Source organism: Cannabis sativa, chromosome 7 (genome assembly GCF_029168945.1).
Source record: "Cannabis sativa cultivar Pink pepper isolate KNU-18-1 chromosome 7, ASM2916894v1, whole genome shotgun sequence".
In the NCBI taxonomy this organism is placed as follows: domain Eukaryota; kingdom Viridiplantae; phylum Streptophyta; class Magnoliopsida; order Rosales; family Cannabaceae; genus Cannabis; species Cannabis sativa.
Genome location: NC_083607.1, coordinates 7,863,429 through 7,935,517, shown reverse-complemented (window position 1 = coordinate 7,935,517; position 72,089 = coordinate 7,863,429). Strand labels below are relative to the sequence as shown.

General features: G+C 33.7%; 4 protein-coding genes, 2 long non-coding RNA genes and 1 pseudogene across 10 annotated transcripts; 5 read left to right on the top strand and 2 right to left on the bottom strand.

Annotated features, from left to right (window-relative positions):
- Positions 1–16,953: 16,953 nt before the first annotated feature.
- Positions 16,954–20,998, top strand: LOC115698109 (uncharacterized). Of its 3 annotated transcripts, none has more exons than XM_061101589.1 (5): positions 16,982–17,455; positions 17,799–17,977; positions 18,306–18,609; positions 19,086–19,203; positions 20,506–20,998. In XM_061101589.1, the coding sequence occupies exons 1-4, from the start codon at positions 17,048–17,050 to the stop codon at positions 19,164–19,166; spliced, it is 972 nt and encodes a 323-aa protein (XP_060957572.1). In that variant the 5' UTR covers positions 16,982–17,047; the 3' UTR covers positions 19,167–19,203; positions 20,506–20,998. The 3 variants fall into 3 exon arrangements, with proteins under 3 accessions (XP_030481142.1, XP_060957572.1, XP_030481143.1); XM_030625283.2 differs by having other exon boundaries at positions 20,205–20,707; XM_030625282.2 differs by lacking the exon at positions 20,506–20,998 and having other exon boundaries at positions 16,954–17,455; positions 19,086–19,259.
- Positions 20,999–21,862: 864 nt separating this feature from the next.
- LOC115696335 (eukaryotic translation initiation factor 4B3-like) lies at positions 21,863–23,856 on the bottom strand (annotated as a pseudogene).
- Positions 23,567–25,845, top strand: LOC115698108 (fructose-1,6-bisphosphatase, chloroplastic). The gene is made up of 4 exons (XM_030625281.2): positions 23,567–24,394; positions 24,471–24,695; positions 24,847–25,356; positions 25,627–25,845. Exons 1-4 carry the CDS (start codon positions 23,936–23,938, stop codon positions 25,696–25,698), a joined length of 1,266 nt encoding a protein of 421 aa, XP_030481141.2. The 5' UTR covers positions 23,567–23,935; the 3' UTR covers positions 25,699–25,845.
- A 9,335-nt stretch (positions 25,846–35,180) lies between these two features.
- LOC115696916 (uncharacterized) lies at positions 35,181–38,295 on the top strand. 3 transcript variants are annotated; one of them, XR_004007811.2, is made up of 3 exons: positions 35,197–35,791; positions 36,685–37,450; positions 37,825–38,295. It is a non-coding gene; the product is annotated as an uncharacterized LOC115696916 (long non-coding RNA). The 3 variants fall into 3 exon arrangements; XR_009683318.1 differs by having other exon boundaries at positions 35,210–35,791; positions 36,685–37,001; positions 37,383–38,295; XR_004007810.2 differs by having other exon boundaries at positions 35,181–35,791; positions 36,685–38,295.
- Positions 38,296–39,917: 1,622 nt separating this feature from the next.
- On the top strand, positions 39,918–41,846 carry LOC133029109 (uncharacterized). The gene is made up of 2 exons (XR_009683319.1): positions 39,918–40,432; positions 41,715–41,846. It is a non-coding gene; the product is annotated as an uncharacterized LOC133029109 (long non-coding RNA).
- A 3,211-nt stretch (positions 41,847–45,057) lies between these two features.
- On the top strand, positions 45,058–46,801 carry LOC115697474 (L-type lectin-domain containing receptor kinase VIII.2). The gene has a single exon (XM_030624496.2). It carries the CDS (start codon positions 45,479–45,481, stop codon positions 46,562–46,564), a length of 1,086 nt encoding a protein of 361 aa, XP_030480356.1. The 5' UTR covers positions 45,058–45,478; the 3' UTR covers positions 46,565–46,801.
- Positions 46,802–54,351: 7,550 nt separating this feature from the next.
- LOC115697610 (tubulin beta-8 chain) lies at positions 54,352–56,697 on the bottom strand. The gene is made up of 3 exons (XM_030624682.2): positions 56,043–56,697; positions 55,679–55,948; positions 54,352–55,336 (listed from the first exon to the last, which is right to left on the bottom strand). Exons 1-3 carry the CDS (start codon positions 56,434–56,436, stop codon positions 54,660–54,662), a joined length of 1,341 nt encoding a protein of 446 aa, XP_030480542.1. The 5' UTR covers positions 56,437–56,697; the 3' UTR covers positions 54,352–54,659.
- Between the last annotated feature and the right edge of the window lie 15,392 nt (positions 56,698–72,089).

Genomic DNA, 72,089 nt, shown 5'->3' with positions numbered 1-72,089 from the left:
CATATCCTCGAGTATTTGGATGGTGCGTTCAGATTGTCCATCTGTTTGGGGATGAAATGCTGTACTTAATTTCAATCGCGTCCCCATTGCCTTATGTAGACTCTCCCAGAACTTGGAGGTGAATACTAAACCTCTATCAGAGACTATCGTCTTTGGAACTCCATGCAGCCTCAATATCTCTTGCACGTACAGGTCAGCATACTGCTCTGCGTTGTAAGTAGACTTTACTGGAACAAAGTGTGCTGACTTGGTGAGTCTGTCTATAATTACCCAAACTGAGTCGTGTTGCTTGGTTGTTCGGGGTAGTCCTGTCACAAAATCCATGGCTATATCTTCCCACTTCCATTCTGGGATTTCCAAGGGTTGCAACATCCCTGCTGGTCTCTGATGTTCAGCCTTAACTTGTTGACAAGTGAGGCATCTAGCTACGAATTCAGCTACATCCTTCTTCATCCCTGGCCACCAATACAAGGTTTTTAAGTCATTGTACATTTTGGTTGACCCTGGATGCATTGAGTAGGGTGTAGTGTGTGCTTCCATCATGATCTTTCTTTTAAGCTCTATGTCGTTGGCTACACACACTCTTCCTTTATACCTTAGCATGCCGTCTGTACCTTCGGAGAAATCCTCTGCCTCCTTCTCTGGCATGCCTGCTCTTTTCTTCTGTAAGAACTCATCAAAAATCTGTGCATCTTTAAGTTCTTGTAGCAGCGTCAAGACAATGGTTAGGTTAGCTAGATTTTGTGTAATGATCTCTATACCACTTCTTTGGAGTTCTTGTTGTAGTGGCATTTCCATTTGTGCCAGTATTGCCAAGCTGGCATAACTGCGTCTACTTAGCGCGTCTGCTACTACGTTGGCCTTCCCCGGATGGTAGTGGATTTCACAATCATAGTCCTTAACAAGCTCTAGCCATCGCCTCTGCCTCATGTTGAGTTCCTTTTGCGTAAAGAAGTACTTCAGACTCTTGTGGTCGGTATAAATTTCACATTTCTCCCCGTAGAGATAGTGTCTCCATATTTTTAGCGTAAAAACTACTGCTGCCAACTCCAGATCGTGTGTTGGGTACCTTTGTTCATACTCCTTAAGTTGTCTTGAGGCATACGCTACTACTTTGTCATTTTGCATCAACACGCATCCCAGCCCTTGTTTCGATGCATCGCAGTACACGACAAACTTATCCTTGTTATTGGGAACACATAATACAGGGGCTGTTATTAGTTTGTCCTTAAGTGTTTGGAAGCTACCCTCACACTTTTCTGACCAGACAAACTTCTGCGTCTTTCGAGTCAAGTTGGTTAGAGGAGTTGCGATCTTGGAAAATCCTTCAACAAAGCGTCTATAGTAACCAGCTAGACCCAAGAAGCTTCTTACTTCACTTGCAGTCTTAGGTGTTGGCCAGCTCTTGACCGCTTCAATCTTTGTAGGATCCACCTCGACTCCATCTGTGGAAACTATATGGCCTAGGAATGCCACCTTCTCTAACCAGAATTCACATTTCTTGAATTTGGCATATAGTTGGTTCTCCTTAAGTCGGTTTAGAGTCATCCTCAGGTGTTCCTCATGTTCCTCCATAGTTTTGGAGTAGATAAGAATGTCATCAATGAATACAACAACAAACTTATCTAGGTACTCCTTGAACACCCTATTCATCATATCCATGAAGGCTGCTGGGGCGTTAGTTAGTCCGAAAGACATTACTAAAAACTCATAGTGTCCATACCGTGTTCTGAATGCTGTCTTGGGTATGTCTTCCTTCCGGACCTTCAGCTGGTGATACCCAGATCTTAGATCTATCTTTGAGAACACAGCCGAGCCTTGCAATTGATCAAAGAGATCGTCAATCCTTGGCAAAGGATACTTATTCTTGATGGTCACCTTGTTGAGCTCACGGTAGTCTACGCACATCCTCATACTTCCATCTTTTTTCTTGACTTTGAGAACACAGCCGAGCCTTGCAATTGATCAAAGAGATCGTCAATCCTTGGCAAAGGATACTTATTCTTGATGGTCACCTTGTTGAGCTCACGGTAGTCTACGCACATCCTCATACTTTCATCTTTTTTCTTGACATAGAGTACCGTTGCACCCCAAGGTGAGTAACTCGGTCTAATGAACCCTTTGTCTAAGAGCTCCTGTAGTTGTATTTTAAGCTCTTTTAACTCATTAGGTGCCATTCTGTATGGAGCCTTTGAAATTGGATTAGTCCCTGGGGCTAATTCGATGATGAACTCCACCTCTCTGTCTGGAGGTAGTCCCGGTAAATCTTCTGGAAAGACCTCTGGAAATTCACAGACTATGTGCACATTCTCCACATTTAGTTGCGTCTCTATTGCTCGATCCACTACGCTGACCAAGAATGCCAGACTCCCCGCCTTCATTAGCTGACTAGCTTTTAGGGAAGAGATTAATGGAGTCCTCAAGGCCAGCTTGTCGCCCTTGAAAGTAAACCGATCCCCAGCCTTTGTTTCAAAAACGACCAGTTTCTTTCGGCAATTGATTGTCACACCGTGACTAGATAGCCAATCCATCCCAAGTATAACATCATATTCCTTCATTTCCAGCTCTATTAGGTCGCCCATAAGTTCTTTGCTTTCGATTATGATAGGTACATCTCGCATTCTTCTTGTTGATAACATGGTTTCTCCCGAGGGTAATTCCGTCACAATACCACATCTAAGTAGGTCACATGGCTTATCTATACTATCAATTACCCTAGTAGCAATATAAGAATGAGTAGCTCCAGAATCAAAGAGAACATTATAAGGCAATCCGTAAATAGAAACCTGACCTGAGACAACAGTGTTGCTTGTGGCCGCTTCTCCTCTGGTGAGAGCAAACACTCGAGCAGGAGCGACTTGGTTCTCCTTCTTTTGTCCCTTTGGGCAATTTTTCTTCAGATGGCCTGGCTACCCGCAATTGTAGCACACCCCTGACTTCATCTTACACTCCCCAAGATGTTTCCTATTGCATGTGGGGCAAATTGGGAATTCTACATAGGACCTTTTCACCCCATTGTTGTTATTTTGGACCACTGCTTTCCCCTTTTTATCACGATCAATAATGTGATTTCCCTCGTGTTTTCTCTTATTCTCTTGATTTCCTCCATTGTTTCTTCGGGCTTCCCACTTAGCAGCATTCTCCTTCTTTATATCATTTTCGAGCAACTCAGCTTCAAGAGCTTTTTCTAACACCTCAGCATAAACTGTGTTGGTCCCCACCATGATTTTCACATCTTTTTTAATCATGGGGTTCATCCCCTTCAAGAACCTTTTGACCCGAAGGGCCTCGGTTGGTACGATCTCTTGTGCAAACTTTGCCAGACGGTCAAATTGCCTAGCATACTCCGTGACATTGAGATTGTTCTGCCTCAGATTCATAAACTCATCTTCTTTTGCAGCCAGTATGGCGGCACTGTAGTATTTCCTGTTGAACACATCAACAAAGTCCAACCAGGTCATAGTTGTTATGTTGCGACTTTGTCTTACTACTTCCCACCAGATCCGTGCATCCTTTTTAAGTAGGCTGGCAGCACAGGATACTCTTTCCCTATCAGTGAGGTCCATATATTCTAATATGGACTCCACTGAGCGCAACCATTCCTCAGCTTCAAGTGAGTCCGAGCTCCCATTGAATATTGGTGGTTGTTGTTTCCTGAATCGCTCGTACACAGGTTCAAAACGTTGTATTGGTTCTGGATTCACTGCAACTGGTTGAAGAGCTAGGTTTCTAACGGCTGGATTTTGATTCCGGCGTAACTCTTCATTCTGAGCTCGTAGCCTTGCAATTTCTTGAGTTAGCTCCTCACGTATACGAGCGTTTTCTCGGAGTATCTCAGCTTGAGCATTGGGAGGTGCTTGTTGTTGTTCGAGTGCTACTTCATCTACCGGTGCTATCGATGCTCCTTGTCTACCTCCCTTACCGCTTGGGCCTCCACGTCGGCCTCCGCGTCGACCATCACCTCGGCCTCCGCCCCTTGCGGGTGCTGGAGTTGCATCCACGTGGATGTTTCTATTACCGTTGATTCGAACTGATCTTCTTGGAGACATTATTTCCTAATGTTCCTTGTTTGTTTCTAAGAATCTCTAAAAGAAGATAAACTTGAATAAGATATCCCTATTTTAAAAAAAAAAATGCCCATACTTGCATAACTAGTTCACAAATAATTTCTATTTATTCAAAGATAAAATAAATAATCACATAAAATAATAAGACACACATTTTTTTTTTTTATATGGTTACTTAAAGAAAAAATTTCTATGATTTTTTTTTTAAGAGTCATATGGTGCTATCTAACATCAAGTTCTAAAATTTCACCCAAAAATTTTATTTTAAACTAACTTGAAATATATTTATATGTATTAAAAAAATTATTTCATATGGGTAGTACCTAAACTTGGATATTGGTACTAAGGTTTTTTTTTTTTTTAAGTAAAATGCCAGTTTAGAAATTACAAAAAAAAAATACACATAAAATGCAAGCATATATAATGGACTTACTTGGTGGCAAGCGGAAACTTTTTGGCTGATGTGTGTAACTCGTGAGAACGTTCGGGACCGATATAACTGTGGCTCTGATATCAAACTGTAACGCCCGTACATTTATAAAAATATTAATTTTGTTTACAAGCGTTAAATGCAGAAAATCATATTGTCGCATTTTTATTTAATATTTGAAAATGTTCACAACTTGCCAGTTTTCGTACAAAAGACATAATAATTAATAACTAAAATAATTGTGACATAAGTTTAATAACGTAAATAAATAAATAGAGCGCCCTAGACCGCCCGCAGTTATATGGCCCTCAGCGAGTTCACACACACAAGCATCCAAAGTTCCACGCGCCACCGGCATTCTAGACTTTTAATTACTTTGGTCTGCACATGGTAATTTAATAAGGGTGAGTTACTAAACTCAGTAAGGAAATTGTGTGTCAGGTAGTCACATAAATAAAAACAAAACTTAATTAAAATGCACATGCAAATATTTAGGCAGATAGCAAAACATAAACTTAATCATATCACTAGTCACTAATAATTAGGTTCTAAGCTAAATCACATAATAATGATTACGCCCGAGTCCAATTTTGGCAAATAAACTCGAGCTATTGGACTAAATGGCGGAGGGCTGGGTTCAGTAAAATCGTACCCACTACTAAATGGCCCCCTATCTACCATATAGACCCAACAGTCAAGTATTTAACCATTATCTTCTCGGTCAAATCATGTCACATAAATTATAATCTGCCTAATTTAAATAATGTCAAACTACTATACATTATTTAAATAACATAACAATCATAATTAAATAATGTGAATCTTATAAACACACTATTTACATACATACTTAAATAACATGAATCTTATAAACACATTATTTAAATATATACCTTTAGCAATGGCCACGCTCTAATACTGTAAACATACATAAATAACATGAATATTATAAACATATTATTTAAATATATATTATACAGTACATTAAATAACAGACAATAAAGAGTTAGGCAGAAGACCTTAGTTAACTTCTCTTTTACTATTCCCACTCTTTCTATGAATGTTATTACATACAGAAAACTTATATTTTTCTACTTAATTTCCTTACCTCGAATGTGGAGAACCTAGCTTGACTGCGAGAGTGATCCCAGAGAACCAATAATTGTTTTATGAAAAACCTAAATTTCATACTTATTAATTAGAACACATTATAGGGGTATATATGTATATATATATATGAAACCTTAACTTTGAATCTAGAAACCCAAAAAAATATACCTTAGCTTCCAACTGAAATCTAGTTGAGCACTAGAATGTGAATGTAAATGGTGGTGGCAGTGGTGATGGTATGATATACGACATGTATATATTTGAGTGGATTGTGGTGATGTGAATAGAATCGTGATGATATCAAAACTTATAAAATTTGTAGAAGGTATATATGTTGGTGTAGTGATATGTGGGGATACTGAGGTGGAAAGGATAACTAAAGTTTTGGCCTTAAGAGACTAGAAGGAGAACATGAGAAGGGGATTAGTGGCTTCGTAGCGGAGTGCCAAGGAGCAAGAGAGGGTAACAGTGTCAAGAGAATTTTGGTTTCAAGTAAATTGAGTGTGATGATGAGAGAGAGCTTATTTGAGTGAAGCCTTTTTGAGTGAAGTGGAGTGGTATTTATAAGTCTCAAACCTTTAAATATTAAATAAAATATTTAAAGTCTAATCATCTTATATGAATACTTGGTCAACAACTCCCCACAAAAGACGAACTTGCCATTTGAACTAGTCTTCAATAGTTATTTAAAAAAAAAAAAAAAGAGCTGATCTCTCCATGACCTCCATGTAAATATTCTCTCAATGTTTTAAAATTTGAATTTCAAATGTACTTATCATATGAAACTAACTATTTGAATAAGTCTCTAACTTATTCCATATATTGCTCACTCTTAATACTACAACAAAAGACACCATCAAACTTCAAACTTAACCCACATGTACTATTCCTCATGCACGTACACTAATAATAACAATAATAATAATAATATCCATGGCTTTTATAATAACAAAGATTATAACTAAGAAACTAAATATAAATAAAGATACTATTGAGTAATATCTTAATTTTATAAGCCCAATCCAAAATAATTTTACAATCTAAGGCCTTATTTGATGACCCATTTATCACTTAATTCTCATTAAAAAAAAAAAAAAAATTTACAAAATACAAGTAAATAACATATTTTATGCAATCACTATTTCCACATCGAGATTTCTAGACCAGCGTAATAGAAAAATAATAACTAAATATTTTGGTTATTACAACAAACTATATAAATTTTGGCAAATTTGTTCTCAAATTTTATTTTTTGGCAAATTAGTTCTCAAACTTTTATTTTCTTAGAAACATAAAGTCCTCATTCTTAAATGATGGTATTTTATTTATTTATTTAATTTGGTATTAATTTTAAATAGTTTTATATTAATACATTTTCAAATTCAATAAATATATTTTTTTTTATTTATATGTACTTTTTTAAAAATATGTTAAAATAAGAAGAAGAAAAGAACAATTGAAGATGCTTAAATAATAATATTTTTTTTTCATAAATTACCAAGGTAAATTATATTTTAAAGTTTATTTTTAACTTATGTTTGGTGGCGAACTCGTGAAATTTTACCATTATTGATATGAAATTTAAATTATCAATAAATATATATACAATCAAAAAGTTATTAAAAATTTAATAATACATATTCATCAATCAATAATAAAATATATTATAAATGCTAAAATATAAAATTGAGAGGGGACTAGAATTCTCTCTAGCCGCCATTATATGAGGCCGCTAGTGTTTATACTGTTTTTTCTTATTAGTAATATATATGAATAAAGTATATTGTAAATATTTTATTAAAAAAATTAAATATTAAAATTATACAGTATATATTATATGAGTACTTAAAACTAAAAATATTAAATATTAATATAATTATTTTTATAAAAGTATTAAAATCAAAAAAATAAAATTATTTGACTTTAATACAAAAAATAAATTAAAGTATGTAAAATCAATAAAAATGTCAATATCTAATAGTGGGGACTTAATGTTGCTAGAGATATAAAAGTTTGGGGACCAATTTACCAAAAATTAAAGTTTGGGGACCAACTTACCAAAACTTATACAGTTATTTGCCAAGAATTAAAATTTGAAGATCAACTTGCTAAAACTTATATAGTTTAAGGACCTGCGGTACAAATAAGCCATAATTTAAAAATTAAATTTTGCATCAAGTTTTACAATTGTGTATTAGAGCACAATGCTAAATATATTTCAAAGTCATTTTTTATGTCAAATATGACACAAATTTAAGGGATTTTTTCATAAATATGGAAAAAAATAATAGAGTTTACTTTTATATAGTTAGAAATAAATCATGTAAAAAAAATATGAAAACAGAAAATAATCAAAGTTTAAAATATGGGAACCTGGAAAAAAAAAACCATAAATAAATTTGATAAAACTTTTAATAATAAGTATTGCCAGAGAAGTTGTCGTCGCCGTAAAAATCACCAAAAAAGTCATCGGTGCTGAAAAAGTTATTGTCCCAGGAAAAGTCACCATCACCAGAAAAGTCACTGGAGTTGTCATCGTCGTCAGAAAAGTTACTGGAGTTAGATGTCTCAGATATAAATTAAAATAGAATCGGTTTTATAAAATAATAAATAAAAATAAATAACATAGAATAACTCAAACCAGTTATAATTAAAATAGAACTGGTTCTATAAAATAATGAATAAAAATAAATAACACAAAATAACTCAAACTAGTTATAATTAAAATAAAATCGTTCTAAAATAGTGTTATAATGAATAAAAACAAATAACACGAAATAACTCAAACTATTTACAATTAAAATAGAACCTGCTCTATAACATAATGAATAAAAACAAATAACACATAATAACTCAAACCGATTATAATTAAAAAAAAAAAAAAAAGCAGTTCCTAAAACACTGAAATAAATTAAAAATAAAATTAGTTCCACAATAAAATGACTAAAAACGAATAACACATAATACCTTATAAAATCAGTTATAATTTTGTTTAAAAAAAATGTGGGGATCAATTCTAAAATACCGAGACATAAATATAAGCAGAACTAGTTTTATAACAAAATAAATAAAAACAAATAATAACACACAATAACTCAAAATATAATATAGAGAACTCAGTTATATTTATCAACTAGTTAAAAATTTGAAATAAAAAAATCAGTTCCGTAAAACGACCAAGATAAAAAGTATACATAAAAACCAGCTAAATAATGTTGGGTTTTATGCCCTAAATAAAACTCTTTACAATCTGATTAGTTATCAATATAAGAAATTTGAAGTGATTGATGTTTGCATGAATTTTACATGCTAATGGTTTAATATGTTTAATATGTTTATTACATTCATACACACAAAATCAGTTAAATCCAGATCATATGTTTATTCACAATTACAGTATCGTCAACACAGTGGAATGTGATTGTGATCATATGAATCAAAAGTTTTGGTCCCTGTTTCATCAGTGTTATTGGATTTACACTAATGTGATAATCAGCGATGATGTGTACTTACACTTGGAGTAAGTGTTATGTTCTTTCCAGGACATTAGTAAAGTATACTAGTTTCGAATGTATGGAGTATACATTGGACTGGACCGATATTGCAACTAAGTTAAGATATTACAAACTTACCGTTATACATATCTTTCCAAGTCAATATCAGTAGTTGATCTTAAGATTAAAAGAATCTAAATTCTGATATGCTTGGGCTCAACTCAGGAGTGCTATTCATGTTCTTTGATTTATTAGTTAAGCCTACTTTTGGGTCAGGGTGATACGTATATTTTGGGAACATGATAGTATGATTGAGTGGGAGTGCTGAACATAAATATGGAATCTATAGCTTCTACTGGTGTATAGAAGTTAAGTGATGATTCCCTTCGAGCTTAGCAAATAGAAGTAAATGGATGAGCTCTTGTTTAACTGACTAATTATTAGATCACTAAACACCATTTACAGGTAGCTAAGTGTTTTAAGGGGCAAAATACATTGAAGGGTGAGAACGGTAAAGAAATCCCATCTCGATGTAAATCATCTATATAGAGGATCTTTAAATCACAATAAGATTATAACAATGGTTAAATGAGATAGTATATTGGTATCGTGAAACATACAATATGCTCTATATAAGTCTGAGAGTGCAATTCTAAGTTCTAAGAGTGGATTCAACGAAGAATTAATAAGTAGGAATTTACTTGGAAAATTTGGTTCACTTATTGGAAGCTCAGCATATAGATCCATGGTCCCCATTCTAGTTGAGAACATTCTGCTTGTAAGACTCATTAATTGATTCGTGATTGATCAATTATAATTCTAAAGTTAGACTATGTCTAATTTTATGAGTTTTCACTAAGCAGCGGTGAAATTGTAAGGAAAAAGAGTTTTCTAGGTTTATTTATTTATTAATGGACTTTATATGTCTAATTAATAATTAAATTAAATGACAATATTATTTAATAATTTATTTTAGTTATTAAATAATTAGTTTTGGCATTTAAAAGGTTAGAATTGGAAAATTGGCGTTTTTGAAAAAATAGAGATAAAATTTGATAAAATTGCAAAATTAAGTGAGGCCCAATAACACCATATGGCCGGCAACTTAAATAGATTTTTCAAATTAATATTTTCATTATTTTAATGCCACATAAATCCTAACCTAAACCTAGTAGTTGCCTATAAATAGAAAGTGATGGCTCAGTCACAATACATGCTTTTCATTAGCTTTCTGACAGAAATTTCTCTCTTCAGAAAACTGAGCCTTCCTCACTCTCTACCTTGGCCGAAATACCTCTCTCTCTTTTCCCTTCATCTTTTTCGTGACCCTAGTGAAAGAGTAAGTGCCCACACACAGCAAGCATTAACTCAATCATAGATTGGAAGACTGTGAAGGATCAAACTTGAAGAAGAAGGACATTCGGGCTCAGATCTTGATTATACTCTGCTACAGAAAGGAATCAAGGGTTAGAGATCTGAGTGGAAGGAGACATTAATTCCGCTGCATCAATGTAAGGTTTTCTTAACTTTATATGTGTTTATTTTATCGTTTTAGAAAGTTCATATTTAGGATGTTTAAACAACATACTTGTGAGTAGATCTAAGATCCTGGTAAAATAATTCCCAACAAATAAATCAAATGGTCTTTGAATTAACTAAATCAAAAATCAGTTCCCAAAATGATTAAATTAAAAATTAGTTCCTTGAATAAATTAAATTAAAAATCTGTTTCTGAAATAAATATTTCAAGAACTGTTTTATGAAATGAGTAAATCAAAAACTAACTAAAATATAAATTAAAATATAACAAGTTCCACAATAAAATAACTAAAAAATAAATAACACACAATAATTCAGATTTCGGTTATAAAAACAAGACTGCATTATTAAAATTGATTTCCAAAAATACGAATACATAACTTAAAAAAGAATACATTTCACCATAAATATATATATGTGAGTGGAGAATGAATTAACTTCGTTTCTTGTTGTCCGTGCGGTTCTCAGAGAGAGAGAGAGAGCTCCATATTTACGAGCTTTCTGGCTTAGAAGGAATGGGCCTGGAGTTTTTTGGGGGTGGGCATGGGTGGAGCACGGTTGTGACGTCCCGATATTTTGCCTTATTTTACAAAAAAATACTATTTTTATGCATAATTTGAAAAGATGAAAAAGAAAATTTAAATACAACAGTAGATTTTAAAAAAAAAAAAAATCAAAATGCAACTGAGAAGGATCCTTCATTTAAAACAAAAAACAAGATACAGTAAGTAAATAATTTTAAATAATACATTTCCATTGTGTTTAGATTTATCAAATGCTTAAAAATAAAACAGGCACCACTGACGTCCTAGATCGTTTGCCAGTCCGTAGCCACTCACAGTATACGTACCAGAACTGACCCTACTCACTATACATACTTCCCTGTCTAATACCTGCAAGGGGAAAGTAAGAGGGGTGAGCTAAAAGCTCAGTAAGGAAATGCTTATCAAACAATACCATATAATATCACACATACTATTAATGTATTTATTAAGTTTTAGCAATATCATACATGCTCTTTTATAACTATAACCAAATAACTATACATATGGAAACCTTTATCATATAGGTCTATACTATTTGTTCACACCATACACATATACAGAAATCATAACTCCAGTATCATACTCATAACGTAATCATATCAATAATATAAATAATAATGTCATTATCTTAACATTGGCATATCATAGCCATTACTTACATAACCCGGGCCTAGCCTGACCCTACAATATCATGGGCCTAATCTGCCCATATAATAACATGGGCCTATGCAGCCCTACCATTGTTATAGGATAGGGTATCTCTGTTGGGTTTTATGCCCTAAATAAAACTCTTTACAATCTGATTAGTTATCAATATAAGAAATTTGAAGTGATTGATGTTTGCATGAATTTTACATGCTAGTGGTTTAATATGTTTATTACATTTACACACAAAATCAGTTAAATCCAGATCATATGTTTATTCACAATTACAGTATCGTCAACACAGTGGAATGTGATTGTGATCATATGAATCAAAAGTCTTGGTCCCTGTTTCATCGGTATTATTGGATTTACACTAATGTGATAATCAGGGATGATGTGTACTTACACTTGGAGTAAGTGTTATGTTCTTTCCAGGACATTAGTAAAGTATACTAGTTTCGAATGTATGGAGTATACATTGGACTGGACCGATATTGTAACTAAGTTAAGATATTACAAACTTACCGTTATACATATCTTTCCAAGTCAATATCAGTAGTTGATCTTAAGATTAAAAGAATCTAAATCCTGATATGCTTAGGCTCAACTCAGGAGTGCTATTCATGTTCTTTGATTTATTAGTTAAGCCTACTTTTAGGTCACGGTGATACGTATATTTTGGGAACATGATAGTATGATTGAGTGGGAGTGCTGAACATAAATATGGAATCTAAAGCTTCTACTCGTGTATAGAAGTCAAGTGATGATTCCCTTCGAGCTTAACAAATAGAAGTAAATGGATGAGCTCTTGTTTAACTGACTATTTATTAGATCACTAAACACCATTTACAGGTAGCTAAGTGTTTTAAGGGGCAAAATACATTGAGGCGTGAGAACGGTAAAGAAATCTTATCTCGATGTAGATCATCTATATAGAGGATCTTTAAATCACAATAAGATTATAACAATGGTTAAATGAGATAGCATATTGATATCGTGGAACATACAATATGCTCTATATAAGTCTCAGAGTGCAATTCTAAGTTCTAAGAATGGATTCAACGAAGAATTAATAAGTAGGAATTTACTTGGTAAATTTGGTTCACTTATTGGAAGCTCAGCATATAGATCCATGGTCCCCATTCTAGTTGAGAACATTCTGCTTGTAAGACTCATTAATTGATTCGTGATTGATCAATTATAATTCTAAAGTTAGACTATGTCTAATTTTATGAATTTTCACTAAGCAGGGGTGAAATTGTAAAGAAAAGAGTTTCTAGGTTTATTTATTTATTAATGGATTTTATATGTCTAATTAATAATTAAATTAAATGACAATATTATTTAATAATCTATTTTAGTTATTAAATTAGTTTTGGCATTTAAAAGGTTAGAATTGTTAAATTGGCGTTTTTGAGAAAATAAAAATAAAATTTGATAAAACTGCAAAATCAAGTGGGGCCCACTACTTCACCTTGGCCGGCCACTAAATGAGGAGTTTCAAATTGATTTTTTCATTATTTTAATGCCAAATAATTCCTAACCTAAACCTAGTAGTTGCCTATAAATAGAAAGTGATGGCTCAGTCAAATCACAAGTTTTCACAAGCTTTCTGACAGAAATTTCTCTCTTCAGAAAAACTAAGCCTTCCCCACTTTCTATACCTGGCCGAAATCCCTCTTCTCTTTTCTTCTTCATAAATTTCGTCCCTAGTGAAAGAGTAAGTGCCCACACACAGCAAGCAGTAACTCAATCATAGATTGGAAGACTGTGAAGGATCAAACTTGAAGAAGAAGGACATTCGGGCTCAGATCTTGATTATACTCTGCTACAGAAAGGATACAAGGGTTAGAGATCTGAGTGGAAGGAGACATTAATTCCGCTGCATCTATGTAAGGTTTTCTTAACTTTATATGTGTTTAATTTATCGTTTTAGAAAGTTCATATTTAGGGTGTTTAAACAACATACTTGTGAGTATATCTAAGTTCCTCGTAAAATAAATTCCAACAATCTCTATATTCAACAATAACATCACTGTATCATACCCACTATAACAATCTCATACACGACTCAGTAAAATACAGGGTAGGATATCTCTACATTCAACGGCCTTATCCCGTATCATACCCCACCATGGTCCCCCACTTTACCTGAGACGTTAGCATACAACATACAACATACAACATGCAACATATAAATACATCATACAATATACAACTTGAAACATACAAATACAACATACAACATATACAAGTCATACAACCATAATCTATGTATCAATTCACAAACTCATATTGTGTCCATACCACACATTCTCAGTACCATATACATATTCATAATAACAAATCATAAATCATATTTCAATACATAAAGAATTTAAATTTATGCAGATTAATACATACAAAACTATCTAATTTCGTTACCTCAAATCCCGCTGCTTAAGACTTGTTATCTCGTCACTACTACCTATAACAACACATGGGTCAAGGCCCTAACATTAAAATTCGCACTCTTACAGTACAGCAGAAAGAATACTATTTTTGACCAATAACTACACAAATTCAGTGAAAGTTCCCTTCATAAAAATTATAAGAAATTCAATTATCTTTCTAACGGTATATAGATCATTAAAAATGGATTAAAATTGAGGGAGTTATGATAGTTTTACTGAAACTATTTCTGAGAAAGAATATGGAGTAACGAATCACAGGAGACATCGGAAATACAAAGTTTTGATACTGAAATATTCCAAATCAGAAAATACTCTCTTCATAAAAGTTTTAGAAAATCGAATTCCCTTTCTAATGACACTAAAATCTTTAAAATCGGGGTCATAACGTAAGAGATATAGATATTATACCGAAACAGTTTTTTTAGAAATCCTGAAACAAATGGATTTCAAACTACAGCAATAAAACAATAATTTTTGACTTAGAATAATCAATAATTGGTAAATGGTTTCTTCATAAAACATTTAGAAAATTGAATTATCTTTTCAACAGTACCAAGATCGCTAGAATCGGATCATTATTCAAAGAGATATTCAGATTTTACTGAGACAACTTATATAGAAAATATGAAAAACGGTTTACAACAAACAGCGTAGAAATTCTAATTTTTGACATAGATAAATTTCGATTTAGTAAAATCTTTCTTCATAAGAATTATGGGAAATTCAATAATCTTTCTATAGACACCAAGATTGCGAGAATCGGATGAGTATTTAAAGAGATATGACAGTTTTACTGAGACCTGTTTCATTCTGAAAAATAAGAAAAGGAGACCTACGAATATTCTCCTATTGTGATCAATAAATAAGTAAATGTAGAGTTTCTTACCTCAAATACATCAAGCTTCTTGGATCGATAGACATAAGATGATGGTGATCAAAGATGAGAGTGAAGAGTGGTATAGATTTGGCTAAGGATGTAATAGAAAGATGACTTGAAAATTTTAGGGTTAGTCTTGCTCAGATAGGTGAGAAGAATAGAACGATATAATTTTAGGGTGGAAGGAAACCTATACTATCTGACTCTTATTAGGTTTAGTTTTATGAATAATAATAATACTAACATAATAACAATAATAATATGATAAATTATTAAATAAACAAATATCTAACTTTTAAATTTAAATTGTAAGCTCTCAATCTCGTAACTTTAGGGCTTAGTTTTGACCTAGAAAAATTACGAATTATGATATATCTATTTCTACAAAATTTATAAATCTTTGAATTATCTTTCCAACTCCACTAGAATCACCTCAATCGAATTTATAAAACTCCAGATATGGTCGTTTTAGTAAAACAGTTTCTAAACCTGCGAATTTCTCTAAACTTACGAATTTTCTCACATTAATTAAATAATAATATTATTTAATACCACTTATACAATTATTTAAATCAAATAAATATATTATAAAGATATTAGACTTTCATATCGGGCTTTAATTAAACGATTACGTACTTATGAAAATACCATAATATTTTAATTTCGTAGTTAATACAACTTTAACTCTCTTTAGAAAATTGGTACAACTACTCTAAGCAATAGTCTCTACTCACTAACAACACAAATAAATGAGATAATTATCCTCGCACCATTAATATCAAAAAAAAAAAAATTAAATATTGTTTTAATCTTGATATTACAACGGTGCTTCCGATCTAGACTCCGGCGAAGCACAGGTGCAACTAAGAGAGATAACGGGAAAGAGAGAGAAAGAGTTAGATTTGGGAAAAATTAAAATATGGTATTTGATAATTTTTTTTACAAAAATATAGCATAAGAAAGTCCATAAAAATGTAAATAAAGCAAAAAACTCATAACTCATTGGCATTATTTAATTATACCCTAAAAAATAAACATTAAAAAAAATAATTACATGAAACACTCATTTTTTGTAAAAAATATTATATTTTTACGTTTAAAGAATTTTTTTTAATATTTTTACTGTTTTCTATAGAAACAATATAAAAATAATAAAAAAAATTACATAAAAAGTAACAAGAAAATAACATCTAAAATAATATTAAAGCAACAACAAAAAATACATACAGATAACAAAAAATTAACAATAAATTAACAAGAATACAACATTAAAAGTCTGTATTTTCTATAAATAAAACTATAAAAATCGTAAAAATGTTTAAAATTCCTTACAATTGTATTTTTGTAATTTTTTTTGTTGTTTTTATGTATTTGTAAAATAATCCCTAAAATCACATAATTCATGTAATTTCTCTAGAGGAAATTACACTCTATACCCATTTTATATTGTTCTCTTTTATTTTATTTTTTTTTTTTTCTAAAGTCTATCATTTTTACCTTTTTTTTTTTAAAATATTGTACCAATTTTACCCCTGTCACTTGAAGATACTCTCTATGTGACTCTCTTATGTCATGGTATTTTGGGTATAATACCTATAAAAAGAGATATGTGTCAATTAAATATAAAATTAGAAGTAAATTTAATTAATTGATTCATAAAAGTGGTATTTTTCAGTTTACCCCTAATTTCTAAGATAAAATTAACAATGGGCTTTGACAACTATTGTGATGGAAGAAAATGGGCCAGGCCTATAGGCCTTATACATGAAGAAACCAAGTCCAGGCGCCAGACTTATCCAATTCGTATTTCCCACGTACGAACAGATTTCCTTATTATTTTCTTCTTCTTCTTCTTCTTACCGGTTAAAGAACTCCCACTAAACGACCATGGCGCAAGGGCTTCTGCTATGGAGTCCTTGCCTGCTCCACTCTTACTCACTTCGCTTCATACCTTTCAAACCTTACAACACAAAACTCATCACCCTCTCCATCTCTGCCACCTTAGACTCCCAAAACGAAACCACCCAAGAGCTCACTGCTAGAGAGAGAAGGCGTCTCAGAAACGAGAAGAGAGAGAGCAAAATGGGGAACAATTGGCGGGAAGAAGTTGAGGAGAAGCTTCTCAAGAAACCCAAGAAGAGATATGCCACTTGGACCGAGGAGCTCAACCTTGATACCCTCGCTAATTCGGGTCCTCAATGGTGGGTCGTTCGGGTTTCTCGGCTCAGGGGTCACGAGACTGCCGATCTTATAGCTCGATTGCTAGCCAGGAACTTTCCCCAACTCCCCTTCAAGGTTCTTCAATTTTACTTTTTGCTTTCTGGGTTTTTTCTTTCTTTTTTTTTTTTCAGTGTTCATTTTTGGTACTTTAGACTTGGTAATGGCAGTAACTCAGTTAAATAAGAACGTAGTTTCATTGTATGAACTCGATGGTTTTAGTGGAAAGTTATGACATAATTCAATTGATAGGAATAAAGTAACAAATATCACTTGAAACTACTGATTCTAATGGTTGTATGTTGTGATGATATATATGCTGTTTAGATATGTATTTTACAAGCTCAATTGTAAGATGTCAATGAGTGAGGATTTAGGAATGTGTTAATCTTATTCTTACTATGTTGATATGATATTGTAGGTGTATGCACCTGCAGTTCAGGTGAAGAGGAAACTGAAAAACGGGTCCATTTCAGTTAAACCGAAACCTTTGTTTCCGGGTTGTGTCTTTATAAAATGTATAATGAACAAGGAGATTCATGACTTTATAAGGGAGTGTGAAGGAGTTGGAGGTTTTATTGGCTCCAAGGTTGGAAATACGTAAGTATTTACTTTAGAATTTAACCAAGTTAGTTTTTGGTTTTAAAAAAAAATCCATTTTTTTCATATGAAGGCAACCATGGAAGAAAAACAAATAGATTGGTGGAATCAAAATCACTTTAAGAAGTTTACATGGAATCTAAAAGATTTTGTTATTTTAAACCAACTTATCTTATCACATTATGTCAACGAGTGTCAAAATATAATCTGAAGGAAGATAAGGTACTTTCTTCAACAATTTTACAGTTTTGAAGCATATTATATTTGGCACAATAGCTATCTGCATTTTTCTACTTCTGAGTTTTGACTATGATTTTCTCTGCTTCAGGAAGAGACAGATTAACAAGCCAAGGCCAGTGTCTGAGATTGACATGGAAGCAATTTTCAAAAAGTCAAAGGAAGAACAAGAAAAATATGAGCAAGAGTTTAAGGAGCAACAAAAACAAGAAGAGATCCTTAACTCTTCACTACCCAATGCAGAGTCACAGTCAGATTCCGTACCGAAACGCCGATCCAAGAAGGCTTCTGATCCACTGAAGCTTCTTACCCCAGGTTCTACTGTCAAAGTTTTATCTGGAGATTTTGCGGAATTTGAAGGATGCCTCAAGAAGGTCAATCGCAAAACAAAAAAGGTATGTGATGTGGTGCTATATATTAAGGTAGCAAAGTGGAAAAAAGACCTAATTATTTAGGCTTTTGTGAAATTGAGTTCACTGGTTGAATAATAAACTCTAAACTGATATTGTAGGGTTAGGCTGGGATCCTAGTTTCAAAAAAAAAAAAATAAATAAATAATGAAGCTCTAAACTAGGTAACAATAACCTTAAACATAATAAGAAACTTAGGTTAACCCCAAGGGGTCTACAGGTAAGGAGGAGTGTTGGAAAGTGCTAATAGGCATTTGTTCTAAGATTCGAATCTGTCATAGACTCAAAAACCTCAGGGTCATTGACTCACTGGGAAGTCTCCTGGTTGAACTGCCTGGGCCAAAAAAAAAACACTATCGAAAAATATAAGCCCTACTATATATTTTGTGCATGCATGTGCTGGCATAAGCCGTTCCTACATGATGACTGAGATAAAGGTTGATAATTTTATCTTGTTTCAGGTAACTGTGGGATTTACACTGTTTGGGAAAGAAAGCTTAGTAGACCTAGATGCCAATGAAATCGTTGCAACGACAACGTGATGTAAATATGTTAAATTGTCAAAAACAGTATTAATTGGTAAGTTTTACCCTTTTTTTAATTTTTTCCTGTGAAAAATATGGTGCCTTACAAAATACCCATGTTCTCTAATACAAATGCTAACTTCCTAACATAAATAAAGATTTAAACTCTGAAATATGTGTACTGTGAAAGTCAATCATCACTTTAACCAATAGTTTTGGTAAGTTCATGAGTGTTGAGGTTTCACAATTCATTAAATTTTCAGTCTTTTGAAGGTGATAAGCTTGATTAGATTTTATTTATTCATTTCAATTACATGCATGTCAAGTTTCACCCAATTGTCTTTTATTTGCTTTCTATACTTATACCTTATCCAATATAAGATGCTAATCAAGTATTGTGGGATGGGAATGAAAAGAAGTGCTCAATATAGCCTAGGATGATAAAAACAATGTTAGTCCACCTCCTTATAAGTTATCAATTCATGTTCATGAGATAATAATGATTAGAAAATGCAATCAGTAGTTTTGAATTATTGAGCTTCACTTTGTGTTTGAAACTTGCCCAAGGCACAGTAGCCTCCTTATAAGCTATAACTCACGTTCTTGGGGTAAGGATGATCATCCAATGCATTTAGTAGTTGAAGAAATTGTCAATAGGGGTCCTATAAAAATTATTATTGAGCTTCACTTTGAAACTTGTACAAGGCACGGCAATTTTAACAAAGAGAACGCTTTATTCCACTTTTGTTTTTCTCATTGTTGACTTACTCACAAACCTCCTGGGGATTAATAGTTTCCATTTAACCATCTCATGTAATTTTCTTTGTATGTTGCAAAAGTATGCATGATTACATAGCTAAATTGAGGGTGGCTTTCCATTAACTTTTTCATTTCTATTAGAAATGGGGGAAATATTTAAACTTAAAATTACATTTACTATTGAAGGTAGTAGTTTAGAGAGGACAAGTGATAAAAATTAGGGAAAGCTGGATTGTCTTTCTTATCTAGATCATATTAGTAGGTGAAATTCATTGGTTAGATTCATTGATCTTTCAGGTTATTTTCTACTTCAGAATTGCATGAAGGCCTTTTATGGCATGGCAACTCTTTTTATTTGTAGACTGGTATACTTCTGTTTAGGTATTTTAGCTTTTCAGGGGACTTTTTACTTCAGAACTGCATCAATTTGGAAAGAATTATGAAAAATGTATTAGTGTATGTTGGTTGTGATTGATAAAAATCATATACCAAATAAATGAAAATTCATAAAATGCAATGATAGGTTGAGGCTCATTGTTAAAGATAGTGGGCTAAGATTGTAGATCTTTGGCCCCTTACGCCATTCTTTTTATCAAAGGCGGGTTTGACAGTTATGGAGTTGCAGCAAAGGGAATTCTTAGTGATTGTTGTGAAACTATCTTTTTCCTTCTTGGGAATAACTAGAATTTTGGAGTTGAAAATGGAGGTCATGAACTAAAGGACTGCAATGCCAGTTTCACTTTGTATATTAATAGAATTTGAGTAAAGAAAGGAAGACCTACAAGCTTTGCTTTTGAAAAGTCGAAGAGCCTGCAAGAATGCACATCTTGAAACCCAATCACAGGGTTAGAAAGTGGAACCAGGATTGAGAGCCAAACCTATATTTGGTTATTAAGTCATCATGATCTTCAAAGTTGAAGAAAAGAATTGCTTTAACATAAAGCTTTATTTGTTGTCACAATTTCTTTCTTCCAGCCTTTTTTTCATATCCCATGGCTGCCCAAAGATCTGCATAAAGTAAAGGATTTCTGTTGTTGTTGTTGTTAATAAATCATCTTGGATCATCTGAAAGTACCAATTGTTCCCTCAAATTTTGGTCGTGTACAAATTTCATGGGCAATTTAATAAATGCCATTAAATGGAGGGACCAAATTATCAAATCATATAATTAACTCATAAATCCAACCGTGCTAAAAAAACCATAGAACAAGCTTTCACCATAGAAAAAATCACTAAGATTTGTCTTTTGACTATATAATAAAGAAAACTTACAAATATAATGAAATTGGATTAATTTTTATAAAAAAACTGTCACACAGAATTTTTTAAAAAAAAAATACTGTGTTTTTATAAAACAACAGTGGAACACAAAATAGAATAACTAAAAACAATAGTGGAACAACTAAAAAATAACCATAGAGCAATAGTAAAAACTTAATACAATATACAGTTTAAAATTTACATGGTATTTTTGAAAAAAAATTTACTTCAGCAAAAAAGTAAAAAAAAAAATTAAAAATTTCAGTATGTGGTGTAAATAATCTTATAATAAAGAGTAATTTGCGGCATAAATACCTAAGTTTTATGCCGAGTAGCAGATAAATACCTAAGTCGTATTTTTGGCGGTAAAAATACCTTCCGTTACACTCTTGGAACTTCCGTAGGTACCTCTCCGTTATGTGTCAGGTTAGTGTCTACGTGTCACTCGTTCATTGGTCCATATCATTAATTTTTTTTATTTATTATTTAAATGTTTAAAAATGATTTTAAAAATACAAAAATAAACAAAAATAAATATAATCAATTTTTTTTATCATTAATTCTTATACATTTAAAAATTAAATAAAACTTTTTTTTTTTTTTAATTAAAAAAATTACAAAGTTAAATTAAACATAAACACTTAAGATTAAAATAAACACTTAAAATTAAATTAAATACAAAATAATTTTCCAAATCTAAAAAATCTGAGAACACTAAAATGGCCTTCTTCCTCCTCACCAACAACAGCCCTATTTATGATGAAAAAACTAGAGCCGAAGGAGTACCAAAATCAGAAAGTCCAAGACCTCCTGATTGTTAACATTCTCATCCCTATGCAAAAGGTTGATTGATTCCCCTCCTTGAGATACATCTCCTACTGAGTTACCCACTGCAACTTTGGGAGATGTAGCATTTTTATCAAATGTCTTAACTGTTGGTTCACTGTTCTTTCCAGTAGTGACTTTTTGAGTTTTTTTGAGAAAATCAAGATCATTAGAATGTGACATAGGCTTGAATAATAATGAAGATCCACCCTCTGGCTTCTCATTCACCTCCTTAATCTTCAACAATTCAAGCTACTCATTGATCTTTTTCCAGTCCTGCCCTTTTTCAGCCAAAACCTCCTCTCTCGGCATGGCCTTTCCAAATGGGTTTGAGCCCTTTGGCTTCGTCACAATAGCCGCCACAGTTCCCGTCACAGAACCAGAACCAGGTGAGCCTCCATCACTAACCACGGGCAGCGTTTGCGGCTGCAAATTCAACCTTGGCCTCCCTCCACCCACAATCCCACCTTCATTCCCAGTTACACCACTACTCTCCTCCCTTCTTTTTCTTCGGCTGTTGATGGTGAGGAGGAAGATGACGATGACGATGGGGGTTGTTTGCAGGTCGACGCCGATGAGGGTGAAGAGCGATGACCCCTGGTTCGCATCCCTTGTTTCCAGCAGATGATGAGGGAGAAGAAACCCATGAATCGCAAGAGAAGGGGGAGAAGAGCTCCATCGGTCGGCGACGAGGAAAGAACTTTGGCCGACGACGGAGAGAGGTTGCACAGCAACTTGCCTGAGAAGAAGGAGAAAGGAAGAGAGAGAATGTGAAGAAGAAAGGGCGTGGGAGGAGTTGTGTTGGGAAGAGATGTTAGGGTTTTTTTTTTTAATTAAGTTATTTTAACATTAATTTTTTTTATTGTTTTTAAAATAAAAATTTATTATATTTAGTTTTTTTATTAATTTTTTATAATTTTTAAACATTTAAATAATAAATAAAAAAATTAATGACATGGACCAATTAGCGAGTGACACATAGATGCCGACCTGTCAGTTAACGACAAGGTACCTACGGAAGTTCCAAGAGTGTAACGGAAGGTATTTTTACCGCCAAAAATACGACTTAGGTATTTATCTGCTACTCGGCATAAAACTTAGGTATTTATGCCGCAAATTACTCTATAATAAATAGGCTGATGCATATAGAATTTTGGGATAAGTTGAGAAATACTTTTTTTTTGTATCCATTAATCAAAAATACCCTCATATTATATTTCATTAAAATATATCCATTTTTTTTTTTTGAGTGAAATGCCAATATATTCTCAGTCTCCGCTTAAGTCTAACACATATTTTACATTTACATTAACCTAAGAGGTATAATGGGAACATCATCTATAATAGTGGGTATATATTAAATAATATAAAAATGAAGGTAAAAATTAAAATAAATAAAGTAAAATGGGTATAAAATATAATTTATTCTAGAATCATTCTAAGCATATAGAGGGTTGGCTCGACTATGAGACAAATTAGGACTAAAATCAAAGTGTTATTTTCAGAGATAAGGCCTCAATTTTCTTTGTTCTTTCTTTAAAATAACACTTCCTGATGCCTTTTAGGAACACTACAGCCAACCAAGTTCAGTAAATATGAAAGCAGTGAGAAACTGCAATTATTTACCGCAACAAATATTTTCATATAACTGAAACAGAAAGTTATAATGAAAAAGGAAAACCAATGGAGGGATTTGTATGTAGTATGGGATAAGAATACACCAAATCCAAATGCACTTGTAGCTTGTAGAGTAGAGTACACTTTTTGGAGTCTCCATCCGAAGAAGCATGATCACAAAAAGATTGAAGAAAGATAAGTAGGACCCACATCAACATAAAATCATTGCCAACCTCACAAGTCTCATGCTATCTCATGCTGTGTGTTTTTGACAAAACCAACCTCACAATTCCAAGAAGAAGAAGAAGTAATAGTAGTAACTAACCATGGTTTCAACAACAGCAATATTATCTCCTTCTTCATCACAGCTCATATATTCAAACTACAGCTCAGCTCGTTCAATCTCAAGGCTCTCTCCTCTACAACTATGCGACGTAGTTCCAGGCAGCAGCAGCAGCGCCTCCTCCAAATCGCTTAACTTGAGCAATCATGGCAAGAGATCAGCGAGACATGTTCGGTGCATGGCTGTTGCAGCAGAGGAGGCTACACAAAAGAAGAAAAGTGCGTCGTACGAGATTCAAACGCTCACCAACTGGCTGCTCAAGCAGGAACAGTCAGGGGTGATTGACGCCGAGCTCACCATTGTTCTGTCAAGCATTTCCATGGCTTGTAAACAGATAGCATCATTGGTTCAAAGAGCTAGTATTTCCAACTTAACTGGTGTTCAGGGTGCTGTTAATATTCAAGGAGAGGACCAAAAGAAACTTGATGTTGTTTCTAATGAGGTAAATAATAAAGGGTTATTTGTGAAAGTTGTGTTAGATAAGAAAGTTGTTAATCTGATATACCTTAATTGAACAGGTTTTCTCTAATTGTTTGAGATCAAGTGGAAGAACTGGGATTATAGCCTCAGAGGAAGAGGATGTACCAGTGGCTGTGGAAGAGAGTTACTCAGGCAACTACATCGTTGTGTTTGACCCTCTTGATGGTTCTTCCAACATTGATGCTGCAGTCTCAACTGGATCAATATTTGGAATATACAGCCCAAATGATGAGTGTCTTGCTGACATTGGTGATGATGGCACAGTAAGTCTATATAAAATACTGTAGTTCTGCTTTGGGACAGGGTCACTTACATATGTGTGTGTGTGAATATGTGATTGTTTAAAGCTAGTGTTGTCATCAGATCACAGTGTAATACAATTTGACATACTATATTTATTGGTGTGTATGACAGTTAGGGACCAGTGAACAAAGGTGTGTTGTGAGTGTGTGCCAACCAGGGAGCAATCTGCTTGCTGCTGGCTACTGCATGTACTCGAGCTCGGTGATCTTCGTCCTCACCATAGGGAAGGGAGTTTTCGCTTTCACATTAGACCCCATGTATGGTGAATTTGTGTTGACACAAGAAAGCATTCAAATCCCGAAATCGGGTAAGATTTACTCATTCAATGAAGGGAACTATCAGCTTTGGGATGACAAGTTGAAGAAGTACATTGATGACCTTAAGGACCCTGGTGGACCCAGTGGGAAGCCTTACTCAGCTAGGTACATAGGAAGTTTGGTTGGGGACTTTCATCGAACACTTTTGTATGGTGGCATTTATGGCTACCCTAGAGACAAAAAGAGCAAGAATGGGAAGCTCAGGCTCTTGTATGAGTGTGCTCCAATGAGCTTTATAGTTGAACAAGCTGGTGGCAAAGGCTCAGATGGCCACCAAAGAGTTCTTGACATTACACCAGTTGAAGTAAGTGCATTTTGAACACTTTATATAATTTATTTTTCAATTCAAATTACATCAATAATATGACACGTACACTTGCATATGACAAGTTTTCTCAACCAGTTGTTTATTAAACACATGTACACATATCATGTTGAGTATTAGAAGTTGTACATCTCAAACTTAAGTACTACATTGAAATAATTTGTATAAAGGAGTAAAAATTGGCATGTTTGCATATATGTGTGATTTAGTTTATATATTGATTTGTTTAATTTCAAATTGTGACAACAGATTCATCAACGAGTTCCTCTTTACATCGGAAGCACGGAAGAAGTGGAGAAACTAGAAAAATATTTAGCGTGATGATTATTATATCATAAATGTGAAAGTGAAAAGAAGAAGAAAGAAAAAAAGTACAAAAATGGGATTATAAGTTTTGATTATAATTTTATGATGATGAAATTAATGTTTTTTTTTTTTTTAATAAAAATCATAAGATTTATTAATTAATAAGTTCGTTCAAAACAATAGAACGCACTTCAGAGGAACAGTCCTCCAGTTGAATCACACGGTCTGTAAAGAAACAAGAGTCTTTTGCCAAGTAATGAGCCAACTTATTTGCAGGTCGTTTTACAAAACACAAATCAACAAAAGATAAACTCAAAAGCGAATTTCGAACATTTTGAATAATAAGACCAAACTATGAAGGCATAAAAATATCGCTCTGAATTGCTTGGACACACCAAGCTATCTGTTTCTAACATGACTATATCCCATGAATGAGTTGCAATCCAGCTCAAAGCTTCTTTAATGCTTATTATCTCAGTAATTTCAGGTTGAACACAACCAATCTTTCCCTTCTTGAATACTTCTACCATAACACTATAATGATTCTGAGCTACACAACCCATGCCAAAGCGTCCCTCTTGTTCAAATAAAGCCCCATCAACATTAACTTTGATCTTGTTTAACTCAGGTGCAATCCAACGCTCAAGATTTCGCCTCCCATCATGCAGCGGAGACAACGAAAGACCCTTCCTTCCTTGAGCAAATTTATACTGATCAAGCATGTTTCTAGCTGATGCAATAATATTTGATGCAGACCAACTCTTCTTTTGCCAAACAAATTCATTACGCACGCGCCAGATAGCCCAACTCACCACAACCACTTCCTCCATTTCACCTTCGTGCCCTCTACTGAAGATCCCCAACAACCAGCTTCTGATTGTTGCAGCCCCAGCCCCGACATCGACAATGCTGTGATTCCAAGCAGCTTTAGCAAACTCACTCCACCAACACATGTTGAACGGTTTTTGCATGAGCGTTACACTGCGGACAGTCAGCATTGACGGGAACATGATGTCTTTGGAGCTAAAAATAAGTTGGGAGCAGACCATAAGCAGCCCTCCATAAGAAGATACTGATCTTAGGAGGTATTTGTAACGACCAAAAGCGCTTCCAAAAATCAGTATTGGCATCACAGCACCAAGCACCTTTCGATTCTTGAAAAAATTTATAGGCATTTTTAATTGAATAATTTCCGCAAGTCTCAAGTCTCTAGTTCCAACCATCATTTACGGCCGAATCACTAAGCTGAATGGACAAAATAAGGTCCTGATCAGGTGAATCAAACAAGTCTCTCACAATATCCTCATCCCAAGCGCGAGTGTCAACTTGAAAGAGGCAAATGACCGATTTGTTTACAAGAGCAGGGTGCCTTGTAACGACATAGTTGTTAAAACTATGTGGAAGCCAAGGATCTACAAGAATAGATACATTTTCCCCATTAGCGATTGTTCGTTGAGCACGGGAATGTACTAGATCTTTAGCTTCAAGAATACTTCGCCAGATGAAACTAGGATTATCTCCCAATTCAGTAGAAAATAAGTTGCCATCAGCATAATATTTTGCCTTATAGGGCCTACTAACCAAAGAGTCATCATTAACCAACAATTGCCAATATTGTTTCCCCAAAAGAGCCAAATTAAAGTCTCTCAAGCTTCAGAAACTGAAGAAGAGATGTAGATTCGGTAGGGTGGAGTTTGGTTTGGTGACTGGGTTAAAGTTGTTGCCTGGACCTACTGAAGAAGAAATTGAAGAGAAAGGAAGTTCAGAACGGTTGATTATGGAGTATTTCAACGCTAATCCTTCCATCAACTTTGGCTAACTGCGCAGAGTTTTTGAGAGCTACACAGAAGTTGATGATGTCTACAAGTTGGGGATGGCCTTGTTTGTTATGGGCATCCTCATTGGTAAGGAGGAGGGGACTGTCGTTCCTCCTTTTGTTATAAGAATGGTTGACAAACTTCCATTCTTCTACGAGTACCCATGGAGAAAGATTTCGTACAACAAGTTGATGGAAACTTATAATAAAGACTACATATAGGATGCTTAAGAAGATTGAAAAGGGAGCTAGTCAGAAGGAGACTAGATACTCAACTTACGGCTATACTGCAGTGTTGTAGTACTGGGCATACGAGGCCATACTAGAGCTGGGCAATGAGTATGCAATGAAGAAGTTGCATCACTTTTCGAGAATGGTGAACTGGGAGAGTAAGCTGAAAACGACACTCAGGAAGGACGAAGTGATACGATTATTTGCTATAAATGTAAGTTTTGTATGCCTTACATTTATTTCATGTTAATTTCCATCTATTAATATATTTGTTTTATTTTTCAGTTGACAGTGTACTCTATGTTATGTCCCCAAGGGAATGAGACTGAGTTTGTGAGTTGCATCACTGGTGGTGAGGCACCTTTATCTATTGACTTGGAGGAACTTGTGTTGGGTGACGATGTGTAACCAACACAGGATGCTTTGCGAAGTCAGGCTCAAAAGCTTGCCTCGGCATTGGAAGAAAGAGCAGATGCAGATTGAATCTTTAGGGACTCTACACCACGTGCACCGTCTTCACTACCAGATGAGTCTGGTGTTGCCCCATCTGCAAGTATTCCCAGGACTTTAGAGCCTCGAGAATTAGTATCCTCTGCCATGATGGCAAGGTTGACAATTTTGGAGAAGGAACAACTAGCTCTGAAGCAAGGTCAAGCTGCTTTTTTGAAAGGACATAATGAGATTATGGGTCATTTGAAGACCATAATAAGACTCCTGCAAGATCCTGGAAGACCGACACCAGATACACAACCACAGCCCTAACCACAAGAAGAGCCTCAGTCACCGAAAAATGAAATCATTATGCCAAATGATTATAGAGCAGATGATAATGATATGTTTTGTACACCTGACAACACGAAGATCACTAACATCGGGGATACTCAGGATTCTGAGATACAAGTGTTCAAGATAGCTCCAAAACTAGTGGAGAACAGAGACAAAGAAATCAGCCTAGGTGGTTCAATGAGTACACTGAAATGAAGAAGAAGTCTAGGGCATCGAAGACACATGTGAATGTGGACCCACTTAGAGATGTTGATCGAAAACTGCTCTCGACTTTACATAGCTGGGTTCTGTTGGAAATTATTTTACCAGGATCTTAGTGTTGGAAATTATTTTACCAGGATCTTAGATCTACTCACAAGTATGTTTATTAACACCCTAAATATGAACTTTCTAAAATGATAAATTAAACACATATAAAGTTTAAGAAACCTTACATTGGGTGCAGCGGAATAATATGACTCCTTCCGTTCAAATATCTAGCCCTTGATTCCTTTCTGTAGCAGAGCATTATCAGTATCTGAACCTGGATCTCTTTCTCTGAATCCTTGATGCTGAATCTCCTTTGCTGATGATCTTTCTTCACGATCTTCCTCACTATGATTGAGGTATTGCTTGATGTGTGTGGGCACTACTCTAATCACTAAGGATTTCAAAATTCAAAGGAAGAAGAAAGAAGAAGTGGTAGCTAAAGATAGGGAGAGAGAAGGCTCAGGTTTTTCTCTGAAGGAAAAATAGAAAATTTAAGTGTGTTATTTTCCTGAAGCCTTCACTATCTATTTATAGCATTCCACTAGGGTTAGATTTGAATTATATGGCATTAAAATAATGAAAAAATCAACTTAAAATACCTACATAGGTGGTCGGCCATACACTTAGTGGATTGGGCCTTCGGCTTTGCAATTTTGCAATTTTAACACCTTTTGTATCTGATTTTCTCAAAAATGCCAATTTCCTAATTCAACCATTTAAATGCCAATTCTAACTATTTAATAACTATAAATAATTATTAAATAATATTGTCATTTATCATATTTATTAATTGAACCATACAAAGTATCATAATTAACAAATATGCCCTTATAAACTCTTTCTTTACAATTTCGCCCTTACTTAGTGAAAAATTCACAAATAGACATAGTCTAATTTGAGAATTATAATTGATTAATCAAAACCAATTACATGAGTCTTACAAGCAATATTATCTCAACTAGTGGGGGGACCATGGGTCTATATAACCGAGCTTCCAATAAGTAGATCAAGAATTTAGCACTAAAATTCACTAACTTATTAATTCTTCGTTGAATCCACGCATAGAACTTAGAATTGCACTCTCAGTATATAGAATGCTCTATATGTTCCACCATATAGACACATCATTAGTTATCCATTGTTATAATCCTAATGTGATCAATGATCCTCTATATAAATGATCTACATTGTAAAGGGATTAAATTACCGTTACACCCTACAATGTATTTATTCCTTAAAACACTTGACCCCGTATAAATGATATTTCAGCTTATGTGAAATGAGTACTCCACCATTTATGTTCGTTTGGTCAAGCTCGAAGGAGATCATCCTTTGCTTACTATTCGCCAGATAGAAGCTATAGATTCCATGTTTATGCTAGCGCTCCCACTCAATTGCACTACCGTGTTCCCAAAATGTACGTATCACCCTGACCTAAAAGTAGGCTTAACTAACAAATCAAAGAGCACGAATAGCCTTTCAAGATTGAGCCTAATCATAATAGGATTAAGAACATTTGATCTAGGATCAACTAGGCGATATTGACTTGAATAGATATTACGGTAAGTTTAATAAATCTAAGTCAAAGTTCAATATCGGTCCCTTCCGATGCATACTCCATGCATCCAACCTGAGCTTTACTTTAACCAATGTTCTGGAAAGAACATAGTATTTCTCCAAATACAAGTAAACTCTTGTTGTAGATTATCATATCAGTAAAACCCTGTGTCTGATAAATCTAGGAAACTTTATTCACATAGTCATGTTTACTTTCCAATGTGTTGACGGCACAATAAACAGGATCAAGTATGTGAAAAGGGTTTCAGATGAATTTATACATTATGTACATATAATCATGAAATAAATCATGTGAACCATGCAACATTAAATGTTATTTCTGATCTATATTAATAAGTAAATCTGATTATATTGAAATGAGTTTTATTTAGGGCATAAAACCCAACACTTAGATCTACTCACAAGTATGTTGATTCACACCCTAAATATGAACTTTCTAAAACGATTAAATAAACACATATAAAGTTTAGTAAACCTTACATTGGGTGCAGCGAAATAATATGACTCCTTCCGTTCAGATATCTAGCCCTTGATTCCTTTCTGTAGCAGAGCATTATCAATATCTGAACTTGGATCTGTTTCTCTGATTCTTTAGTGTTGAAACTCCTTCTTGTTGAAAGTCTTTCTTCACGATCTTCCTCACTATGATTGAGGTATCACTTGCTGTGTGTGGGCACTACTCTAACACTAAGTAATTTCGAAATTGAAGAGGGAAGAAAGAGAAGAAGGTGACGGCTAGGTATAGAGAGAGAAGGCTCAGGTTTTTCTCTGAAGGAAAAAGTAGAAAATTTAGTGTAAATTTCCTGAAGCCTTCACTATCTATTTATAGCATTCCACTAGGGTTAGGTTTGAATTATTTGGCATTAAAATAATGAAAATATCAGTTTGAAAAACCATCCCAAGTGGCCGGCCATGTAGTGTAATGGGCCTTACTTGAATTTTGCAGTTTTCACAAATTTTACTTCTATTTTCTCAAAAACGCCAATTTTCAAATTCAACCATTTAAATGCCAATTCTAATTATTTAATAACTATAAATAATTATTAAATAATATTGTCATTTATCACATTTATTAATTGAACCATACAAAGTATCATAATTAACAAATATGCCCCTAAAACTCTTTCTTTACAATTTCGCTCTTACTTAGTGAAAAATTCACAAATAGACATAGTCTAATTTGAGAATTATAATTGATTAATCAAAACCAATTATATGAGTCTTACAAGCAATATTATCTCAACTAGTGGGGGGACCATGGGTCTATATAACCGAGCTTCCAATAAGCAGATCAAGAATTTATAACCTAAATTCACTGACTTATTAATTCTTCGTTGAATCTACGCATAGAACTTAGAATTGCACTCTCAGTATATAGAATGCTCTATATGTTCCACCATATAGACACATCATTAGTTATCAATTGTTATAATCCTAATTTTATCAATGATCCTCTATATGAATGATCTACACTAGGGCTGAACATCGGGCGGGTTTACCGGGTTTCGGGTTGGCGGGTTTCGGGTTCACGGGTTTCGGGTTCAAAAAATTGAAACCGAACCCGGACCCGAATAGGGCACGGGTTGGCGGGTTGGCAGGTTGGCGGGTCACGGGTTGGCGGGTTTGGGTTGGTCGGGTTAAGCGGGTTGGCGGGTTGACCCGGTCAACTCAGTCAACTCGGTCAACTCTTTAAAAAAATTAATTTTTTATTCAAATAATTATTTTTTTAATTTTTTTAATTTTTTAAATTAAGCATATATAATATAACAATTTGTTCATAGTATCTACTATTGAAGAAAAAAAGCATTAATCAATCCAACCAACAAATAAACAACCTATTTATCAAAGATTCAAATCAAACTTCATATTCATGTTCATGAATCATGATAAAAGTGAAAACTAAATTATTTCAAAATACATCCCTATCCAATATCCATAGTCCATAAAAATCTAAAGTCCATATTATATATATAAAAATAGTAACAAAAAAAACATATATATAATATATTTAAAAATTGGGTTGGCGGGCGGGTTCGCGGGTTCGCGGGTTCAACCCGAAACCCGGTACCCCTAAAATCTCAACCCGCCAACCCACCCGAAGGGTACCGGGTTGAACCCAACCCGCCCGAAACTTTTTTTAAAAAATTTTTTTGCGGGTTCACCAGTTCGGGTTCGGGTGGGTTGCTCGGGTTCGGGTCAAACCCGCTCAAAATGTTCAGCCCTAATCTACACTGTAAAGGGATTAGATTACCGTTACACCCTACAATGTATTTTATCCTTAAAACACTTAACCCCGTATAAATGATATTTCAGCTTATGTGAAATGAGATCTCCACCATTTATTTTCGTTTGGTCAAGCTCGAAGGAGATCATCCTTTACTTACTATTCGCCAGATAGAAGCTATAGATTCCATGTTTATGTTAGCGCTCCCACTCAATTGCACTACCATGTTCCCAAAATGTACGTATCACCCTGACCCAAAAGTAGGCTTAACTAACAAATCAAAGAACACGAATAGCCTTTCGAGATTTAGCCTAATCATAATAGGATTAAGATCATTTGATTTAAGATCAATTAGGCGATATTGACTTGAATAGATATTACGGTAAGTTTAATAAATCTAAGTCAAAGTTCAATATCGGTCCCTTCCGATGCATACTCCATGCATCCAACCTGAGCTTTACTTTAACCAATGCTCTGGAAAGAACATAGCATTTCTCCAAATGCAAGTAAACTCTGTTGTAGATTATCATATCAGTAAAACCCTGTGTCTGATAAATCTAGGAAACTTTATTCACATAGTCATGTTTACTTTCCAATATGTTGACAACATAATAAACAGGATCAAGTATGTGAAAAGGGTTTCAGATGAATTCATACATTATGTACATATAATCATGAAATAAATCATGTGAACCATGCAACATTAAATGTTATTTCTGATCTATATTTATAAGTAAATCTGGTTATATTGAAATGAATTTTATTTAGGGCATAAAACCCAACAGGTTCTCGGCCAGATTAAAAACAAGTACCCGAGGGAATGTTACTCTGGTAGACACGATTCAGCTTGGTTCCTCCAACTACATACTCCGAAGACATGGTTTGGAGACGATGTAAGTTTTTAAGACTTTTTACGTCTTTAGTTTTTAAAGACTTTATCTAACTTTTTTTATTTAATTTCTGACATATTTTATTTTCATGTTTTAGCATTTAGATGCGACATTTCATTTGATGAGGAGGCGACAACACTTTTATTCGGAGGTGTACCCAAATAGATGTGTCATCATGCCTCACATTTTCCCATCAAGAGTTATTAGTCAGTGGCAAGCTGGGGGGTAATACCCAATACTTGGAGAGTTGGAAGAATAAGAAGAGAATATATATGGCCCTCTTTTTCGACAGTGCAAAGCATTGGGTGATTTTAGAGGCAGACATTGATTGTTGGATGTTGAGCATATTTGACTCGAGCCTTGGATTGATTTTCCCAAATGAATTGAAGAGTCACTTGACATTGTAGGAAGAGTTATTCCCAACTTTGTTGCTACAGTCTGACCTATTCAAGAATCATAAAATGATCTCATGCCTCAATTGACCGTCTCAGAGAGCCACGTTAGAAATTTTAGTTCAGAAGTCATCGACGGGCGGATTGTACGACAGACAGAATCAAGGTAACTTAATTACAGTTGATTTTTAATTAACTTGAATTTAAGTTGCATACTTTTATTTAATTATTTTTTATTGTTTCATGCAGCGATAATTGCGTGATGTATGTAATAGAGCACATCGAGCATAAAACGTTGAAACTTCCATTTGATAATGTAAACGATGACAATATGAAGAAATTTAGACAGCAGTTGTGTGTAGATTTGTTTTACCAAAATTTAGCATGAACAATTATGTTTTTTTTCTTATATATATTTATCTATCTACAAATATGTATTTATTAAGATAACAATGTAACTAGTTTCTTTTATTGGTATGATTATGCTCTTTTATTAGTTCATAATAATTTTAGGCATTTTAGCTATGCCACAAATTATAATAATTATCAAAAAAATAAAATACCACAAATTTTAATGTTTAAAAAAGTCCAACATGTATTCAATGACAATGTATAATAGTACAACACATCACTGTACGACTTAATTAAAAATTTATTTTTAACCTCGGTAGGTGTAAGTGATTCTGTTGTGCTCCTTGGAACTGCACTTGCCACAATTTCGTGGTATGATAATCCTCTTACCATTACAAGCAATTCAGTTTGACTTAATTCTTCTAACCTTTTACTTTTTGGGTTGCTATACTGGTTGCTTTTCTACAGGCACTCCAACTATCATGTTCTTTATGTCAGTAGGCAATTCCCATATTGGACCACCAATTGGACACACCATCAGGCCCAATCGGGCCCATATCGGACCCCATCAAAAATAATGTTCCCAAACCCATAGTGGACCACAACCCAAACCACCCTTGGGCCCAATTGGGCCTATATTGGACCCCGTTAAAAAAATGTCCCAAACCCACCCATCGGGCCCTACCGAGCCCTAATCAGGCTATCATCCCTGTCCTAATACTTACGTTATGTATCTGACCACCATCAGGCCCACATCGGACCCCATTGGACTAGACGAAAAAAATTGCAGAACCCAGGAGAAATACAGTATTCATAGACAGTAAGCATTTCAACACACAAAACAATAAAATAACAGCAACCACCCACAGATCAAGCATAAAAACAACATTCTAAACTAAATATAACAGCAACAAACAAGATTACACAAAAAAAAAAAAAAAAATTACCCATTGATGCTTGGTCTAATGAGAGAAAATATTGTAACTTGTAGTGTAGTGAAGACAAGTGACGAAAATGAGTGAAGAGAAGAAAAAAATTGTTCTTTGTGGTGGTGGAATGGTGCTCGGGTGAGATGGAATGGTAGACAAAAAGAGAGAGGGAGGTGATATAAATGACGAGGGTATTTGGAGATAACAAAAAAGTGGGCATATGCTAATGTAATAATTAGTCAAATTCACTCTTTCAATTGTAATACTAATCCATTTTTGTAACTGATTATATTTCGTTCATTTTTGTAATACTAATCCCTAAACCCTTGCAAATTCACTCTTTCAATTGTATTTCGTTCATTTTCGTAAATGATTTGCTGATGTAATACTAATCCATGACTAAACAAGTGTAATCTATAACGTCATGACTGAATTATTATGCTATGAAATCCTACTAGTTGCCAGCTGCATTCTCATTCTCTCTCACTTCACTTCACTTGCCGTTCTTCACTCCTCTTTCCAATTCTAGAGAAAGAGAGCGAACTGTGGAGGAAAGAAGTTGAGAAGATGCTTCTCAAAAAACACCCAACAACAGATGCTCGCTAATTTGGCTCCTCTCTCCTCAATGGGACGGAGGCTGACATTCACAAACTCATAAACTGGTTTGCTTACTAGGAACTCTCCCAATGTCACTTTTAACATTTTTTTTTATTGTTTTGCTGTTTGTTTTCATAATTATTAACCATGATTTTGATCTGTAGACTTGGTAATAATAAGGATATGGCATTTATGATTTTGACTTCAGATTACTTTAAATCAAGAAATGAATTGAGCGAAATGATTGGTAGATAGATTAGATAGTACATTAAGGAGAATTTTAGTGGAAGGACTCGACATAATCCAATATGAATAGGAAGTTAGGAACAAAGTAATGGCACTACTACTACTGATTGTTATGGTTGTATGATTTGATGATATATATGCTGTTTATATATGCGTTATACAAGTTTGAGTGTAAGATGTCAATGACTGAGAATTCAAGAATGATGAAATTAAAAAATGATTCCATCTTTGGTAACCAAAACCTCTGTTTCCGGGGGGTGTATAAAGAGTGTAAAGGAGTTAGAGGTTTTATTGGCTCTATGAGTGGAAATTCATGTGTTTTTATAGTTCTTGTTAGCAATCCTCATTAGATTTGTTAAAGAAAGAAAACACTTGAGCAATCTCTACTTAAGAATCTTTTTCAAGGCAAATGTTTATTGATTTTTTCCATGAAAGCAAACTTGGAAGTGAAAAAAAATAGATTAATAGGTTAACTAATATATACAACTATAATAATTAAAACCACTTTAACTATGATTATGTTACATACTTTCATAATAGTTTTTTCTACATAGAAATACATTAGTTAGTTATTTAAGCAAGATTATAACCTGAAGGAAGAGTAGTTGCTTTCTTCTATAATTAATTTTCCTTGAGCATATTGTATCTTCTCTAGCTAAGAGAGACCATGTGGTTACATTGTCTACCTTTGACTATGTTTTTTCCTGCACAGAAAACACAGATCAACAGGCCAATGTGAGATTTATGATGTAATGTTCAAAAAGACAAGGCAAAGAGATTAGAAAAAAGGAATAAGGAAACATGAACAAGAGCTCAAGGAAGAGAAAAAAACAAGAGATTCTTAACTCTTCAATGTCCAATGTGGAGCTACAATCAGAATCCGATCAAAATATTCTTTTGATCTGCTGAAGCTTCATACTCCAGGTTCTACTGTCCAAGTAGTAAAGGGAATTTTGCAGAATTTGATGGATGGATGGATATGGTCAATAGCAAAAAAGATAGGTATATGATGCAAAACTACATATTAAGGTAGGAAAAAACATACTACTTAGATTTTGTGAAATATTGAGTTCACCAGTTGAAATAATGAAACTGTAAATTAGATAACATTTGATGGTTTTAATAAGGTACTTAAAATTATTGCAAACTAATGAAATATTTAAGCTTAATAATATTACCCTTTGTGCATATGCTCAAGATAGGTAGATTGTCTAGCACTACTATTCCATTCAGATTTGCTTCTCTTGTTGCAGACATAAATAGCATTCGAGAAGCCAATCCGAGAATTGTATGCTGCAGGCTGTTTTATGATCTTAAAAGACTGTAATGTCTTAAAAGACAACATCCCCAAAAGATTTTTGCTTTTAGGTGATAACTGAGATAAAGCTTGAAAATTATGTCTTGTTTCAGGTAATTGTGGGATTTCTTGTTTGGGAAAGAGAACTTACCGCCTAGATGTCAATGAAATTTTTGCAGAGGTAACGAGATAAATGTTAATTGTCAAAACCATTATTAGTTGGTATGATCCACCCTTTCTTTCTTTAGCTCCCAAGATTTAATTGCTTTTTTTTTTCCTCTATGAAAAGGTGGTACTTTACAAATAGTAGTATGTGATAAAATGAAGTACATCAATAAAGATTAAACTTCCAAAGTATGTGTACTTTGCATATCAATCTTCACATAATTCATCTACTTGATTATATTTTCTGTCATATTGTTCATCTCCTATCAGTTCTGAGCATGTCAAGTTTTACTTTGACCATGTTTTTGTAGTGTTGAACTTCACTTTGGAACTTTTCAAAGACATAGTAGCTTTAAGAAAGAAAGTTTATGGCACTTTGTTTCTTTTTAGGATACAAAAGGTGTACATGATAACATGTAGCTGAAATTTGTCACTTGAGTGAAGAAGGCATGATCCATCAACTTTTTTTTTGTGTAAAAGCGGATTTATGTATATATACATATACTTAGCCATCCTTTATCATTGAGTTTAGTAGGTAAAGAGAAAACTACTTGTAGAAATAAGTGAAGCTGGGTACTGTTCTTTTTTTCCTTTCTGGGTGAGCTTTATCAAGGTTCTTTGCTGAAATTTGTTGGATCAAAGCATTTCTTATCAGGCTATTTTCTACTTAAGAACTGCTTGAATTTGGTGGCCTTTTTATGTTTATGGTAACTGTTAATTGTGGGCTTCTTTTTCTTCTATCATCCAACTTTTATCCATATCTGAGAAGACTTTGTAAACCATTTTTTGTTCTTAGAAGGTTCTATTTTATGTGTGTCTAACATTTATCAGTTTATATGGAAAAACTAAAAATAACAATCACTATTTGTAGCCTATTCCTGAGCTAGAGCTGCAACAGGAAATTCATGCACACACACACACACACACACATATATATATATATATATATTTATATATATTAAAGAAAAAACCAAAATGTATTAGTGCATGCTGGTGAGAAAGAAGCAAGGAAACTTTATATAAATGTATTAGATTAGTGCATGGTGGTTGTGACTGAACAGCTGTAAAAATCGTAGATAGTGGAGAAAGATTTTAGTTCTTTCATTCTTTTAAGTAGAATTTTATCAAAGGTGTGTTTGACGATTATGGAATAATTTCCACAAAGAAAATATTTTAGTAGTTGTTGTGGAGCTAATTTTTTCCTTCTTTGAAAATCACCCTTTGGATTTGGATCATAAAGCCAATGAAAATGATATTGATCATTGGAGACAATTAGCACAGCTAACTAATAGTAGAGTGCCCATTTTCACATTGTATAATAATAATAGAATGTGAGTCAAGAAAGTGGGACCTATAGTTTTGTGGATATGTGATTGTGAAGTTATTATCATCACGGGTGAAGAAAGTAATTGCTCCATCATGAAGTTTTCATTAGTTGTCACAAGAGTTCTAAGGAATGTCATGTACCCTCATGGTGGTTTTTAGCATTAGGATACTTTAAAACTTTTAACTCTTTATGCACTTAAGCTACTAAGTTTATTTATTTGCTTCATCATTGCTTAGCCCTTTTCTTGGAAATTTTCATGTGTAGTGTTTTTTACCACCATTGAACTCCGAAACCATGAATTTATCTTTTCTGTCAATGTCATAAGAAAGATTGAGCTTTGCTTCTCTCTCTCACTCTTTGAGAAATTTTGTTATTTTCATACTTGTTTATAGACCCTAGAGATAAAGTTTAACTGATTATTTAATTGCCCATTTGCAAAAAAATACCAATTAGATAATAGATGTTTGATCAAACCACCAAACAAGCGTGCACCACATAAGGCAAGCCACAAGGGTTGCTTGCTCTTTGACTAATGAGGTCAATTGCAGAAAGAATCTTTGTAATCTTTTTAAGCATAGCCGACCAAAGTCTTTGATAACTTCAATAGTTTATAACTTAGTTATTTATTTCATGTTATTCTTTTTAGAGAGTTTACCCAGTGACCCATATGGTTCTCTAGGACACAAACAAACACAGGTGTCTAAGCCCATTCAATTTTTTCTTCCTTTTTCTTGCTTCATTTTAAAAAAATAAATAAATGGTTAGCAATGCCTGTCTCTCTCACTCTCACCTTATGGTGGTCCTAATATGATCTCCTTGAAGAAGCTTTTAAGGCACACCAATTTAATGTGCCAGCAATTTCAATAAAGCTTTGTATCATAAAAATGTCATCTTGAACAATAAATGAAAGGAAAAAAATTAGAAGAGTAAAATAATTTTTTATTCCTTGTTTCACATGATGGCACTCTCTGTATGGGCCATGGATATTCTTGATTCCCTTTTTTTAAATTATACTCAAAGCTAGAGAATTAATAATAATAAATCAGTGTGTATACATGTGTGTATGAGCTATAATATACATACATATATATAGTAGCATTTCTTTCTTTTAGATTACTGAGCAGGTAAACTTCTATGCCATGAGCTATGGATTTCTTTATAAATGTGAGCACATGGAAAGAATTGTAATAATGATAAAATAACCCTTCAATTCAATGGATGGGTCAATTATTATTTTAATTACAGTTGCTAGCATTATATACAAAGAGGAATTGCTTGTTTCTTCTTATTCTTCAATTTAGAAAAGAAGAAGAAATAAAATTGTACAGTTATAGTATCTTTGTAATGCAAAAACAGAAAAAACAAAGAAAAGGGCTAAAAATACCATAGTCCCACTTTTGAACATCTGTTGTTAAAATCTTAGAAGCTTGTGGTCAGCCAGCATTTGAATTTTGTCTTATGTAATAAAATTTAAATGATAATATTGGAGAACAGATAAGTATGGAATCTTGATAAGAAACAAAAGGCCAACAATAAACAGAAACTAACTCTTTTCTCATCTTTTGTTTGCCATTCTCTTTATTTTTCTTCTTTGATTTCCCCCATTATCAACACCACTAGCTCACAAATTTAATGCCTTTGGGGGTCCATATGCAAATCCATTATAGGCAGGTAAATAAAGTACCAATAGGTAACCTTTCAAAAGAGGGGCCCATTCTTCTTCCCACATCCTAGATTTTAGCTTTGCATATCACCAATCATATACCTTTTATGGAGTTAATGCTCTTTCTTTTCTTCTATTGTTTGTTGTTTCTTTTTTTTTTTCACTAAAATGCTAAATTAGTGTGTGATATTATGGATTTCACCCATTGATACTTAGCATAAATTTGTGGTAACATAGAATAGTAATATTCTTTTTTAAGCAAATGATTCCTAACATAAGATTATATGAGTAAACTATTACTAAAATACAGTTATAAAGTTATGTTAACTAATAACTCTTGAGCTAACCTAGGCATTCTCTTCAATTTAGAGAACAAAGATAAAGTTTACATAACTATAAGCAGAAAATGAAGGGAGTTATTGATTATTGTTATTAGGCACAATTGGTGCCTAACACAATGTCTTGTAAATGGTTAGCAGTTTTTCATAATAATTATTAAATTAAATTATGTAAAACTCGATACTTAATTATACTAAAAGTGAAATTACACTTTCAAATAGTACTCGACCTTTATATAAAATTAAAATATATGTAAGAAATAGTTAGACTTATAAGTAGTGTTTAGTATAGTAAGTAACACTAGTGTGTGTGGGATTGAGTAAATTAAAATACATGTTATGTGAGGTTATGGAACATTGCTATTGGGCACCAGTGTCTAGCACCCTTAAGACGTGTCGTCTTGCGATTGGCTAGCGATACTCCTTAAAAGCTATTATATTAAATTATATGGGATCTTATACTTAATTAGACCAATAGCGATATTGACACGTAAAATGGTGCTTGGCACCACTGGTGCCTTTTAGCATTTCTCGAGATTATGCTATGCTATGCTGTCTATTTGCTATTGAGATTTGAGTATAGTTTATTTTTTTTATGAGAAATGTTAAAAGGCACAACACCCTCCTACGTGTCAATATTGCTATTGGTCTAACTAAGTATCGGGTCTCATATAGTTTAATATAATAACATTTAGGGAGTATCGTTAGGCAATCGCAAGACAATACATTTTAAGGGTGCTAGGCACCACTGGTGCCGAATAACAATGTTTTTTTTTATTTGTTTATTTTATTTTTTTAAGGAAGAAGAATTAATGGTGATCAGTATTTATAGGTAAAGGTCATTGAATGAAAGAGCAGGGTGTGGCCTCCTCCTATATTAGATTTTCAAAGTGTTGAATGCATTAAATAATACCAACTCTTGCTTTGTATTAAATGCTCTTTCAATGTTCAGAATCAGCAGCACATGTTTATTGCTCTTTACTCAAGGCATACACATGCATATGAGGGCATTCAATCTCAATCCAAAATGTCATTTGTGTATTGAACACATACAGAGGTTTCCTTCTTCTTGTATTTCTTTTTTTTTTAAAACAAAAAAATATAAATGTTTAAATTTATTTCTCTTAGGAATTCGAGTCCATATTTTTTTTTTGGTGGAAAAAGAAATCTCCACCACCCACAAACAACAATATAATAAGTTTCCCACTAAATTAAAAGAAGATAAAGTTTAATTGCTAAATTATTAGGTGATTAAAATCAAAATCATGCTTATGACACATGACTCGGTCATCTCAAAATATTTTACTTGAGAGTAAACTTGCATGCATGTTTACACGAGTCTATTGTATCTAGATTAGAAAATCTTATACTCAAATATTTGTTGTTGGTATTGTGCATCAAGTATGGTTGTCAATGGTGGAGCTAAGGTGGGGCCAAAAATAAAAAATAGGTGAGGATAAAATTAAAAAAAAAAATATATCACTTCTAATCACTATAAGAGTCTCATAAAAAGTCAAGCATAATTTTTCCAAAAGGTATAATTCGAATTTCGAATCTTTAATATGAGTAAAGAAAGTTATCGGTAAAAATATCTTTATTACTAAACCACGTAATATATCGTATAGTAAAAAGTATTGTCCCAACCAAGTCTTATATTTTTTAGTACTAGGTTTTGAAACTTAGAGGTAAATTTATGATCCAACCCTCTACTCTTAATTGGAAATACAATATGAGACATACTAAGAAAACTTTGTTGTTCATTCATAAAAATTGTATAATTATGGTAAATGATGATAAGGGTTATAATCAGAGCAAAAGCAACATAATATTTAAAGAACGGTACAAAATTTAAAAAATAATAATTAATAATAAAAACTGATGTGGATAAATTATATATAAATTTTGTAGTGTCCAGTGTGGGTCAAGATTATATTCTACTGGTTAAATATTATAATCATACCATACAACATTTTACTACAACTCTTTTATGGTAAACCAAGAATTATAGTCCAAGCTGAAGCATTTTTGACACTAGGGCTTCAAGTTTGGTGGTAACATTTTAATTGTTGTTCATTAACTTAACTTATATACTTGTCAACTTTAAAGTTTGGTGTTAACCAATTAGTCTTGAAATAGATGAGAATGGCGTTAGGTAATAAATAATGAACAAATTACATACATAAATATTACACTCATTAATTAAAAACTTGTAATGTTTTTTTTTTAAAAAAAATTGGACGACGTTATTTTAAACATTAATGCTAGACACAATTTCCTTTTATATACTCAAAACATTCACACATTAATGTAAGTCTCACCTTAAAACAAATTAATTTTTAAAGAGTAATTAGTGAAAAAAATTTCTTATATTTTAATTTTATACACATAACTCCTTATTTTATTTTTTGGTGACAAAATTCTTTTGATTTTTTTTCTTACAAATTTGAGGCGTCGGTTAAATACAACCGTTAAATACCAATTGAATAACTACTGTGTATATGTGAAAGTAAAACATCGAAGCTAATACAGTGATAATCCAATTAGTATTTAAGAGTGATATCCAGCTAGTACCTCAAATTTGTAAAAAAAAAAAACATATAAGAGGTTTTACCACTAAAAAAATAATGAGATTAAGTTTAAGAAATCAAAATATAAAGGGGTTTCTCCGTAAATAACCTTTTTTTTTTTTTAAATATAAGAGGATTGTGTGTATCTAATAAGAGCATTGTTATAAAACACCAAAATACTTAGCACCACTATAAGATGATATTCTATAATTAGTATTTTTAATAATTTTTATTAAATTAAAATAAGTAAAATTTGATATTGAATTGTACTAATAATAATATTACACTTTACAAAAATATTGGATAAAATGAATATACCTTTCAGCATTTCTCATCTAATAAGATCAGTTGCTTGGCATTATGCATTTTTCACCTACCTAGTGGAAGTGGTAACTTGGAGTCAATTTTGTTGAGTCATTCATTACATGAAAATTTTCCTATATTATACAATAGGATTTTTTTTTTGAGAGGTATGAAAAATTGAAAAGGTTAGTTTTATTATATAGTAGACAAGATGCACAACACTCTCTGTTTGGTTCATGTCAAACAGTTGTTATTTCAACTACAAGCTTAGATGTACAATGGTCCCCCAAACAAGATCCTTTTTTGTTTTCTCAGTTATCTCTATCATCTTCATCCCCAAACCCAAACCCAACTCCACATACATAACATCACATAATATAATAACCCTATTTCTCTAACAAAATAATTCCTCAAAAGAAAAAATAAAGTGAAAAGTGGAAGTACACTACACAACATAGTGGGAATCACACATAAAAAAAAGACTTAAAATAACTTCATCACAATCTTTACTTGTTTGGACAGCTGTCCTTACTCCTTATTGAACCAAAAAGTGATTAGGGTGTATGCACTATTGGTTACTCTACACACTATACCATTGCTCTTGATTTTTAAGGCCTTTTTTTGGTTTGGGAACTTTTGAATGATGGACAACTGTAACTCTTCATTAATAAATACTTTTCTTTTCTTTTTTTTTTTTTTATGAAAACCAACTTGAATTTTGCTTATTTATGATTTCTCCCCTCAATACAAAAATACTTTATTAAATTGCATTACCAAGACTTTCCTCTTTCTACTCTTCAACTCTATGCAAAAAGCTCTAATATATAATGTATTAAATTTCTCCTTTTTCAGAGGCTTTTTCATGCTTCACATGATAATACCATTAATTCCTCGACAAAGTGCAAATAATAAGAGGCACAAAGACATTGGTCTCCATACCTAAGTTTAGTGTGTGTGTGACCATACCCATGTTTTTCTTCTTCTTTATTCATTATTAATTATTCTCTTACAAATGTTGTCCATACTTCATTTCTAGTTTCATGTGTGTTTATAATCATTATAAATGAAAAACAAAACCAACAAATTGGAGCTAAGGTATTATTCATTGATAAATAACACTTGAGAACTTAACCTTATGGGTGATCTAATCAATATATTCTCAAAATGAACTCTTACCAATGTTACCATGCAAATATGTTATTTATGTAAAATGTCAACGGTTGTAAGTTATTAAAGTATTTTAAATTTGTGCTAAACAAAATTTGTTAAGCTTGTAAATAGTAGAAGTGGTTGAGGTTGGAAATGTATATACACTTTTATGTTGTCTTTTACTTACATATTTATACATTAAAAGAAAAACAGAGCATTTTACTTTTCATTTACTTGACATTCTTTCATTTAATTGCTTAAATACTATATATGGATATGAATGGAGTAAGTGAAGTTACATATTATTTAAATTTGTGAAGGGTAGGTAAAAGACAACGAAAACGTTTGGTAACTAAGAGAGTGTTGATGAATCTATTAAGGTATGGGGGTAAAGATTATAATATGATAAAGTAAAGGGCATAATAGCAAAAAAAGCTTTATTATATTCCTACTCAGAAGCCACTGGGAGAAAGTGAATAGAGAGTTTTGCAGAACCGAGTAGACGTATTAAATTTTCACAACCTCCCAAGCCAACCCCCAAATATTCTTTACTTTCTTCCAATGCTATCTCTCTTGGTCTCAACTCAAACCCTAGAAAAATTTCACCTTTAGATGCAAATGGGGCTCCTTCACAAGTTTTAGAAACAACCCCAGTTCACCAAAGATCTCAGATTTATCTCCAGCCCCATTTCTAGCCATGGCTTCATTATCCATTTCTTGGCATTTTACCACTTTCTCACTCCTCGTTCTCTTCTTTAAAGCTTCAGCTTTTGACTCAAATTCTTCATTTTCTTTCCCACAGTTTGGTAAAGATCCGAAATTTTACTCCAAAATCTCTCTGTATGGTGATGCAAAGGTCATTCATGGAGATGATGTTGCTGTTCAACTCACTGATAGAGTGAGTTCAAGTGCTGGCCGAGTCATTTACAAGAAACCCATCAAGCTTGTTGAAGAAGGTAAGCCTCAGAAATTGGTGTCCTTTTCGACTAACTTCTCTTTTGCACTTTCCCCTGGAACTGGGAATGGTTTGGCCTTTGTTATGCTCCCAACTAGTTTTAGTGTGAAAACTTTCTATAATAGCTCATTTGGGCTTCCAATAGGATTTGTTGAAAAGGGTAAATCTAAGATTGTTGTTGTCAAGTTTAGTACCTTGAAGGATGCTAAGAATGATGATTTGGTGAAAATTCATGCTGGAATTGATGTGGGTAGTTTTGTGTCAACCAAAGTAAGAAATACTTCAACCGTTGATTTGACCCTACATAATGGGAACAAGTCTTATGCTTGGATTGACTATGAAGCTGGTTCTAAAAGATTAGAAGTTAGATTGAGTCAACATGGTGATTCTAAACCATCTGACCCTTTATTCTGGTACCCAATTGACTTATCAAGAATGTGGAGAAATGAGGAAGCTTTGGTGGGTTTCAGCTCTGATAATAAGAACTCATCTCAATCGTGTAATGTCTATTCTTGGAGATTTGAACAAAGACATGTTCCTCAATGGATGCATTCTGAGCCATTGGATCCCAAGGCCATAGCTGAGAATTCTAGACCTATGAAAGTTGAGAAGAGAAAAGATTGCACAACCAAAGTACTTGCATCCATGACTTTGGGGGCTGCTTTTGGAGCATTAGCAACCTTCACAGTATTGTATTTATGGACCATGTTTGGTAAGAAACGTCCTGTGGTGCCAGAAGAGTTGGCTATGAAGTCACAGCCTGTGGATTTCGAGTACAAGAAAGTCAAAGTATTTGTAGATAACACCATCAAAGATGGTAGGCAGTAGAGATGAATGTGTTTGATAATGATGAAGAACAAGAAGAAGAAGATCTATTGTATGCTTTTGTGTTGTAAATCAGTCTCTTTTTTTTCTCTCTTTTCTTTTTGGGGTACTTCTGGTTTTGTTGTGTTATTATTAACTTGTGATATGGCAATTAACTTTGTCAAAATGGTAGCATTAGATTTTGTTACATATTATCCCTTATATGGAAGAAGCACTTGGATTCCACTTAGGAAAATGAAATTATTGTAGTACTTAATCCTCTTTTTTTCTCTCTGTGTGCTGGTTTGAAAATACTTGTGTTGTGTTGAATGTTTATTAATGACTGGGGCTACAAACCAACCAAATTCATCCTTAATTAAACTCAATATTTATGTAAGGTCAGAAATCATATTGCAGGATATGGTAAATGAAATGGGAGGACATCACATGTTACTGACATTCAACCTTACAAATCTTATTCTTAAGGTGAGTATGAATTGTACTTGGATTGGAGCCCAAGCCAGAAAAACAATACTTGGTTCTTGGCTTTACCTTTTGCGTACTCAAAGTGGCAAGCATCATATTATCCAGGGGAAAAAATGGGCATTTAATTAATTAATTAATAATCATAGAGTACTGAATAGGGCATTGCTGTTCCAACTTCCAACTGCATTTTAATGTCATTGCTCAAAACAAAAATGAAAGATTGATTGGAGCATTATATAATTCTTAATATTCGTTTAACCTAGTATTCTTTAACATTGCAGTAAGCAAGGAGAGCACAAAATCAATTCCATTAGATTATACATAAAATTATAATAATATACATTTTAACTATTTTATTTACAAAAATACCTCCATAAGGTAAAGACAACATTTATACATTTGATGTAATTTTAATTACTAAAATATCACTTACACTATCATCACTTACACAATTAGACGATGGTTGCAGGGTGGTTGCTGCGTGGTTGCACGGTAGTTGCACGGTAGTTGCATCAGACGAATCAGACGATGGTTGCAGGATGGTTGCTAGGTGGTTGGCCGAAGGTTGCATCAAACGAAGGTTTCAATCAGACGAAAGTTTCTAGGTGGTTGCTGGGTGGTTGGCTGAAGGTTGCATCAGACGAAGGTTTCAATCAGACGAAATAACTGTTAGCAAAATGTTTGGGCAACTGTAATGCAACTGTTGTGAAACATTAAAAATCAAAACAGTATTTTCACGTACATAACTCTATCTACATGTCTCTTAATGATTTAATATGAATAAATTTACCATTAAAAATTTAGAAAATAACAAAAATACACAAGGATAAAAATTTTACTATAGTATCGATGTAATTTTTTTTGGATTATACTTGAGTTGGATTTTTTGGGAACTCTAGCTCAACTTTTTGAGATCTGCCTTTCATGGATCTAAAAATTGAAGTCGGGACATTAGTTTTATGCAAATTAAATTGAATTTCCAGTTGAATTTTAGTTTCTTAGTAGTTTTTCTACACCTTTTTTATGAATTCGAAGCAGCCCCTGTTTTGATTGATTCTGGTCGTCTTCTCAGGTGAAGTCGCCGAAATTAATGGTGGTTCTCTTTCTCATTGAATTTTTGTTTCGATTGCGTTGGGTTGCTGCGTAGTTGCACGATGGTTGCATGATAGTTGCCCACGAAGCATGGATCCTGAGTTGAAGGTGTGTGTAAATGGTATTTGTGTAATTTTTTTTTTATTTGGGCTGTATATTTGTTTATTTGGCCAGTTGAAAGTATTTTTTGTAATATTGTTACTTTTTTTTGGTTAAAACTGAAAAAATCCCTTTTAACTAATTGGAAGAAAAAAAAAAGTCAAGATTCAAGTCTATCATTTCAACCCTAGGTATTCTCTTTCTCTCGTAAACCCTAGTGTCGTTGCTAGGTTCATGAGGCAATATCCCCTTCTATCTCGGCTAGGGTGGTCATTGTTATCACCTAGCCTTGTCTTGGCATGGTCTGTTTTGGACAGAACAGGGCTCGCAAGTTGTTTTCTTTTCGTCTCCGAAACTCTATAATATCTTCTTTGTTGGTGGGAGGGGTTTGCTTTTGTCGGACAGGGCTTGGAGCGAATGGTTGTGGGGTTCATGCAGGTGAGGTTTTGGGTTTCGATTCCCACAAATTTTTGCCTTGTCAGGTGGTGTGGGATGAAATTGGCTTCAGGTTCTCGGTGTAAAGAACAATAGTAGTACATAGCACAATTTGAGAGAAAGACAAAGAAAAATGTTGAACCAAAAGCTAGCTCACAATTAGTGAGAGCATCTTTATTTATAAGAAGTCCAAAACAAGATTACATTATAGAGAAGCAAGGAAAAGAAACAAACTTAAGTAACTTCAGTAACTAACTACCAACTAATAGAATATACTTAACAAACAAAGTGATAGTTTAGGTGCTAATATCCTCCCTCAAACAAAAAAATAGGGTAGCAGCCATTTGAAGTTTGGAGTTAAGATAGCTAAACCGATCAGTGGTCAAGATCTTGGTGAGAACATCAGCAAAGGCACGTATCGTACTGATAGTTGTTTAGCTATAATCTAATCCCTCACAAAATGCAGATCAATTTAGATGTATTTTGATCGAGCATGGAACACTAGATTTGCAGCAAGAGCAATGGCACTTTGGCTATCAACCCAAATCATAGGGCAATGGTTTAAAGAAACTTGTTCAGACAGAAGAGAAGTGATCCATTTGAGTTCTGTAGCAGTATTTGCCATTGATCTAAAGTCGCTTTCAGTACTTGATCGAGCAACTACATGTTTTTTAGTTGACCAAGAGATAAGATTACCTCCAAGAAACACATCATAGCCACTCATGGAGTGTCTGTCATCAACACACGAGGCCCAATCAACACTAGACTAACTGGTTAGAGTGTAATCAGTAATAGGTCAAAAAATTAGCCCTTCTGACATGGTTCCTTTGAGATATCGGAGGAGTCTCATGCAGGCTTCTCAGTGTAGTGTTGTAGGATATTTTAAAAACTGGCTTAACTTGTTAACAACAAAGGCAATATTTGGTCGTGTTAGTTGAAGATATTGCAAAGCACCAATAGTACTTTTGTAGAGTGTAGGATCGACAAATGGTTCACCCTCTTGTAATAAAAGTTTTGTGGCAGCACTTATAGGATTGGAACAGGATTTGGCACCTTCCATTTTAATTTTAACTAAAAAATCATTTATGTACTCGGTATGCGACAAGTACATACCAGTGGAGTCACGGTGAATATCAACACCCAGAAAATAATGAACATCACCCAAATCTTTGAGTGAAAAGGACCTGTTCAAGTCATGTATAAGTCGAGTTATGAGAGCCTGATCAGGACATGTAACTAGGATATCGTCAAGATAGACAAGTAGAATAAGTAGGGTGGATCAAGAGCCATACACAAATAATGATGTTTCAGATTTGGAAGCACGAAAATCCCATTTAATGAGACATTCTTTGATTTTGTCATAGCTCGTGGAGCCTGTTTAAGGTCATAAAGAGCTTTGTTCAATTGGCACACATGAGTTGGCTTTGTTGGACCTGTGAACCTTGGTGGTTTCTTCACACATACAGTTTCAGTGAGCATCCCATTAATCAAATCATTGCTTACATCGAGTTTTTTGACTGGCCAGTTAGTCAAAACGACAATAGAGAGAGAATTGTTCTAACAGTAACAAGTTTCACAATAGGAGAAAAAGTTTCCTCATATTCAATTCCATGTGTTTGTAAGTATCCACTTGCTACAAGTCTGGATATGAATCTATCCAAAGATCCATTTGCATTTAGCTTCACTCTATGGACCCATTTGTTATCAATATTATGCATTCTTGGTTTATATGGCATTAATGTCCAAGTTCGAGCAGCTTTGAGTGCACGGATTTCTTTGATTCATTGATGCTAGCCATTTGGGATCTTGTAAAGCCATTTTGAGAGACTTAGGCTCTGAAGAAAGTAGTGACTCAGGCAATGGGTGCTTAGTTGCAAGATAGGCCTTTGGCTTGACAATTCCACTCTTAGACCTGGTTGTATATGATGTGTTCAAGCTACAATATCCTTTTGCATTACTAGAGACAAATAGTGTTGTGGGAATTATGGGTATATTTATCGTTGGATTGGCTTGATAAACTATTGGGAAAGATTTTTGAGCAGTAGAGGTTAAAGGTGGTGGGGCTTGAGGTGGTAAAAGGAGTACATTTTTAGGTGCTATAGTAGGTGATGGTTTTGAGTGACTTGTAGATGGTGATGTTTCTAGGATATTTTGGACAGGAGGGGATATATGTGGTGGTGCAGTGGGAGGAGAAACTGTGGGGAAAGAGGTACCATTTGTCTCAGTGACAACAGCAGAAGGAAAACCAATAGCAGTATTGTGAGAACTAGTAAAAAATGTTCCAAAGGAACCATAGCAAGAATTTGATTTAGTGAGTACCTGTTGCGATAATGATGCTGGAAAAAGACCAGAATAGTGGTGCTCATTGAATATCACATGTCTTGCAATGAAGATTTTGCATTTATCACTTTCACACAGATACCCTTTGTGAAAAGGAGAGTAACCAAGAAAAAGACATTATTTTGTCCAGAAATCCATCTTGTGAGTTGTAGGACCTTAGGTGGGGGAAAGCAGTCACATCCAAATGGCTTTAAAATGTTATTATCAGGAGTCCCAAAGAGACATTCATAAGGACTTATGTTGTGTGGCACAAGGGTTGGTAACCTGTTAATGGTAAAGGTAGCACACTGTAAATCATGCCACAAGTGAGTAAGATCCAAACCAGACTATGCTACCAATGTGAGTCCAATTTTAGTGATGCGTCTATGCTTTCTCTCTGCTCTTCCATTCTACTCATGATTATGAAGACAAGGATGAGAGAGCAAAATTTCTTGATCTGCTAAGAACTTGGAAAAGAGTTTGTATTCACCATCACCATTTACTTGAACACTCTTTATAGGTAAACCAAGTTGCTTTTTTGCCATGCTTTTGAATCTAACAAACATGTCAAAAGCTTGAGATTTCAAAGTTAGTGGGTATATCTAAGTGAATCGGCTATAGTCATCCAATAATTGTATTTAATATTATTGACCATCTTTAGATGCCACATGACATGGTCCCCAAAGGCCACTATGAACTAGTTCTAATGGTTGTTCAACATGACTATTTAACATAAGAAAAGGCAACTTGTGACTTGCCTTTTTGACAGGCATTACAAAATTGTAGGTTGTTGATGGAGCTAGAATTGGATGACTGGGGAAGCAGTTTGGTGCCACAAATTGACATCATCATATTTAGATGAATAGAAAACAAAATGTACAGACAGACAAGAAATCAATTTTATTGATTGAAGGTTTATTACAATTGAACTGAGAGAAAATATTCTCAAATATGCAATTACAATTGGAATTACAGAATGAATCAACTAAAGTATCTGAAGTAGTGGCAAGGTTGCACTGTAAATTCGATCTTGCTCGACTTGAAGAATCACTAAGGAGATAAAGGCCATCTCTAGCTTTCCTTTTGAGCAATACAACTCCGATTTCCTTGTCCTTAACAAAACAACAGTATTTATGAAATTAAAAAAAATATTGTCTTGAGTTAGTTTAGAGACACTAACAAGATTTTTGGTAATAGAGGGAACCCGTAATACTGAATTTAGATGTAAAGAACAAGAATTGTTAGATGAAATGAGAGTAGAAGAACCTATATGAGAGATTAATAATCTCTTACCATCGCCAACAGCTAGAGATTCAGAGCCATTATATACCATATAAGAATCAAGATTGGTGTTATCAAAAGTAACATGGGTCGTGGCACCGATTTCTGCAAACCAGGAATGGTCATTACCTAAGTCTTGAATCATCGTGGTGGAGTGTGCTTGTGGATCATAATCAAACTCCAGCTCAGGGCTTTTGTGTTGTACAATTCTTGTCAAAATGATAATGAAAAGGGGGAGCCATGTGACCACTTTTCATACAAACTTGACAAATTACTTTAGACTGGTTGAATCGAGGAAAACCTCTTCCACGATCCATTGGTTAATAGGAGGAGTCAGCTAGACCAACTTTTGGATTAGCAAAAGATCAAACATCGTTCGTGCATCTTGAACAAACAACAAGATTGGCTTGGAGCTTGACATTGATATCATTCACGGCGTTGTGATGTTCGAGACGAATTTCATGGGAAACAAGCAATGCCTGAACTTCTTTGATTGATAAAGATTCACTTCTTGAAGTGATTCTAGAGACAAAAGAGTAAAATTTGGGACCCAAACCACGAAGGAGTTGCAGAACAAGATCTTGACCGCTAACTAGAGAACTCACGACAGCAAGAGCATCGTAGATCGACTGGACCTTATCAACATAATCAAATATGGTGAGATTTCCCTTTTGAAGAAGAGAGAATTTCCCCTTCAACTACAGACGGCGAGCCTTGGTTTGTGAGGAAAGCTTTTGCTTAAGAGCACGTCACATAGTGAAAGAGGTGGTGTAGTTGGAAACAGAAGCAAGAAGACTCTTCGACATAGACTATCGCAGCCAAGAGAGCAGAAGTTGATTTTTACGACACCATTGATGACATTCTGGATTAGGAGCACTAGTAACCAAGAGCTGAGGAGGGGAAACGCTAGTGAATAGGATTTCATCAAGGTCATGGCCAATAACCGTAGGCACCACTAGCGATTTCCAAAAAAGAAAATTGAGCTAATCTAATTTGAGTGTTAGAGAGGATGTGAGGGAATGAGAGAAAGGGTTTCATGGAGTTGGGTTTGGAGCAGGATTAGTTGGGGCAGTAGCCAGTGGTAGTACCAGGATTTAAGGTTAAAGACGACGTGGAGGTGAGTCAGGGACTTCTAATACCATCTCTAAAGAACAATAGCATTACAGAACACAATTTGAGAACAGCAAAGAAAAATATTGAAATAGCTGACAATTAGTGAAAGCATTTTTATTTATAGAAGTCCAAAACAAGATTACAGTTACAGAAAAGCCAGGAAAAGAAACAAACTTAACTAACTTCAATAACTAACTACCAACTCATATAACATATTTAAGTGACAAAATGATATTTTAAGTGCTAACACTCGGGATATGGCTCTCAAGTGGCTGCATCTCCAATATGGTGGATCATTATCCCCAACCTCTAGTGGCGAGGCTTTGGGTGTTGTGGATCTCTACTCATGCTAGAAGCTTTGTTCTCAAGTGTGCTTTCTATCTTGGACTATTCTCGAAAAATTCCAAATCCAAAGAAGTGTAGAAGATGGTGCAACATCGAATCCTGTTACGTTACTTCGAATGGAATTTTAGCCCGCCGCACTTGCTTTCTTTACTGCATAGGGCCATAAGCGAAGTCAAGGGATTTCCTCCTAACTAGTGGCTGGAAGTCAAGAGATTTCCTTCATTCAACAGGTGTGGTTGAGCCTAATAACACATGCTCTGGGTCAGAAAAATAATGGTATTTTCGTATTTGAGTAAAGGTTCAAACGCATCTCAAATTTTTTTTCTCAACAATGTAATTTAATCAAAATAATCTGCAACCTTTGTGTTTCTAGTACCAAAAAATAATAGTAGAAAGTAGTCTTAATGAAAACTGGCGTTGGTCTGAATAATACTGGTCATTCTAATTCAAATGTTTGACTCGTTTAAACTTGGCTCAAATTATGACAGTGAGAAAATAGATTAATATTTGAGAAGATAGTAATGCAAATTCAATTGTATGACAACGGATTTCAACAAAAATAAAACACACAAACAAAAATAGAAAACACTATAGCATATGCTTCGTAGTAGCAGTGGTACGAGTAGTAGTAGAAAGTAGTCTTAGTGAAACAAAAACATTATATGAACAAAATATAAAAACGTAAACACAAGCACATATCTCAAGATTTCATGTCTGCTTAAAACCATATGAAAACAACACTAAATCAACAGAAACAAATTTCAGACAGATTAATATTTGTCCCTACTACAAAGCAACCAAAAAACACCATTGCCAGAGACCGGCAACCAGGTGGTTTTGTGGTATTATATAGTAATCTTAGCTTAGCCATCAATAATCTCATTTGCCTAAATCATAATCAACCCACGCATATATGCTGTTTTGTTTAATTCAAAACCCCACAACTTCTTCACATCTCTTGAGCTTCCTCCTCTTCCTCATCATAGTAATCGTCCTCCTCAGCAGTAGCATCCTGGTACTGCTGGTACTCGGACACAAGATCATTCATGTTGCTCTCGGCTTCAGTGAATTCCATTTCATCCATGCCCTCGCCAGTGTACCAATGCAAGAAAGCTTTTCTCCTGAACATAGCTGTAAATTGCTCACTCACACGACGGAACATCTCCTGGATGGATGTTGAGTTTCCAATGAAAGTGGATGCCATTTTCAGGCCAGTTGGTGGGATGTCACAAACGGTGGACTTGACATTGTTGGGAATCCATTCAACAAAGTAGGATGAATTCTTGTTCTGGACATTGATCATCTGCTCATCAACCTCCTTGGTGCTCATCTTGCCTCTAAACATGGCTGAGGCTGTGAGGTACCGACCATGGCGGGGATCTGCAGCGCACATCATGTTCTTTGCATCCCACATTTGCTGGGTAAGCTCCGGAACAGTTAGGGCCCTGTACTGCTGAGAACCACGGGAAGTTAGAGGAGCAAAACCCACCATGAAAAAGTGGAGACGAGGGAAGGGAATGAGGTTGACGGCAAGCTTTCTAAGATCAGAGTTCAACTGTCCAGGGAATCTCAAACAGCATGTGACTCCAGACATTGTTGCGGAGATCAAGTGGTTTAAATCACCAACTGCTCAAACATAAATTAACCGTATTCAAGCATTAGTATCCCAATTTCAAAAGTTTTGACTAGATCTGTACAAGTGATAACATAAAACAATATACCCACAAGGAAATATCATGGAATAATAAACTCAATTAAGATTCACACTAAATCAAAAGATCAAAGAAAATGAATACGGTTTTCAAAACAATGTTCTTAGATCTGTAGAAAAGGTACTGAAAACACCAATGTTTCAACTAGATCCGTTCAAAATACATGCAATAACCGACAGAATAGCTATATGGAAACCCATTTCGACTATATAACTAGATCTGTTGAAAATACAAAACAGAAAGTGAAGAAACTTACAGCTAGGAGTGGTTAATTTCAGGGTACGGAAGCAAATGTCGTAAAGAGCTTCGTTGTCAAGAACCATACACTCGTCTGCGTTTTCAACGAGTTGATGAACAGACAAAGTTGCATTGTATGGTTCAACAACTGTGTCGGAGACCTTAGGTGAAGGGAAAACGGAGAACGTAAGCATCATCCGGTCAGGGTATTCCTCTCTAATCTTTGAGATCAAAAGGGTACCCATTCCAGATCCAGTCCCTCCTCCGAGGGAATGACAGACCTGGAAACCTAAAACCGCACAAAGAAACTGGATTAAAATCAAACAGAACAAAAAACAAAGCACATAAAAACATAAAACTAACAGAATCATTTCAACAAACACCTTGCAGACAATCGCAGTTTTCGGCCTCTTTACGAACAACATCAAGAACGGAATCGATCAACTCAGCACCCTCGGTGTAATGACCTTTGGCCCAGTTGTTTCCAGCACCAGATTGACCGAAAACAAAGTTGTCAGGTCTGAAGATCTGGCCGTAAGGACCAGATCTGATGCTATCCATAGTTCCAGGTTCAAGATCCATGAGTACAGCTCTGGGAACAAATCTACCACAACTGGCTTCGTTATAGTAGACATTGATCCTCTCAAGTTGGAGATCTGAGTCTCCCTGGTACTTTCCGGTGGAATCAATGCCGTGCTCGGCACAAACAACTTCCCAGAACTTAGCTCCGATCTGGTTACCGCATTGGCCTCCCTGGATGTGAAGAATTTCCCTCATTTTCGATTACACCAAAAAAAAAAACCGAAAGCAGAGAAGTTTAGAGAGAGAGAGGGAGGAAGTTTTAGAGAGAGAAAGAGAGGAAATGAAAATTTAGGGTTAGAGTGGGGACGAAGGTTTTGGTTTTTATATATAGAAAAAGTGATTCAAACGGCTCAATTTTATTTTAATTTTATTTTAATTTTATTATTTATTTTTTAATTTTAATTTTATGAGAGAGAGAGTGGGATTTGAGAGTGTGGTTAATTTTAAAATAATTAAAGGTTGAAAAAAATAGTGGAGGTGAGTTGTGATTTTCAAAAACTGATGAGAGAGAACATCAACGGTCAGATTTAGCAGGATCAACGGTGGTTGTGTCTCTATTTTTGAAATTCAAATTTTATCCTATTTTATATTTTATAAATATGGTGAAGCCAGCTGTAGTAACCACCAATAATTCCAAAATAGGAGCCCAAGTGGCCCCGCTGTTTTTTACAGCGAAAAATAAGTAAAAGATGAAAAGGACAGGTACAGCCTCTGAAACTCATACATTACCGATCTGGCACAGTAAGGGTACTTTCGTCTTTTCAAACTATTTTTATGAAGTCATTTTGTTGGACTAAAACAGGGCCATCTCAAATTTTATATAAAAAGTTTTTTTTTTAATAATAATTTATTAAAAAAACGAGTTTCAACATTGTACACGATTACGAATACGACACAAATTTTATAAGTTAGGATCGGCAAAATTAGATACGGATCCTAAATGGATCGACACGACATAACATGAAAAAAAATAGATCAAACACGACACGACTCACTTAACACGAATTTAACATGTTTGACACGATTTTTTAAATAAAATAAAATAAAAAATTATTAATAATGATATAATTATATAAAAAAAATATATATTTAGTGATTTAATATTAAATTAAATAATTTTAAATTTAAATTAAAATATTATAAAAATTTTAATTATTATTATATATATAACAAATTATATATACGTATATGCATATAAGTTTTATAATGGAACTTAAAATTTTTATTTTTCTTTATATTTCCAGCTTTAATAATAGCAAAATAGGTTACATAGGGTCAATACGAACACGACACGACTTTTTAAGAGTCGAGTTAGGATTGAAAAATTTAGCTACGAGTCAAAAAACGAATCGACTCGCCTGGCACGAAATATAGAAGCAGGTCACATAAAATATGACACGAACACGACACGATGACACGTTTTACCACCCCTAGCTATTACCATGCATCTAAAAAAATATGTACTGATCTAATTGATACTGTTTTTTCAGTCTAATTTTTTTTTATAGTGATGTACATTATAGTTATTAAAAATATTTTTTAAATTTTTTAGAAATTTAAAATAATTTACAATATAGAAAACAGTGTTTAAAAAGTAATTTTTTCACGCATATAAATAAAATAGCCACATGTACAATAAATTGTTGAAACCTTATTTTTGGTTTGTTAAAATTTTATAAATTTCTCAAAATTTTGTAAAATATCTTAAATAACTACAATGTACACGACTATAAAAAAATAGACTAAAAAATTCTCTTGGATATTGAAACAAATAGGGATGCATCGGTCCACTATAGAATTCCCCAAAGTTATTTATTGTAAATATCACTTAGGTTGCTTCTCTAATGCACCCTCAAAAAATAGTATATTGATGTATCCTCTACTATTTTGGCATTCAGAAAAAAAAAAAAAAAAATCCAATTTCTTTCATAGTCATGTGCGTAACAGTTATTTATGACTCTAGCAAAATTTTGAAAAATTTAGAATAATTTATAATATAGAAAATAGTGTTTAAATAGTCTATTTCACACATGTATAAAATAAATGAGTCACACATGCAACAGACTGTTTGAACCTTGTTTTCAGTGTGTTAAATTTTTCTGAGTTTCTCAAAGTTTTGGAGGGTTCTTAAATGACTACAACATACACAACCATGAAATAAATTGGACTAAAAGATGTTGAAACAGATAGGGGTGCACCGGTACAAGGAGTTGCAATTCGTGTTCGCAGATCGTGTTTGTGTCGTGTCAAGACCCATGTATTACAAGTATGTGTTTTACCCGAACACGATCTGTTAAATAATTGTATCAAAAAATAAAACTCAAACACGATAAACAGGTTGACACGACACAACCTATATAACTCGTTTATAAATAGATTTTGATTAAACATGTCAACCCATTAATATATTAATGGCGTGTTTAACACGTTTATGATATACTCAACATGTTTATGACCCATTTATGACCTGTTAAATTACTAAAATAACTTTAAATATGTCATTAACGGGTCAATTTCGTGTTAGACGTATCAACCTAAACACAACTCGTTCATTAAACGGTTTAGACGAGTCAACCCGAACACAATCCATTCATTAAACGAGTTAGACATGTTTGTTATCCGTATTTATGAATAAGTGACAGGTGTACTTCCAAGGCCTGAGATTAACAAAGACGGGCCCATTATCACGCCTAATTAAGTTAGTGGATCAGCTCACCACGGAGTCGGATCACGGCTCTGAATTCGAAGACAAATCCAACCCACAAACATGATAAAGTCGGACCTGTTAATTTTTATGGTCCATATCAGAGTTAGAAAAGCAAAGACAAATTTTATTAAAAAATAAAGTAATCCAACATGAACCATAATCCTAAAGGATCACAACATAATATATATATAGTTTAAATCTATACTATTGAAAGGAGAAGTAATACATCTTGTAGCCTATCAAGGGATCCTCGCTATCTTTTTGTATTACTATCAAACATCCAATCTAAGAACTTGTTGAAGATGAAACATCACGATCTTCCAAGCCAGCCTCCACACTCAAGAATAGAGTGGGCTACTAGATTCAATTGGATGAGTATAGTTTTGTAATGACAATATATTCTTAACTCATGATATATTGTGATGAGATAAGGAAGAACACAAATCTCACTACATATTATTGTGTGTGTGGCGTGAGAGATGGAGAGAGAGAGAGAGAGAGAGAGAGATGAAAAGAGAGAGTGTAAAAAACCAATCTTATTTTTTAATTCTATTTTTTCTCTGAAAGTATCGCTCAATCCACTTATTTTCTTATGTTGTTTGTTATATCGATATATATCATATATATATAAGGTTATAAACAAACCCTTTATTTAATCCTTTTTAAAATAAAAAATAATAGTTAATTTAATTCAAATTCAAATATAAATATCATATAATTGATTAACAAAAATCAATTATATCATTTTATTTTAATATTATCTTTTAATCAAATAGATTATCTAATAATATATATAATTCAATAATTAAAAGATAATTAATTAATTTAATTTAATTTATTTCAATAGTAAAATAATCAAACTAAATTATCATTGATCTTTATATGTCACCCTACACGTGTGGGTAGGCCTACACATATGGGTCATATTTTAAGGTTCAAAATTAATTTTTTTTAATTTTATCACAAATTAAATTTATTATTTATTAAGTCAATAAATAATAATTGATTAATTTTTAGTAATTTCTTAATTTACAATGATTAAAATTAAATATTATTTTCATTAAACTAATATATTTTATCTCTTTAATATTATTTAAGAATAATATTATATTTAACTAGTTAATATAATTTTATCAAATAAAACTACGTTAGTAAATACTATAAAATTATAAAATTCATAATGTTATAATTATTTAAAATAATAATTTTTATAAATTATTATTTTGCCCTTAAGAATTATTTTTCATAGAAATTGTTGACTGGGCAAACAGCCAACTGACTTAGAGTCTAAAAAATATTGATTAAACACTAATTAAGGGGTTAGAATAATAAATAATTAAATGACACGCAGAATTTATAGAGGTTCAGCCCCCTTGCACGTGGGTAATGACCTACTCCCCTTTTATTGTACAACTTTTGAGATAATATCAGTCAGATCACCAAGGAAGACAAGGTGATTTCTAGCTACGACTCTCAAAGTGTTTACAGATATCTTGCAGCAAAGTGCTCTCAGGTTCGTAAGTATGAGTGTTACTCTCACTTTTTAGGTCCCCTCCCCTTGTCTTCACTATTTCTAGTAGTGGTATTCATCAAACCGCCCAAACCGCTCAAACCGCCCGCACCGCACCACACTGCAAAAAAAATGTGGTTTGAAATTCTTTGCGGTGCGGTCGCGGTTTGAATTTTTCCTAAACCGCGCGGTGCGGTTTGCGGTTTTAAATTGTTAATATGCGGTTCAAACTGCACCGTACCGCATATTATAAAAATACCAATTTTTATATTTATTTAGGTCCAATATGTGAATATTCAACTTAAAGTCTACTATTCTTTCAAAAAAAAAAAAACTTAAAGTCTACTAATTATTGTATTGTTGACACTTAATTTTTTTTTTCATATTTATTTTCAAGCCTTATGGTATTTTGACAAGTTTTGCTCAAAGTTTGTTGTATTTGTGATAGTTTAATTATTTAGTGATAGTCGAAACCGCATAAACCACAAAAACTGCACCGCATTGCACTATTTTTTGCGGTGCGGTTTTTTCGGGTTTTTAATTTTACGGTGCGGGTGCGGTTTGGGAAATTTGAAAAACTGCATGTGCAGGTTGGTTTGAAAAAATAGTCAAAAACCGCACCACCCGCACCGCGAACACCCCTAATTTATAGGGAGAGAGTTGGTACATATGGCTCCATAAAAAGGAGAAAACAAAATAGTAAATATCCCTATTTTCTAAGATACAATTATGATTTGATAAAGCCTTTACTCTCTCGGATAGATTTGTTAAATTCAAGTTTATAGGGTTTAATTATAGATATTTGTGGAAGCTTGCTGAAGACGAGATCAAGGATTGCGTATCTCTGTCCGGTATCCCTGGCAGTGTTAGATCTGGCCAGCATGTTGGTCATTCGGTCAGATCCCTTGACACTTGTCTTCTTTATAAGCTTGGCTTGTACAATCACTCTTGTAGGATGGTCCCATTTTATCTAGCTGGTAGGTTGAGCATCCGACCAGATGTTGTAGGGGACATCATGGCCAAATTATAGTTGTCCAACCTTCTATGAACCTGCCAGACATATTTCTGCCTGGAGGTTCTTTACCAGGTCACTGAGATGGTTGAATCATGCTACGTGTAAGGGTCACATCAGCTGTGCAAATTTTGGGATAACAGAAATTAATTCTTACTCAATTTACTCATCAAATAAAACCTTCCCTTATATAGTGTTGTATAGAGGTGACTTGGGGACCATGGACCTATATTTCGAAGCTCCAATAAACACTTGATTATTATCGATCTCATCAATGGAATAATCCAGTTTATTAATTCTATTATTAATCCACCATATATATGGAATTGCACTCTTTGACAATATAGAATTATTTTTACTGAATTTTTACTTGTAGTATATTGATATAATCAATATAAGTAGTTCACCCTCCAATTATTAGTTCATAATTAGAGTTAGTCAAAATTACCATTTTACCCTTCTAATGTACCATTAATTCAATGTGAACACTTAATCTATAACTTATTATAGATTTGGATCTAACTGTTTGCACTCCTAGAATTAACATTATAAATGAACTAATATTCGATTCGTTAGGAAAGCTTGGATTCCATTATTGTATAACATATTTCCATCCACTCATGTTATTAAGCTCCAATAACAGAAGTTGTAAGAATCATCTTCTCTGAGAAACTTTAACATGTGAATCAAGGAACCCAATGAACACAAATAGGAGTTCATGTATACTTAGAATTCACACTAATGTACTAATGACTATCATTGTGATATGAATAACTCTTTCATGGTAAATGACATGTTAATGAAAGATATTGTTACAAATCGATCCAGTCATGTATAATCAAATTATACACAATACTTTTACCACATGTCTATCCACATATGTGTTAACACAGATTTTCTTTAACTAAATATATGAACATTTTATGTAATAAATTACTATAGAGTTAATAATAATAATAAATGAACACTAGATATTTTTATGTGGTTTTGTAGTTAAAATCTACATACTCTACGAGTCCATCTTATTATGAATGATAATCTAGATACAGAGTACAAATTCTCTCAATCAATCTAATAGATAGCTTTTTCTCTCAAATTTGTCGTCCCTTTTACCCTAGATTCTGTCCCTATTTATAGGTGTATAGGGTGGCAGTTGTTTTCTTTAGGATTTAATCATTCACAGATGCTCATGAAACGTGGACATTCTTCATGTTTCATTTCTATGCACATGAAATAATATTTAATAACTACCCAACCATTCTTTTGTCTTTATCCTTAAACGGTTGTGTTGACTATGAAGGTTGTCTCTCGCTAAGTACGAGTTATCCTTCTTACCGTCCTTGTAGGAAAAAAGGCTAAGTATAGATATACTTCTCCTCACAATACTCTTTTACTTTGATGGTATTAGCGAGGTGGTTATTTTTACGTATAAATGGCGAGATGGATGAATGTAGTTATTATCTCCATATACACATATGTGGATCAATTAGTTGCAGGCTTTTATTCCCAAGTATGTGGGTCAATGATCTGCAAGCTCTTTACTATCTCGTCTTGAACACTTCTGTTATGCACGCTGTCTTTCCCGAGATGGACTTATTATCTCGCCAATCTTTAACGGGTAATAGTTATTATTCTTATATTGCATTTACTTATGTGGCAGTGAGTTTGAATATTTCTATCAACCATAATTTATTGAAGAGAAATGCTAAAGGGCACCAATGGTGCCTAACACCCTCATATGTGTCAATATCGCTATTGGTACAACTAAGTATCGGGTCCCATATAATTTAATATAATAGCTTTTAAGGAGTATCGCTAGCCAATCGCAACGCGACATGTCGCAAAGGTGCTAGGCACCACTGGTGCCTAATATCAATGCTCTTTATTGAAATGAGTTATTTAAGTCACATTTAATAATGTAATTTAATACTACAATCATTGAGCTGATTCATATTCCTCCTAGGGCCCGTTTGGTACGCAGGACTGGATTGGATTAGATAGGCTAATTTGTCCAATCCAGTGTTTGGGCATGTTAGAAGTCTGGATAACTAATCCAGTTAACCTCATCTGTCTGGGATTATTTATCCCATCCAGCAGGGTGGGATAAATAATCCCATGCAGGTGAGATTTTTTTTTTTTTTTTTCGTTTTTTTAATTTAAATTTTATTAATATATTTTAAATTTAATAAGAATTTAAAGGAAATAATTATCACACATTTAATTATATTTTTTTTTATCAAAAACTTATTCATTAAAATTAGTGAAAATGTATAATTTTGAATTATTATACATAAGTTTTTAAAATTTAGAATATTATTAATTAAATAATAGTTACTTAAATTGATTCTAAGAAAAAAAATATGACAATAAAATTATATATTTTTTTAAATTACTAAAAGATTTATATAAATATTTTAAAAAATGAATATTTATATTAAATTAGTGATTAAATTAGTGTTTAAGATAAATAATTTTATATTATTCAAGTATTTTTATTTTACTATTTTAATTATTTATTAAATAAAAAATATGACAAAATATTTTATTATATATTTATGATATATTCTTAATTATATATGATATATTATTTTTTTTTGCTACGAATTATTTATTTATTATTATATATTTTAATTTTAATTTATTATTATATATTTTTATTTAATTTAAGTTTTTTTTTAAAAGGAAATAAATAAAATAGTTCAGTCCATTCTTAAATCAAACACAGGATTACTTTCAGCATAATCCAATCTTGTCCAGTCCAGTCCAATCATTTTCAGTCCAATCCAGTCCAATCCTGCGTACCAAACGGGCCCCTAAAGTACACGTGTCAGCATCTGGTTGATAGCCAAATTTCGGGTATAATAATTACCCCCTAAAAAGTATTTTTTAATTAAAAAGGACTTTTCAAATGTCTTCAAGGGTATTATCGTATTTTTCCATTTAAAATTTGCATGCTTAGAATTTGGCAGTTCAAAACTTTGAGGCATATTATTTCTCATTTAATGCTTCGACTGTTCTTTTCGTGTATAGTTCCCATCCGTTGGATTAGATTTATTTTGATCGTACGGTGGCCACCTTTTAGGTATAAAATTGAAATTGTGCAAAATTTTTGCCATTTTCAGCCCACAAACCTTCAAGCTTCGAAAAAATCTCAACCACCCCTCTTTTGAATTTGCATGCCCTCTCTGTCTCTCACATTCTTCTTCCAGATCTCATCTGATTATGCTCTTTTTCTTCAAAATCATCACAATCCAACTTTTCGATCACCAAAATCTTCATCGCGAAGTCCTTTTTTACACAGAACATCTCATCAAACCAGTAAGTGGCATTTCTCTTTGTTGATTTTTCCTTCATGCTTTCAGTTTCAATTTCGTGGTATGTGTTTCTTGTATGCACTGTTTTGTTGCTTGGGTGATTTATTTTTGAATATTTGAATAATTCTAGGGCTAGAAAAATTTTAAGGTTATACGATTCACAGAGTTTTGGGTTTTATTTGTGCTCTATTTTTCCAAGAATTGGGGCATTATTATTTTAATCATGTCCCAATTTATCCCAGAATATACAATTCCAGAACCCTTTAAACCAGTTTATCGTCAATTTTCTGTCATAGAATTTAAGCCCAAAACTCGAAGACCTCAAACCATTCTTAAAATAAATGATAAGAAAATTAGAGATCATCTTGGTAAATCTTGTCAAGAAGAAACCTCTAGCCATTTTTGGCAATTTTTGCAAGAGGTTATTGAGAGTAGGCGTCAGTATTTGCGAGAAGCAGCTTGGCCTAAACCCTTAAACTTAGTTCATATACCCTTAGTGAGGCCTATGTTTTTACCTCCAGTCACTATTGCTTTTTCACCAGGTGACTTAGACTTTGAGATAATGGCACATAAAGCTCGTAAATTAAAGACCCCTCAAGACCCCACAATTACCTTTGAAGCTGAATTAATTGAATCTAAAGTTAGCTCTATTGAACCTTATGTTAAATATGTTTTGAGATCATGTGGCATCAGGAATGAATAGGGATGTCGCATTAGGTCTGTTGCTAAGGGGGAGTTGAGTTGTTATCCCCCTGAATGTCTAGTTTGAGACGAAGGTTACAACATTAGCGAGCCTTCCAGAATAGACGCTTAGAGCCTCGAGTATATAAGAGTTGGGGCAGTTCTCCCTCTCAAGGACTATTTTAAAGATTTCTATAATTACCTTGGTATAGCCCCATTCCAACTGACACGAAACTCATACATGATATTGGCATGTTTAAAGTCTACCATATGCTGAAGTGGGAGTGTCCAACCCCACTTGAAATTCTTTGTTTTTATTCTGTCAAAGCTTGCCCTACGAGGAAACGAGGTGTAGGAGGCTTCTACTACCTCGGGACCCACACCAATGACCATAAGATCGTTGTGAGATTTCCGAACAAAAAAGAGTTCAAGGATGACCTCTTTTGGACCACTGGTCTTTTCTCCATCAACACAACAAAATTTCAAATTATACGTAAGTATAGTTCTTTTCAAAAAACTTGGATTTTAGTTTTAGTACAATATATGTTTTCCATACTTTACTAAGTTCGTTCTTTGTTATGTTAACAGCGATTACCACGAGACCTGTCCCAACTCCTGAGATCGAAAAGAGGCACATGATCCTTCTTGGCCTTCCTTATGGGTTGCGAGTTGCTGACTTCTTGTTACATGAGAACAACTTGAAGTTTTGCGCCCTTCTCGGCAAAGAACAATCCACCAATGACTTTAAAGTCCCAAAATTTTTGGACTGGAAACAAGTTCCAGTACCAGCTGACGAGGAGGATAAGGACAATGTGGCGGGCAACCACTATATGAAGAATATGACCCCTTGGGAAGTTTAAGATGATGCCTCCCGAGGTAATAATTTTGGTGCTTGTGGATGGTCCCCAACTGTTCTTAAGGCTGAACGAACAACATTAGTTAAATTTAAAGATAGACAATATAACTTCTATATTTGGAACTGTGTAGACCTCATCGTCCATAGGTTTGATAGTTGGTACCCTAAACATCACATCCAGTTGAGTTGTAATAGTTCTTACTTTGGGATTGCTAGCCAATATGGTACAAACTTTGATATAGGGCTAGAAGTTTAGATTGAGACTTGTCTCCACTCAATTCCTTTGATCTTTTCATGATCACTGATTCTAGGGAATTTAGTAATTACTATAGCTCTTCTTCCTTGTCTAATGATTATGGTAATATTCTTAAGTGGAGGTGGAGATCTAACAATTTCTACTTCTGTATCATCAACAGCAGGAGACTTCCTAAAATCAAACAAGTAAAATAATACATATTAGTTCCCCACATGACTTTTTGGCCCTTCTTCTAGCATAAGGTTACTTGATCGAACCTGCTTGTAGGAGGTTAAGATCTAACAACTGTTACTTAAGTATCATCAACAGCAAGACACTTCCTAAAATCAAACAAGTAAAATAATACATATTAGTTCCCCACATGACTTTTTGGCCCTTCTTCTAGCATAAGGTTACTCGATCGAACTTGGTTCTAGGTGGTGGAGATCTAACAACTTTTACTTTTGTATCATCAACGACAGAAGACTTCCTGAAATCAAATAAGTATAACAATACATATTAGTTCCCCACATGACTTTTTGGTCCTTCTTCTAGCATAAGTTTACTCGATCGAACTTGGTTGTAGGAGGTGGAGATCTAACAACTTCTACTAGTGTATTATAAACGACAGGAGACTTCCTAAAATCAAACAAGTAAAATTATACATATTAGTTCCCCGGATGACATTTTGGCCCTTCTTCTAGCATAAGTTTACTCGATCGAACCTAGTTGTAGGAGGTGGAGATCTAACAACTTCTACTTCTGTATCATCAACGGCAGGAGACTTCCTTAAATAAAACAAGTAAAATAATAAATATTAGTTCCCCACATGACTTTTTGATCCTTCTTCTAACATAAGTTTACTCGATCCAACCCGGTTATAGGAGGTGGAGATCTAAAAACTTCTATTCTGTATCATCAACGGCATGAGACTTCCTAAAATCAAACAAGTAAAACAATACATATTAGTTTCCCACTTGACTTTTTGGCTCTTCTTCTAGCATAAGTTTACTCGATCAAACCTGGTTGTAGGAGATGGAGATCTAACAACTTCTATTTCTGTATCATCAACGGCAAGAGACTTCCTGAAATCAAATAAGTAAAACAATACATATTAGTTCCCCACATTACTTTTTGACCCTTTTTCTAGCATAAGTTTACTCGATCGAACCTGGTGTTAGGAGGTGGAGATCTAACAACTTCTACTTCTGTATCATCAACTGCAGGACACTTCTTAATATCAAACAAGTAAAACAATACATATTAATTCCCCACATAACTTTTTGGCGCTTCTTCTAGCATAAGTTTACTCGATCGAACCTTATTGTAAGAGGTGGAGATTTAACAAATTCTACTTATGTATCATCAAAGGTGGGAGACTTCCTGAAATCAAACAAGTAAAATAATGACTTCCTGTCTAAGTGCCACACCAAAATTATAATATACTGATTATATAGGAAAAGAAAAATCTAACCAATTACAATTAAAGAAAAATCCAAACTCTAAGAATGAACACATGAACGAAAAATCATATATAAAAATCACATACACCCATAATTTACTAACAATATTTGGCCCATTACAAGTTGTCCCCATTCATCCCGCAATAAATTTATTTATCTCATCGTTGCTGTAAGGATCGTCATTATGGAACTGTAAAATAAAAAAGAAAAACATCAATTACTTACGTTAATATATTTGTAATAAAAACTTTTCAAATGAAATCTATGCAAGTTTACCCGAGTTCTTAAGAAATCTATGGGATCTCGCTTATTTATTAAACTTTGGATAAACTTCATCACGTAGTAATTGTTGGGTTTTATGCCCTAAATAATACTCATTTCAATATAATCAGATTTACTTATTAATATAGAGCAGAAATAACATTTAATGTTGCATGGTTCACATGATTTATTTCATGATTATATGTACATAATGTATAAATTCATCTGAAACCCTTTTCACATACTTGATCCTGTTTATTGTGCCGTCAACACATTGGAAAATAAACAAGACTATGTGAATAAAGTTTCCTAGATTTATCAGACATAGGGTTTTACTGATATGATAATCTACAACAGAGTTTACTTGCATTTGGAGAAGTGCTATATTCTTTCCAAAGCATTGGTTAAAGTAAAGCTCAGGTTGGATGCATGGAGTATGCATCGGAAGGGACCGATATTGAACTTTGACTTAGATTTATTAAACTTACCGTAATATCTATTCAAGTCAATATCGCCTAGTTGATCCTAGATCAAATGATCTTAATCCTGATATGATGAGGCTCAATCTCGAGAGGCTATTCGTGTTCTTTGATTTGTTAGTTAAGCCTACTTTTAGGTCAGGGTGATACGTACATTTTGGGAACACGGTAGTGCAATTGAGTGGGAGCGCTAGCATAAACATGGAATCTATAGCTTCTATCTGGCGAATAGTAAGCAAAGGATGATCTCCTTCGAGCTCGACCAAACGAACATAAATGGTGGAGTACTCACTTCACATAAGCTGAAATATCATTTATACGGGGTCAAGTGTTTTAAGGAATAAATACATTGTAGGGTGTTACGGTAATCTAATCCCTTTATAGTGTAGATCATTCATATAGAGGATCATTGATCACATTAGGATTATAACAATGGATAACTAATGATGCATCTATATGGTGGAACATATAGAGCATTCTATATAACTGAGAGTGCAATTCTAAGTTCTATGCGTGGATTCAACGAAGAATTAATAAGTTAGTGAATTTTAGTGCTAAATTCTTGATCTACTTATTGGAAGCTCGGTTATATAGACCCATGGTCCCCGCACTAGTTGAGATAATATTGCTTGTAAGACTCATGTAATTGGTTTTGATTAATCAATTATAATTCTCAAATTAGACTATGTCTATTTGTGAATTTTTCACTAAGTAAGGGCGAAATTGTAAAGAAAGAGTTTTAGGGGCAATTTATTAATTATGATACTTTGTATGGTTCAATTAATAAATATAATAAATGACAATATTATTTAATAATTATTTATAGTTATTAAATAGTTAGAATTGACATTTAAATGGTTGAATTAGAAAATTAGCGTTTTTGAGAATATCAGATGCAGAAAAGATAAAACTGCAAAATTGCAAAAAGTGAGGCCCAAATCCACTAAGCATGGCAGGCCACTTTTGTAGGCAATTTAAACTGATATTTTCATTATTTTAATGCCAAATAATTAAAACCTAACCCTAGTGGAATGCTATAAATAGATAGTGAAGGCTTCAGGAAATTTACACTTAAATTTTCTACTTTTTCATTCAGAAAAAACTGAGCCTTCTCTCTCCCTATCTTTGGCCGAACCCACTCTCTCTCTCTTCCTCATTGAGATTTCGAAATTCTTAGTGTAAGAGTAGTGCCCACACACAGCAAGTGATACCTCAATCATAGTGAGGAAGATCGTGAAGAAAGACTTTCAGCAAAAGGAGTTTCAGCATCAAAGATTCAGAGAAAGAGATCCAGGTTCAGATATTGATAATGCTCTGCTACAGAAAGGAATCAAGGGCTAGATATCTGAACGGAAGGAGTCATATTATTCCGCTGCAATCAATGCAAGGTTTCTTAAACTTTATACGTGTTTATTTCATCGTTTTAGAAAGTTCATATTTAGGGTGTTAAACAACATACTTGTGAGTAGATCTAAGATCCTGGTAAAATAATTTCCAACAGTAACTGCATTGATAGTCATCAAGTTGCCTTGGACATTTATGCTCGATGATTGTTGGTTCACCCACGTTCTCTCTATTTGTCAAGAGATTATGCTGCTTCAGAGCCCTACACCAAAAAGAAGCTGGTTATTTGTGAACGAATTAGTTACATAATACTAAGTTAAAATTTGTAGCACTTACTTTTCCACGCAATCCCTAACAACTTCACGAGTACGTTCATTCTTTGAGTCTAGATATACAACCTTCTGAGTTGCGGACTGGATGGGCACCAACATCCAGTGATTACTACACATAATAAAAAATGATTGGTCAAATTCACTAATCGATCTATAGTTATATATATTAAATTATAAACCTACTTACATATCTTGCCACGTGCAAATAGAGCACTGGGTGGGTTGTATCTCCATCAACCGCTCACACAGATTCTCAACACGAACATGGGGCTGTGCACTTTGTGTAGCTATTGAAGCAGGATTAATAAATGCATATATTTCATCCATTCGAACCTGCAAATGACTGATAAACAATAGATTATTGATAATAAATATTAAATAACATAATTATTAAATTAATTATTAACTATTATACCTTCACCAAATGAAGATAGCATCGACTCCGACCCAATCCAGGTTGCAAAAATCTTTGACATTCTTCTTATCGATCTAAGTCTTAGTCCTATGGTGTCCGAACACATTTGTCTTAAATTCACATGTGTTTTCGTAATAAGGAATCGCATCCCATGGCTCCACAATTTGTTCAATCCTCTCCAGTAATTATGTTTTAACAGGTAGAGTGTAACAATCAAGTGATGAAGAAAGCTTCTTTTACTTCTTTTGCCTCTTTGAGTGTATGGGAGACTGATTCGCATCCCATGGCTCCACAATCTGTTCAAGTGCTCTCTAGTATTGGTGTTTTAGCATGCAGAGTGTAACAATCAAGTGATGAAGAAAGCTTCTTCTGCTTCTTTGCCTCTTCGAGTGTATGGGAGGCTGAGTGGATGGAACTAACAGATCTTCCCGATATCCATTCTTTGATTTCTTCTAGAGTAAAAATAACATTAATTAAAAGTTAGAATTTTCAATATTAATTAATGACTATGTTTGCTTGAAGCTACAACCTTATACAAGAAGCAACTCAAATATACAAGCCTACATCAAGAATAAAAGTTCGTCTACAATAAAAGTCCAAAACAAATAGAACTCCTACATCAAGAATTAGCTCAAAGTTGTTCAACAAAAAAAAAAAAATCAGCTCAAATTCTTGTAATACAACTTTTACTGTTAATGCAGTTAGAGCATGAAATTTTCTCAACTCTTGAAAATGATGAATCCTAAAAGTGAGTTTTGTTTATACAAGATATTTTATAAATTTGCAGAAATGGCTATAGAGAGGAATAAGAACAGGAAAAATTATATTAGTCTAGTGATGGTCATTGATATGATTAAATTACTCAGAGTAGTTTCTACAAATATACACTTTATTTTTACTTAGTTAATTATGTAAGGTGTATAGATTATGTATAATTGTGTGTCAATTTTTTTATGTGCATGTAAAAATCTATCAAAGTAGCACTAAAAAAGAAAAAAAAATCATTTCAGTTATAGAGAGAGAAAGATTTATATGATAGACATTACCTGTGACAACTTGTCCTTGTCTATCCATTCAACTCTCCATTCTTCTTTCAGTAGCTTATTACCCAAAAAACAACTCGAGATATACCTTGGAGATTTCATCATAAGAGATTCTAAAGGGTAGCTTATCCATTCCTCCACCATGGTGTCCAACTCTTTACTCCATATTTCATCATCCTTAATAAAATAATTATCC

What these genes read in the sequence shown, in the direction of transcription:
- LOC115698109 (XM_061101589.1), top strand. Translation starts at nt 17,048, where the DNA reads ATGGCGCAAGGGCTTCTGCTATGGAGTCCTTGCCTGCTCCACTCTTAC. An exon ending in GGCTCCAAGGTTGGAAATAC is followed by an intron (nt 17,978 to 18,305) that starts GTAAGTATTTAC and finishes TCTCTGCTTCAG; the next exon opens with GAAGAGACAGATTAACAAGC. An exon ending in TCAATCGCAAAACAAAAAAG is followed by an intron (nt 18,610 to 19,085) that starts GTATGTGATGTG and finishes ATCTTGTTTCAG; the next exon opens with GTAACTGTGGGATTTACACT.
- LOC115698108 (XM_030625281.2), top strand. Translation starts at nt 23,936, where the DNA reads ATGGTTTCAACAACAGCAATATTATCTCCTTCTTCATCACAGCTCATA. An exon ending in TTGATGTTGTTTCTAATGAG is followed by an intron (nt 24,395 to 24,470) that starts GTAAATAATAAA and finishes TTAATTGAACAG; the next exon opens with GTTTTCTCTAATTGTTTGAG. An exon ending in ACATTGGTGATGATGGCACA is followed by an intron (nt 24,696 to 24,846) that starts GTAAGTCTATAT and finishes TGTGTATGACAG; the next exon opens with TTAGGGACCAGTGAACAAAG.
- LOC115697474 (XM_030624496.2), top strand. Translation starts at nt 45,479, where the DNA reads ATGGCTTCATTATCCATTTCTTGGCATTTTACCACTTTCTCACTCCTC.
- LOC115697610 (XM_030624682.2), bottom strand. Translation starts at nt 56,436, where the DNA reads ATGAGGGAAATTCTTCACATCCAGGGAGGCCAATGCGGTAACCAGATC. An exon ending in AAACTGCGATTGTCTGCAAG is followed by an intron (nt 55,949 to 56,042) that starts GTGTTTGTTGAA and finishes GTGCGGTTTTAG; the next exon opens with GTTTCCAGGTCTGTCATTCC. An exon ending in GAAATTAACCACTCCTAGCT is followed by an intron (nt 55,337 to 55,678) that starts GTAAGTTTCTTC and finishes ATGTTTGAGCAG; the next exon opens with TTGGTGATTTAAACCACTTG.